The sequence below is a fragment of the Cryptomeria japonica genome, chromosome 5 (genome assembly GCF_030272615.1).
Source record: "Cryptomeria japonica chromosome 5, Sugi_1.0, whole genome shotgun sequence".
NCBI lineage: Eukaryota > Viridiplantae > Streptophyta > Pinopsida > Cupressales > Cupressaceae > Cryptomeria > Cryptomeria japonica.
The window spans coordinates 929863979-929936067 of NC_081409.1; the positions used below are offsets into that span (position 1 = coordinate 929863979).

General features: G+C 37.6%; 3 protein-coding genes across 7 annotated transcripts; 2 read left to right on the forward strand and 1 right to left on the reverse strand.

Annotated features, from left to right (window-relative positions):
* Window positions 1-4518: 4518 nt before the first annotated feature.
* Window positions 4519-8249, forward strand: LOC131035754 (nucleolin 2-like). Its single transcript, XM_057967492.2, has 2 exons — window positions 4519-4792; window positions 6413-8249. The coding sequence occupies exons 1-2, from the start codon at window positions 4624-4626 to the stop codon at window positions 8062-8064; spliced, it is 1821 nt and encodes a 606-aa protein (XP_057823475.1). The 5' UTR covers window positions 4519-4623; the 3' UTR covers window positions 8065-8249.
* Window positions 8250-14339: 6090 nt separating this feature from the next.
* On the reverse strand, window positions 14340-49708 carry LOC131035755 (uncharacterized). Of its 5 annotated transcripts, none has more exons than XM_057967496.2 (7): window positions 49253-49708; window positions 15751-15793; window positions 15457-15537; window positions 15180-15242; window positions 14953-15035; window positions 14758-14854; window positions 14340-14668 (listed from the first exon to the last, which is right to left on the reverse strand). In XM_057967496.2, the coding sequence occupies exons 1-7, from the start codon at window positions 49498-49500 to the stop codon at window positions 14582-14584; spliced, it is 702 nt and encodes a 233-aa protein (XP_057823479.1). In that variant the 5' UTR covers window positions 49501-49708; the 3' UTR covers window positions 14340-14581. The 5 variants fall into 5 exon arrangements, with proteins under 5 accessions (XP_057823479.1, XP_057823480.1, XP_057823476.1 ...); XM_057967497.2 differs by having other exon boundaries at window positions 14758-14835; window positions 14940-15035; window positions 49253-49705; XM_057967493.2 differs by having other exon boundaries at window positions 15445-15537; window positions 49253-49704.
* LOC131035756 (uncharacterized) lies at window positions 44450-45319 on the forward strand. The gene has a single exon (XM_057967499.2). The coding sequence runs from the start codon at window positions 44455-44457 to the stop codon at window positions 44911-44913; it is 459 nt and encodes a 152-aa protein (XP_057823482.2). The 5' UTR covers window positions 44450-44454; the 3' UTR covers window positions 44914-45319.
* Window positions 49709-72089: the final 22381 nt, after the last annotated feature.

Sequence of the window (72089 nt, forward strand, 5' to 3'; positions counted from 1 at the left end):
CCGAGTCTCATTTCTATGACTTATACTATGTTCCCCTCAATTATTCCAACCAAGAAAACCATTATTCAAAAGATCCTTCTATCAAAAAATAAAGTCATCACCAACCATCTATGGAACAAAAATAGTGTTTTAGACTTAATTCATTTCAAAAGGTCACTCATTGCTCCTCAAAGCTCCATGCTCATCATGAGAAACCTCATTGTATAACATTTATATATACTAGTCTAGCAATGATGTTTTGAATCAACACAATAGAGAGTTAAAGTCAAAAGTAAGAGCATTCCCCTACCATTAGCCTTCAAAATGGGCTTGGTGTAGAGAGCCAATGCATGAAATCACCCCTTAAATGACACCATAAAGACTAGCCCCTTAAATTTAGCTCCAACTACACGAAAGACTATGGAGAAAGAATACACACATTTTAATGCCACGTGCAAGCCACCTTTAAATTCTTCCCTCGTGAATTGCATTAGTAATACCTCTACAAGTTGTTCATTTAACAAAGTTTGAAGATTGGAAATAAACATGGAGGCCACCTAAATTGACCCAACTATGGAATTCAACTACTATGTGGTCAATAAATGGATTGCTTTATCAAGTTGGTCTATATGATAAAGGTAATCTCCAATATTGTATTTGAAACAACCCCAAAAAATTCTATTTCCCAATTCTACATGAATAAAAAGAATCTAAGCTTCCATATGATAGCTACAAACCATGCCCCTATCCCACTCACCACAAACATAAGACACCTCATAATTTTATAGATCATTTGCTTGCTACCAACAATTAATGCCTATATTGTAAAATCTGCATGATGTCAACGGCTCTACACGCTCCCGCCCGTTCCAATTCAAATGCAAAGCCTTGCAACGTGGCCATCGATGGCTCTGCACAACCATTCCTTGTTGCTCTCTAGGACGTTGTTTCCGTTGGGGCTTTGCCCTTGGTAGTGGGTGGTTGGGGTCCCTCTATGCTTGTCAGTAGTGCTCCTGCTTTGTCAACAAATGATTTGTGCCCTCCCCCTCTATGGTTGCCCCTCACGTGGGTATTACTATTGTTGAATCTTTAGCTCATGGGATTGCCTCTTGATTTGGTAATGCTACTATTGTTGGTGACCCTATTGTGGGTACTAAAGTCTCACTCAGACCTCCTCTCGCTAGTAAACGTATCTTTGCTCATGTGGCCAGATCTACTACCCAACCCTCTAGGGGGGTTCGTCATCTTCCATGTGCCAAGTCCTCCCCTGTGGTGGTTTGTGGACAAGATATTGTGGATAACATTGAGCTCTACCAACGCCATGCCTTGGTGTGAAGATTCTCTGGGTTTTGGCCTCCATTGCTAGATCTCCGTCGCTAGGTAATTGACTCCTGGAAACCTTTGATTACTCATAGTATTGAGCTCTTTCCTTGTGCTAAAGGCATTTTCATTGCTTCTTTCACTTTTTTGGATGATCGAGATTTGGTTTTGGGCAAGTTGTGGGCTTGGCGAGTTCTCTCTCTCTCTCTCTCTCTCTCTCTCTCTCTCTCTCTCTCTCTCTCTCTCTCTCTCTCTCTCTCTCTCTCTCTCTCTCTCTCTCTCTCTCTCTCTCTCAAGCCCTGGACAACTTCTTTTAACCCTACTGAACCACTTAATGGGTGTCCGGTTTGGGTTCACCTTCTGAATCTCCCCCTTCATTTATGGGATAGCTCTTGTTACGAGGCCATTGGTACTCTATTGGTCATTTCTTGAAAATTGATGATGTCACGTCGTCAATGAGCCATTCCACCTTTTCTCACATCTTAGTCGATATTGACACCTCTTTGCCTCTTATGGGGGATGTGGTTCTCATGGTGGGGGATAGGCCTTGCACACAACCTTTGGATTTTGAGGGTCTTCCCTTTCATTGTCGAAGATGCTTTTCTACGGGTTAGTTAGCTTCAAATTGCTCCATTTCACATCATAAAGGTGTTGCTACTTGGTGGAAAGATGTTATTGTTGATCACTAGACTATCCATGCTTCTGACTCTGATTCAGTTGGCTCCTCTCAAAAGGATGAGGAGCATCTTACTGTTGTTGATGCTATGGTTGATGCTACTATTGTGGCTCCTTTTATCCTTAAGGATTCAACTCTTGTTGCCCCTATTGCACAACTCCACCCAACTCTTGTTGATTCTGCTCCTGATGGTGTTCCTCTGCAACAAACTATTGTTGTTTTGCAGCAGTAGTACTCTGCTAGAGATACTGATTGTAACCCTACGAGGTCCCTCCCAGATGATCTCTCTCTTGATGGTCCTAATGACAGTATTGTCTGGACTGTGGTTTGTAGCAGGCAGAAGGGGAAGTTTTCCCCTCCCCCAAACTCCTTTCTATCAAGGATTGGGAGCCTCTGCCCCTCCTTGAGTTGGGTTTGGGTTGTTGGTTTGACAGGTTTATCTTTTCACCTGTCTGATTGTTTGTTAGTTTTTGTGGAAGTGTCATTATGGTTTGTCATTATGGTTTGTCTTTGTTTTGTTCTTCGTAGCTTACGATTAATGTATTGTTAATGTGCGGCTATTGGTTTCCTAGTTATCTTTACGCCCTCTGGGCTATTGTATTTGAGGACAACACCCCTGTTTTGCTACTTTTAATATAAAAAAAAAAAAATCAATGCCTATGTTTCCTACCACATGCAAGATTACTTGTCATTAGAATAGGAGAATGGTGGATTATCATACCCCATCACTACTATTCATTAGAATTTCATTAACATGTCATAGAAATGATTAGAATCTTGATTCCTAAGTATTGTGGAGACCTAAGCGATGATCTATGATATTATTGTCAGTGACACATGTTTCCAAATAATTAACTCTAGAATTAAAGAGAAACCTCGTTATCTTGTTTTCTTTTTTAAAATATAATAATAGTGGTTGAATGAGAAATTTTAATGTCTCTAATACCAACATAGGGTAATCCTAATGGATTATAACCATTGAATCTGAGAAGCTCATATTAAGAAGCTACTTAAAACTTTGAATAAGAGAGTGGGTTTTTGCTTTATTGTTAGTTTTCTCTAATGGTTTCTTAGTTCACTCTAATAAGAGATCTAGGTTAATTCTGAATAGCACACACATCAAAATATCCAAGATTTTTCCCTATTTCTCTATCAAAGTCAATATTGGAAATTCCTAAAGAAATCCATTTAGCAAGAGCACTTTGAGACTTCAGTAGAACCTATCTTGAGTAATTAAAGGGAAAACTTCTTCAATAAATTGTAGACCTCAAGCATTTCTTTGTCCCAAGGTGGAACTTTTTTTGCCTTTTGAATGTCGAATGTTTCTTGTGTCATAAATGCTTCTCATTCGCAACTTCCACCTAATTCTATATTTCATTAATGAAGATGTATCTATCCTAAAATATGATTCTATTGATTTCCTTTTAAAGAGGTCAAGTAATCATTAAGTTCTAATCACTCATGCTTGAGAAGATTGTCTTTAGTTGAAGAATTGGCCTTTCCAAATTATCGCAAGAGTTTGATAAAGATCTCTCAACAAATTTAGCTTAGCACAAAGCTATGCCCAAGACTTTACTATGAAACTTGGGAAATGAATTTAAAGATAGTGGTGTTACTTCCTCATCATTTATGAACAAAATGCATTTGGATGGTTCACTTATTCCATCTTTTTTCCACTGACTTATGTTAGAATCTTCCTATGAATGGTTGTTGAAACCAAGGTTAAGTAAAGCTGCAATATTAACTTATGCATGTGGTTGTAAATCTAAAAAATAAAGATTACCAAACACATTTTTGGACACCTCAACAAAAAGAATATTAACATGGCATCATATTTGATGATATAGATCTGAAACCTTAGTTATAAGCAGGGGGCTTGCCAAATAAGCTACTTCAAAAAATTGGGAGTGTTTTGAAATTGTCACATAAGATTTGACAAGCGCAAAATTATGGTGCTCAACTACTCAATCTTATCCCCCATGCACGTTGAAACTCAAATGTATATTTAAAGAATATCTTTTTGAAATTGTCGCATAAGATTTCACTGGCACAAAATTATGTTGCTCAACTACTGAATCTTATGTCCTATGTGTTGAAACTCAACTGTATATTTAAAGAACATCTTTAAAGATTGGAATATGTTTTTGACCGAGAGAAATCAAAGTTTTAAATATGAAACTTTGAAAGCACCTATCTTAACCCAATTAGGAAGAAATTTCTTAAAAAAAAAAAGAAAGAAGAAATAGACCTCAAGAATTTCCTTGTACCAAGGTGGGACCTTTTCTCCCTTTTGAATGTCCAATGTTGCATGTGTCAAATCAGCATATTTCTGTTGCTTCCTGACCTGAATTCCACACCTTTTCCCTTTCCCTATTCACCATAGATTATCAACATCTGAAGGTAAATTATTCTTCTTTCATTATTCCAATCTTTTTTTCCACATTTCAGCATCCTCCTATACTCTTTCCGACAGTATCAAACTCCTCTTAATCTGCAAGTAAAGGAATTCTCAACACAATCCCATTTTCCTATATATACAGAGAGAGAGAGAGATCGTACATTCAGAGCCAACCATACAATCCTTTTACATCCTAACTCATTTGCCCATAATTCAGAAATCTGTGCTTTTGCATCCAGAGCATTTAGAAATGGATAAGAATCGAGCATTGGGGGTTAATTCAGGCAGTGGTAAAAGAGCTTCTCGTCCTGGAAGCTTAACCAGAAGAAGATCAAATCAGCGTTTTGAACCCAAATTTGAGCCTAGAACTGAATGGATTGAGACAGCTGAAGCCCACGTCCTGGTGCTAGAACTCCCAGGTTTATTTCATGATCTCATAAATTTATTTATCATCATAAATTCTGGTTTTATGTCATTGGTGTTTCCGGTGCATCATTGTCAAATGTAGATTTTCCTCGTAATCAACTGAACATTTGTAGTTTCCCACTGACATTCTGGGGTGTTTCATGGGTTAATGGTGTTTACTATGAGTTCATAGATGGGAACATTGGTAAAAAACCCAATTTCTAATGGTCCTGTGAGGTGCAAAATGGGGTGGTAAGTGAGTTAACTGTGAGAAATTTGAGGCAACTAAGAGATGGGTGATAATGGGTGGCCTCTTTGAACTTCTTAATGTGAGATTTTTTTATATATTATTTTGTAAGTTTTAATTTAATTCTTGTATTTATATTATATCAAGATAGTGATGAACGCGTGATTATACTAAGGGAAGGGGTGGACCAGTTTAATACAATCTTTTATTTTTTCAACTTAACAATTACACTAATATCAATTATAAGAATGCAAGAAAAATATACAATTTACATGAAAATTCTTATGAAAGAAAATCACAAAATTCATACAAATTTTGTAGGCACCAACCCACAAGGGACACCAGTCCCCTCTTAAATGATTTGTAGGCACCAACCCACTTGAGACACCGACCCCAACAATTCGTAGACACCAATCTATTGAAAAGACCAACCCCTACTATTAAGTTATTTTTTTCACATTCTTCCAGTTATATCTTTATTTCTTCCTGAAATGATACATCTCTTAGAATAGAGACAACCTTTTGAATAGATGTGTCTCTAATTAACAACCGTAAATCCTATTCCAATCGCTGCAGTTCATTAATACTAAGCGCTGCTCTTTCATAACCTATTCGCTTATGATAATTAATTCTTTCTTGTCTAGTATATTCACAAACTTTAATAGGCAATTTAACATGATCGGCCTTCTTTGGTTGCTACATATCTTTGTCTCCTTCCATGGAGCTAAGAGTGGTCAGCAGCATATTTATACATACTAATTTAGGTTATTTTATCTTTCTTATAGAGGACGAATTTATCAATGGAAGTCGATCAATATTTGTTCTTTTTATAAATTTTGTCTTCATGAACTTCGACTTTAATCAACTTTAAATGATATGATCTTGTCTTTGAAATATTTAGTGGTCTTTCAACTTTATGCGATGTCCTTTAAAAATGTGGTGGCAGTGGTTTCATTCTTTGACATCAATGACAATTGATCTTCTCACCTTTGACATCAATGACAATATATCTACCGAATAGTTTATATGTTTGGATTTAGAGTGCAAGTTCATTAGATGGTGTACTTGCATCCTCCTTTAAGTTATATTTATTAGTAATGTTTATCTTTTTTTAGATTCATGTTTTTAATTACATTACAAAGTTTTCAAAAAATGATATAAGGTTGTTTTAAACAAAGTAGCATTCCATGTGGCAATATAGATCTAACTAGCTTCAATCCCTTTGTCTCATTCATGTGATCATCATTAGACACAACATGTAGTGCAGTGATTTGTCTTTTAAGTTTAGTCCAACATAAAATATTGCTCACATAAATCGATCCAATACTAAACATACAATTCACTCTTAAATTTATTTTTTTAACTATAATCATTTGTTTTTGTGTAGGTTTTAAAGAACAGGATATAAAAGTACAACCTGATGGTGGAGAAAATGTCACAATCAGTGGGGAACGCCTTATTGAGGATCAATTGTATAGAGAAGGGATGCCACACCCAAGGAGAGGGATGGGTTCTAAATTTAAAAAGCTTTTTCATATTCCTATGAATGTTGATATTGCAGGCATTACTTCTAGATTTGAAAATGAGATGTTGTACATTACATTCAATAAATTTAAAGCACCTGCTGAAGTCAAATCCAACGATGTCTTAGACAAAGAGAGCAAGGGTATCCCACAAGTTGGTGAAAGTAGTGTAAAATTTATAGAAGTGCCAAGTGAGAAGAAGGATGACAAGACATCAAGCAATAAACTAAACCAAAGTCTAAAAGATGAGAATGTTATAGTTCCAAATGTTACAAAGGCTAACGCAACTCGTGATGAAAAAGTATCAAACAATAAACTAGATCAAAGTCCAAAGGATGAGAAGATTGAAGCTCCAGAAGTTGCAAATTATAATGCGGTGTTAGATGCCAAAGCATCAAGTAATAAACAAGATCAAAGTCCAAGAGATGAGAAGCTTGAAACTCCGGGAGGTGCAAAGTCTACCACAACTCTAGATGACAAAATGAAAAGCAATAAACTAGATCAAAGTCCAAGAGATGAGAAGCTTGAAACTCCAAGAGTTGCAAAGACTACAATAGCTCGAGATGAAAAGGAATTAAGCAGTCAAGCACATCAAAGTCCAAGAGATGAAAAGGTTGAAACTCCGGGAGGTGCAAAGTCTACCACAACTCAGGATGACAAAGCATCAAATACTAAACTAGATCAAAGTCTAAGTGATGAGAAGGTTGAAACACTAGGAGGTGCAAAGTCTACCACAACTCAGGATGACAAAGCATCAAGTGATAAACTAGATCAAAGTCCAAGAGATGAGAAGGTTGAAACTCCAAGGGGTGCAAATTCTACTACAACTCAGGATGAAAAAGAATTAAGCAATAAACAAGATCAAAGCCTAGGAGATGAGATGGTTGAAACTCTAGATGTTGCAAAGTCTAGTGTAGCTCAAAAAGAAAAACCATCAAATAATAAACCAAATCAAAGTCCAAGAGATGAGAAGGTTCAGACACCAAAATCTACAAAGCTTATTACTACTCAACTAGATGATGAGAAGGTTGGAACTCCAGAAGTTGTAAGTTCTAGCACAACTCAAGAAGCAATACAAGCAAAGAAACAATTAGAAGCTTCCAATAAGCTAGAAGAGTTAGCCAAACACCCATCATCATTGAATGGAGAGAAGCTAGTTGATTCTAATGCCCTCCCAAATCAATTTGAATTATTGAATTCCAAGCAAGAAGAAGTTGAGATGAAGTCTGGTGATCAACATGAACAAATTTTGGTTAAAAACCCAAAAGTTGAGAGTAACCCTTCTCATGGAGATCAAAAACAAGAAGAAAAAGTATCAAGTCCAAAGGCCAAGAAAGAAGGTGATAGTTTTGATTGCTCACAAATGGAAGAGGATACGCGTGAGAAAGATAAACAATCTATTTTGAAAGCTTGTACTTATGTTTCTCGGTTCATTTCATCCAAACGTGAGCTGATGATTATAGTTGGCATTGTTGTTTTCTCTCTTGGCTTGTATATCACCTCTAAATTAACATAATCAAAATATGAGGTGGTATGATAAATTGTATAAACCTTAGAAGGAATGTCCCTCAACCTTATGTAGAACCTAGTTTCATAGGAATTATGAATTTGCTCAATTCATGCTTATTCATGCCCAATGTAATAAAGATGTGTACTACATATCTCATGATTTATAAGTCAGTCTATGAATTACTTCAATGATATATTTTTTATAAATAATTTTTAAAACAATATTTTTGTTGTTCTTTATACACCTAAATTTCGCTCAATTAAATAATTACACTCATTTAAGCAACAAAATGATTAAAGTGACTTAATTCTCACTCAATTCATGTTTATTCATGCCCAATGCGATAAAGATGTGTACCACATATCCCATGATTTATATACAAGTCTATTTATTATTTAAATGATATTTTTATGATAACTAATTTTTATTGCAATATTTATGGTGTTCTTTGTAAATTGAGTTCAATTAAAGTAAAAAAATTGAAGTATATTTATTTTTGCCCATTCATGGTTATTAATGCCTTATGTGATAAAGAAGTGTGCATATCCTATGAACTGTATGTAAGTCTATTTATTACTTAAATGAGATATTTTTAATAACTAATTTTTATAGCAATTTTTTTTTTTCTTTGCACACCTAAATTTTGTTCAATTAAATAATTAAATATTTAAGTGAGAAAGACTGAAGTATCTTTATTTATAATTAAAAAATTATTAAACGATTACATTTCTATTTAATAAAAAATATAAATTATATTTTATTGATATTTTAAATTAGCTACATAATGTTTACTACATAAAATGAGGATACAAATGTCCTACCCTTTACATGAAATTTCAAAATTGAAAGAAATTTGCATTTTAACCCTTACAATTAACCAGCCATGAGAAATCTTTAGAAATTATCAATCCTAAGAATCACTACTAAAAACCATTCTACTGACACTATGGTTCCCCTCAACTATTCTAACCAAGGATACTATTATCAAAAAGATCCTTCTATTAAAAAAAATGTCACTACCAACTATCTATGGAACAAAAATAGTGTTTGTTAGGCCGCAATTAGGAATAAAACTTTTAAGTTATAGTTATGTTATTTTTGTTATGTATGGAGTCGACCGTATGGGTTCCCGTGTCAGTTACGACGGTTGGTACCTCGATCAACCGCTAGATAGTATATATTGCCATGTAAGGGAACCCCGGCAATAATGTTGATGTACTAGCTTTGGAATGCAATAAAAAGAAATATCTTTTTGCCATAACGTTGTGATTGTTACTTTAATTAATGTTCTGAATATAATTGCGATTGTTGGTTAGATGTTTTGTGTGCATTTACTGCTTATTCCGTGAACTTGAACAATTCACCGTAGGGAGTAAACAATGTTTAGACTTAATTTGTTATTAAAGAAGTCCATTCATTGCTCCTCAAATATCCATCCCCATCGTAAAAAACCTCGCTATATAACATTTATTTGTCCTTGTGTAGGAAAGATGGTTTGAATGAATGCAATAGAGAGTTAAAGTCAAAAGTAGGAGAATACCCCCATAATTAGCCTTCTACATGTACTTGTTGGGGTATCCCCCTACCATTAGCCTCCTACATTTGCTTGACCTAGCTAGTCAATGCATGAGATAACCCCTTAATCAACACCATAAAATTTAGCTCCAACTACAAGAAAACTATGGAGAAAAGAATATGCACATTTTAGTTTGAATTCATGTATGTTAATTTTGTAAAGAAGATAGCAGTATAATGTGTGTCTATGGTTTCTAGTTGACAATGAGGTAATTTTTCTCTTTGATAGTGGGTAAATTTGCAAATTCTAGAAATAGAACATTTATTAGTTTTGGATATCATGTAAACTACAATGAAAATTTACTCTTCCAGGTGTGGTGAAAGAGAATTCAAGGTCGAGATCCTTGTCTCCCACCAATTCCTAGCTTAGTTCAAAAGCTTTCTCTCTTTTTCTTTTCCCAATCTTACTACTCGTGAGATTCACTCTTTTTGCCTTAATGGGTGACATGTAATGGGTCCAAACTCTTACCATGCTTATTTAATCAAAACTATAAAGAAAACTGTCTCAACCTTAATCTCCTAATGTTAAAACAAGTGTGTGCTCGTGTGTATGTGGTTTTTTTTTTTGGTTTTTTTTTTTTGTGTGTGTGCGTGCGTGTGTGTTCAACAACTTTTATCTAAGGCTTTCAATAATTCAATTATGTTTCTTAGATATTGTAAGTAGTATTTAAAAATATGATTAGATACGCAAGTTCTCAAGTTAATTATTTTGGACTCCTATAATATCTGATATAATTTGAATCAAGCCTATGGATTTTTCATATTCAAGTATATGTTTTATGATACAATTCTCTATTTTAAGCATAAACACATCATAAAATAACCTAACAATCAATTCACACAATTCTAAATACAGATGGGTTTGATGACTAAATTTGTTCAACCTAATTTTTTTAATTGTCATTTTTTCAAAGTAGTAAATTATTTGTAATCACTATACATATATATGGGGCGCGATGCATCCTTGTGCACGCTCGAGGCACCCATGGAGCGCACCCAATGTGCCCCTGGTGTGCATCCGGTGCACCCTAGTGTGCGCTTCGAGCTCATCTAGAGCACACGCGGTGCACCCTAGTGTGCACTCTGGGCTCATCTAGTGCGTCTAGTGCACGCCCTATGCACCCTAGTGTGTGCTCTAGGCTCATCTAGTGTGTGCCCCACATTCGTCTGAGGTGCACCCGTTGCGTACCCAATTTCGAGACCCAAAACGAGAGCGAAGGACCAAAAAGCGATCTTAAGATCATTTTGAGCTCTACAAACTTTTTTTAAATGGCCCTATTAGCTTCCTAAATCAAAAGATGGCCTTCGAAAGTTGGGGCCCCACATTGAAAATGTTAAAAACATACATGACAAAAAAAATATAAGAGAAAGTTGCACTTGTTGACCGACTTAATTCATAATGTGTGTTATGACACGTCTAAGGCATCTTTAAACAGAGATAATAGAGCCAAAATAGAGTGCCCAAGTTAGTGGATTATGATTAACTTTGAAAATAATGTTATTTTTAGCGTATAGATTCATTTTGGGATTTGAGCATTGAATTCTTAACTAGTATATATGTAACCATAAAACTATGAGCCAAAACCAACCAAAATTTGCCACCCAAATCCCAAGATATGTCCACAAGCTAAAAATAGCACATTCCTTATGCATCATAAGCTCATAAAATCCACTAACCAACTTGCATGCTTCATTTTGGCTCTATTATGTTCATTTAAAGATGCCTTGTAATGTGTCATAACATGCGTCACAAATTGATCAACAAATGTAACTCCCCCTTACAGCTCTTTTATGTGTCATAGATACTCTTACATTTCCAATGTGGGAGGCCCAACTTCTAGAGGCCATAAATTTTGATCCAAGAAAAAAATTGAGCCCTTTTATACAAATTGAAGATCCCAAATAGATCCATGTTGTCACAACTAGATGCATGTTGTAACAACTAGCTTGCCTCAATTAAGGCCCCTTTCAACATTTTTGGCTAAAATCAACCTTTAGAGCCCTAAAAATTGCATTGTGATGTTTATTTGCCCAAAAATTGCATTGTGATGTTTATTTGCCCAAAAATTGCATTTTTTGGTTCTCGAGGCCAAGGTGCAAGGTTGAAACATCATTTCTAACATTATTGCACTTATCAAACACCTTGCAAAAACAAAGGGAATACCAACACTATTAACTATTTGCTAGGGAACCAAAGGCCCGTAGACTTAAAATCTACATCTAACTAAACTTCTTTGTGTTGACTGGCTTCATCAATACATCTACAACACTCTACAAAGTGTCAACAATCTCCAACATCACCCTCCCATCTAGCTAGTCACCAACAAAAATGGTACTAGACATATATATGTTTTGTCCTTACATAAAAAGTTGGGTATTTTATCAAACATGTGGCACTCTATCTATCAGAAAAAACTTTGATTGCTCTCAAACTAAACCTCACACTTTAACACGATCTCTTAAGCCAAATGTTCTCCTTACAAGCATGAATAGGTACCATGTACTCAACCTCTATAATGGACAAAACAACCATGGTCTGCCACTCATTCATCCAACTAATAGTGCCACCAAATAAATTGAACACATATCCACTATTGAATCTTGTGTTGTCAACATCTCTATTGAAAATGAAAAAAAAAATGAGCACAAGAATCTAATGCCACAAATTCAATCATTCGTCTTCAACATACAAAGTGCATGCATGTGAGAGTGCATGTACATGCACAAACACAAAAAACACATTTCATGTTCTTGAATCCTAATGACAGTGCCTCCCAAAGTCTTTGTTTGTGTGCATGTGTGTCTGTATCTATGTGTGTGTGTGTGTGTGCACAAACACTAAAAACACATTTCATGTTCTTGAATCCTAATGATAGTGCCTCCCAAAGTCTTGGTTTGTGCACATGATGTTGCTAATGGTGAAGTTGCACCAAGTAAAGAAAGCCTCCTATTTCCCAGTTTTTACCACTCTCCCAAGGTGGGAGGGAAGCATCACTTAAATAGCACACAAAAAAGAGTGTGGATGGGCCTTTGGCTAAATCTGAGCCCTTGTTCCAGAAAAACTGATATGTACAAACCTACTTAGAAGTTGTTGGTGGGAAGAAAGCAAATGATTGACCTATAACATTTGTTGCTCCAAAGGGTGTGAAGCATTTTTCTTCTAATAAAGCATTAAGCAACTAGAAAGGGGTTTGTGGTCGGATGCTAAAAGCAGCAAAGAAGATTCTGCTCTTGAAACTGGACAGTAGAGAGAAGTTTGAGCATTACTCCAAAAAGGCATTGATATGCAGATTCAACAATCTATGGCATAGGTTCGCCACGTTGCATCAATGGGAAACCAATTCATGGAAACCCGTTCCTATGGAAATTACTGTGATGTATCTATATGCCCAAGGGTTCTTCACTATAGTTTGTGAATATATTTTAGACAAAAATAGTATTCCAGCAAAGGATCCATGCACTTGGAAGAATGCATCTCTTTTTCAATAACCCTAGTTCTCGGATTTAAACCTTTAATAGAAAGTTTCACAATTGTTCTGGTTGGGGTAAGAATGCCTAATCTGCCCTTGCACTTTTGGCGTTCTTCCCAGGAAAGCATTGGCAATTCCTTAAGTAAATTTGTTTCCATCTCTCCTGACACTATGAGACATTACCATTCAACTTCTGTGCATATTTTGATAGAAATGGACTTGTCTATGGGTTTTCCTATAGAGATCTGGTAGAAAGTTCGGGATAGCATTTTGAAGCAACATCTTGATTATGAGAAGCTGGCTTTCAAGAGTCAAAACTGTTTTCGTCATGGTCATGGTCACTTTGTCAAAAGCATCAGGGGCAAACACATAAATCTGGTAAAGCAACTTGGTGACAATATGCAGAACTGCAACATTAAATAGTTGGGAGCCCCCTGGTTAGTGCTTCTACTTCTAGCAGGCTACCTTCACCAGTTAGGTCCTCAATTGGTTAGGAGGAAGAAATGTCAAAGTTAGAGGCCAATGGTATTAATAGTTCAGTTCTAGTTCAGAAGGAAGGAAATTTTTATCAGTACATTCTTCAGCAGTCAAAGACATTGATATCTCTGTTTCAATGCCTCCTTTCTGCAGGCTGGTTTTGTCAGAAAGGCCCTCAATACTTGAGTTGGCACAGGAGGCGGAAATGTTGAAGCCTGTAGATGTGCCATTAGACGGCAATGAAGCAGTTCATTCCATTCTGTTACAGAAGGATGTTCTGAAGCCATTAGTAGTATCTTCAGTGGTCAATGATGCTGAATGTTCATAAATGTTTCAGGAAACTAGTTGGCTTCATCCTCTACCAAAGGCTTGGGCTTTTTCTGAAGAGGAATTTCCCTCTGATGAAGGTGATGAGGGAGAAGTGGATTTATAGAGCGTTTGCATCTCCCAGGAAATGTGATTGGACAATAGCAAACAAAAAAGTGAAAGCAAAGAAAAAACTTTCCTCTCAAATGATTTTATGATCTGATATGAAAAAGAAGCTAGACAATATATACTGTTGCTTCGTTTGGTTTTCTCAAGGGCAGAGCCCGAACAAAACCTCTCACCAATTCATCTAAATAAACTTTTAAAAAAATAATAAATGAAATGATAAATTTAATTCTTAGCAAACAAAATATGTACAATAACTTTAACCCGTACAACACTGTATGAACAATACTTGCTGTTTTAGCATTCATATGTACAGTTTCTCATAGGTTAAGCAATTTCTAATGTTCAATGATAAATTTAATTCTTAGCAAACAAAATATGTACAATAACTTTAACCCGTACAACACTGTATGAACAATACTTGCTGTTTTAGCATTCTTATGTACAGTTTCTCATAGGTTAAGCAATTTCTAATGTTCAATAAACCATAGGAAATACAGCTTAGTTTACAGAGTTTTGAAGGATGAAGCCTAAAGTGTTTACCACTAATAAAGCCTCGGGCTTCATTTTCAGTAAGGAATACCTCTTGGAACACCTTCCCCATCATGACGTAGACTTTCAGTTAGCCAATAGCCATCCCAATAACCACCAACCCTCTGGATAGATGCAAAGTGAAAGCTAAGAACATAGCACATAAACCGGATAGCAACTACAAAAATGTCAGTAGAAGGATCAGAAGAAAAACCTGAACCATGGTAAACTCAAATATTTCTTCCTCATCTGGTCGTGATCCTTTTATCCAAACCCTTTGCTTGAAACAGTTCTGTTTGATGAAAAGTGTTCTTGAGAATGAATAGTAACACATACAAGAGTTAGCATAACATGATCCTGGCCTTGGTAATTTTGCTACTTTCAAAACATACTCACTTCATTCACGTACAAGCTGCTTAAGATCTTGCTTGCCTTGTGAGAAAGTAGGACTCTGTAAGTAGAATGGTGAAAGATGCGCCTAAATCTTTCAAACTGACAATAAATATCCAGTCAGAAAGTAATCATATTCTTTTCAAGATCAAGATATGACTTACAAACAAATTTTATCTTCCAAATAATAAAGGTAAGAGTGTGTAAATAACAAGACCAAAAAAAAATAACAATTACAATACTTACCTGACCAAGATCAAAAGCTGTACCAAAATATTTAGATCGCTCAAAAGGGTCAAAACCAGCAAACTGCCATCACCATACCACCAAAAGACCATTAAGGTCATAAAAGAAGTCCTCACTCAATTTGATTCGCTGATACAAATTATATTGCAAAAGATAGACAGAAATACTAATATAACAAGTTACAACCAACACTAATTACACCACATGAGCCAAAAACTTCAAAACCGAATTTTTTTCCCAGATTGACAAGGATTGAAGCCTGTACTCTGTACATAACTTCCACCCCATGGTCTTGATGTGGCTCATTGTTATATTTAAGTGCCCCAAGCTGGCATTGCACTGTTTCTTCTGCAGTAAGCTGAAATAGAGAAAACAAAAAGCAAAAGAGACTAACTGTTACAATGCAATTTTTAATAAACTTATGTGATAGAAAAACAGAAAAAAAAATGCTTTATTTGGAAGTTTTTTAAAAGGTTTCTGAGATCCTAAGTTTTCAAAGTTTTTTAGTTTCTTAAATTACAATATAATTTCTCTGACAAAGCTTATAATAAAGTAAATATGTGAAGCATACATCAAGTCTTGGACCAATAGCTCTTTTTTGACGAGAGTCAGCCCTACAGTCAGGCAAAGCAAAACGAATTAATTAGAGATGATTCCTCATAGAAAAGACAGACAAGTCAATTCAAAAGAAAAATAAATAATTGTCTAATTCATTTGCACAAATAAGGTGGTCTGCCATATTTACCATCTCTGCTTTTTCCAGAAAGTGATATACCCTGGCAAAGATTTTGTTTGCAAAAGTAACCATGACCTCAATTTCTTTAGGTATGAAATGGCTTCTAAGGAATTGCTTTAAAAACAGGATTGTTCAGCAGCCTGCCAAATTATTTGCATGCACTAAAAAGAGATAAATAGAAAAACCAAACCAGTTTAGCATTGTTGCCCTGCATCTTTTTTTAAACTTCAATTACAGAGTGCTAAAATATTACAGAGAAAGATGTAAGGGTATTTCATCTCTAAATAGGGAATTTTTCTAAAAGGGTGTCAAACCTTCTGCGTGCTTTACAAAGGGTGTTAAGTTTCTTGTTTGTTTCTGAAAGAATGTAAAACCTCTTCTGCATTTTGTTCCTTTACATCATGTGCTCTATTTTGGATCAGTTCCATGTTAGAATGTCTAACAGACCCTTCTGTAAACTTTTCTAACACCACAAAAATATTGCCTCCATATTTGATAATGTTATCCCCTTGACAGATCCTTGGATCCAGACAAAAGGTAACAAAGACTTGATTATTATAGCATACGAAAAGCACATGGTTGCTACTAAGAATCCATCTGTCTACCCTTTTGAAGAGTCCCAAAAGGATTCACTGGAATCCTCTACAAGTGATCCAGTTCATGATTTGATTGAAACTTTAGAAGCACAAAGAAAACCTCAATGACCATGTCGCACAAATTCTTCAGTGAGTTGCATCTTTAGCAGAGACATCAAGCACAACCAAGCAAATGTTTGATGGTCATAGCCCATTTAAAACTAGATCAAATTTTGCATTCCATAGATTAAAAGAAAAAGAGATGTTGATACATGAGATGCCTATAGCTAGAGTCTACTTTTGTAAGGAAGCAAAGGTTAAGAATGCATCTTCTACATTAATTTATGAGAAGAGGTACATGTAAAACTTAAAATTGATCATACAAGCATAAAAAATAAACACAAAAGCAATATACCACATGGGGAATACTCTTTCTGAAGAAAAACCCTACTCCAAAGAAACTCAATGTATTATTTAGTAAACAATGGTTATAATACACTTGGAGAGTTTAAGCCTTTACACCAGTATCAGCAAACAAAAAATCTGGAGCAATTTTGACAACATGACAGTAGCTAAAATAATTACCATGAAACCTCCATCTTAAGCACCTAATAAATGTGGGACCAAATCCCTAATCAAAATCCAATGCCCTAATCCCAAGATAAGTTCACAAGCTGAAAAAAACATACTCCTTTCACATGTCATAAGCCCCTCATTATCCACGTGTCAACTTGGGTGCTCCATTTTGGTTCCATTATCTCCACTTAAAGATTCCTTAGGGCGTGTAATAACATGTGCCATTACTTTGTTAGCAAGTGTCATATGTTAGTTAACAAGGGCAACTCCCTCTTACAAATCTCTTACATGCCTTTACATTTACGATGTGCCAAGCCTAACTTCTAGAATCTAGAACTTTCAATCTAAGAGGCCAATTCAGCCCATTTTTTTTAAATTGAAGATCTCAAAGAGATCCATATGGCCATAACCAACTTACCTATGACAACATCTTTGATTAAGGCTTATTTCAACAATTTTTTTACGTTAGAATTAACTTCTAGAGCCTTGAAATTTAAATTTCTGTTCTCTATAGTCCAAAAATTACATTTCTTAACATTAGGATGTAAGGTTACCAAACCAATAAAATTATATCTCACCAAAGTCTTATTGCGGAAATTGAGCAAATAGAGATTACCAAGCTATCATTTAATTAAAATAAGAAGGGAAAGTTTTTGATAAAGGATTACAAATATGGGAGACAACCAACATTATGCATGTGGGATAAATAAAGACTACAGTGAAATAAAACACTCAGTACATCTTCAAATTGGAATGCCTTTATTAAAGCCTACAACCACTGACTAATTGACCATTAATAAATAATAATTACTTTAACATCCTTCCTTAAAGTTCAATCTAGTAACCACACCAAGCTTATTCCGAAATTTTACAAATTTGCCAAGACCTTAAGACTTAAAAAGAATATCTATAGCTTAGTCCTTATTTGGACAACACTAAAATAAAATAGATCCATCTTCTACAAGTTGTCAAATGAAGTGACAATGTATTTCCACATATTTGGTATACCCATGGAAGACTCAATTCTTGGCAAGTTTGAGAACCCCTTGATTGTCACAAAATAAGGGTGTAGACTCTATCTATGGCATCTTAATGTCTAAAATTATCTTTTTCAGCCAAACTACCTCACATGCTTCTTTTATTGCTCCTTGATATTCTACTTCAGTCAAGGAAAGAATCATAGCATGCTACTGTTGGCATCATTGTCATTGATGTCAAAAGGATGTCAAATGGTTGCAAAGAAACAGGTAGATGTCAAGGGGTGTCCAGAGGTTGCAGTTCGCTGAGAAACAGGTAGATGTCTGGAATGTCATCCTGATCCTCAAATTTGACCGTCTGGAAAATTGAAGAATCCTCCAAAAACTAGATTTTGCATTATAACTTCTGGAGGTCCGAAACCACTCTCAAACATCCTGACAGTATATATGGAATATAACTTAAAGTATAAGAAAGAAGAAAGATATCTTTCTTCTTTCTTATACTTAAATGTTATATTCCATACATGAATCCTGACGGAGAGACCAAAATGTCAAATTTCGCTCCTGACCCTTCCAAAGGGTCCAAAGCAAATTTCAATTTCGCTCCTAACCCTTCCAAAGGGTCCAGAGCGAAATTCTCCATAAGACATTCTACTTTGACCCAAACTTAGAACTAACTCATTCCCAGGCATTATTGAGGGCAAAACACTTGTTTGGATGAAGAAATGTGAGAAATGAATTCAAGATTTGAGCCTAAATATGAATTTCGCTCCTGACCCTTCCAAAGGGTCCAAAGCGAAATTCTTGAATGACCTTATTTTCTCACTTAGACCATGAAATAAATGCCACTTTGAGAGCAATTTTACTTGATGATGGTAGGAGGCCTAAGAAGTCATATTCAAGCCAAGAAAGGGAGGAAAAAAGTGAGAAATGAGCCCAAGTAGGAATTTCGCTCCTGACCCTTCCAAAGGGTCCAGAGCTAAATTCACATAGCCTTCATTATCTTCCTTGATATGGCCAAGTTTTGGACTTCTAAGGCATGGTTGGAGTGACCTTGAGGTGTTCTAGCCTTTGAAAGGAGGTTTGATGCGATGACATGGTGAAAATCAACCTAGAATGGGAATTTCGCTCCTGACCCTTCCAAAGGGTCCAGAGCGAAATTCCCTATAGGTCCTATCCTTGGCCTTGGTCCAGAGCGAAATCCTCATTTGACCCCCTATTTTGCCTTAGGCATTGAAGGGCGAAGTTTTCAAGCTATTTTGGTGGTAAGTGGACTTGATTGTGGTGAGAAGAAATTGGTTAAATCAAGTTTGAGTGAGTTGAGGAGGAAAGAGGTGCGCAATCAACCCAAAACTTGAATTTCGCTCCTAACCCTTCCAAAGGGTCCAGAGCGAAATTCTTAGAAGACACCCACTTCTTCCTTGACTAGACCAAGATTTTAGTTTCTAAGGCATATTGAGAAGGTTTTGACATGTTCTTGCCTTAGGAAGTGATGGAAGCATCAAAATGTGAAGACTTTGTCCAAGATCAAGAATTTCGCTCCTGACCCTTCCAGAGGGTCCAGAGTGAAATTCTTGCGAACACCTTTTTTCCCCTTAGAGGAGGTCAAGTCCTTGGTCTTTATGGCGTGGATGGAAGTAAGATAACATGTCTTTGCCTTTTGAGGTGGTTTGGAGTTGGAGAAATGAGGAACAAGCCTAGAACATGATTTTCGCTCCTGACCCTTCCTAAGGGTCCAAAGCGAAAATCTCCATGGACCTCATTTTCTTCCTTGTTTAGCCAAGTTCTTAGTGTCCAAGGCATGTTGGAGGGTAGATTGGTATGTTCTTGCCTCGAGAGGTAATTGGACGCATTGAAAGATGAAGATTTTGCCTAGAACAAGAATTTCGCTCCCGACCCTTCCAAAGGGTCCAAAGCGAAATTCTTGATAAACCTCTTTTGCTTCCATGTTTAGGCCCCAAACCTTGTTCCTTGGGCGAAGAGTGGTGTATTTTTACCTTGCAAAGAAGATTGGAGTTGAAGAGATGAAGAGTCAAGCCTAGAGTTCAAATTTCGCTCCTGACCCTTCCAGAGGGTCCAGGGCGAAATTTCACAAAACCACTCTTTTCTCTCAGTTTTATGCTAAGTCAAGTATGGGCTAGGGTAAATTAAGATGGGAGATGTCTTTAGGCATGACTTTGACTTGTTGATGATCTTCAAACTTGAAGGAATTGAGCAAAAACATGAATTTCACTCCTGACCCTTCCGAAGGGTCCAGAGCAAAATTCTTAAAATCACCTATTTTCCCTTCAAAGCAAGTCAAGTCTTTGGTTGTTATGGCTTGGATGGGTGTGAGGTGGCATGACCTTGCCTTCGAAGATGAATTGAAGTGAGAGGAATGAAGGAATAAGCTCAAAATAAGAAATTCGCTCCTGACCCTTCCAAAGGGTCTAGAGCGAAATTCCTTAAAACACCCTTTTCCTTTCATTTTTATGCCAAGCTAAGCCTAGACCAAGGTGGGAGAAGTTGGGGATGCCCCTAGGATTGCCCTTGAATGGGTTGTTGCCTCCAAAAATGAAGATTCTAAGCTTGGACAAGAATTTCGCTCCTGACCCTTCCAGAGGGTCCAGGGCGAAATCCCTTAGAGGTCCCATCCCTAGCCATGGTTTTTTAGCGAAATTCTCCTTTTAGCCATTTTTGAGGCCAAGTAAATGTTGTCAAGCAAGTTGAGAGATAGATCCAGAGGTGAGAGGCAAAGTGAGAGGAATGGAGTTGAGTGAGGGAAAACACGCAAAACATGAATTTCGCTCCTGACCCTTCCAAAGGGTCCAAAGCGAAATTCTTCAAATCCACCATTTTATCCTTGGGTGAAGACAAAACATTGATTCTTGTGGCATTGTTGAAGGTGGAGTGAGGTATTCTTGCCTTGCAAGATGATTTGAGGTAAAGGAAGTGTAAGATCAAGCCTAAAACTAGAAATTCGCTCCTAACCCTTCCAGAGGGTCCAGGGCGAAATTCACAAAAATCTCTTTTTTCTTCCAAATTTGTGCTAGGCCAAGACCGTGATCAAGGTAGATTGGGCTTAAAGATTGCCACAAGCATGCCTTAGAGGGTATTGTGAGTGAAAGAAGTGAGTATTTTGAGCTAAGGGAAGAAATTCGCTCCTGACCCTTCCTAAGGGTCTAGGGCGAAATTCTCAATTTTACCTAGCTTGCTCATGATGAAGGTCAAGACATGGATTCCTAGGCTTTGGACAAGAGAAAGATAGCATATGCTTGTCTTGGAGGCATTTTGAACCAATAAAATGATGGAATTTGAGCTTAAACAAGAATTTCGCTCCTAACCCTTCTAGAGGGTCTAGGGCGAAAATCCCAAATAGGTCATGTCCTTGGCTAGGGTCCATGGCGAAATTTTATGGGGCATGTCTCTGGGAAGGATTTCAAGCGTTCCATTTTGATGTCTTCTCATTAATGATTTAAGGTAGAAAATGCTATGTTCAATGAATTTATTATGTATCCTTAATCATCTTTTGGTTTATTTTGCAGATAGAAGAAGACCAGGCTAGGACAAGGACGACCTCTTCCAGTCCATCGTCATCAAGGACGTTCCACGGGCAAAAGGGAAGACTCAATGTTCTTTGAAGCATTGGAAGACTAGGAGTGTTCAAGGAGTTCAAGTTAGCCTTAAGACTTCATTCTTTCACAAGATGACAAAGAAAGGGCTTTGCCAGCACTTCCAAGCGGAGGTGTGCTACTGGAGAAGAAAGACTTAACAATAAGGAAGCCTGGTCAAACAAAGGAAGTACATCATTCATCAAAGCACATCAAGGACAGAGGAGGATCAACCAAGTCACAAGCATTAGGCAAGGTGGCATCCCAGTCATCATTCCTCTGATCAGATTGGTCCACCTCATCATATCGAGATTCAATGTACCTGACTCATTGGAGGCGGCACAAACTTCGATGTACCTACCCCTGCTTCTTATTGGTCCTCGCCCTTGGAATGTAATTTTCTAATTGGCTAAGGAAGTTTGTTGTAACAAACCCTAATTAGGGTTTCTATCTTGCAATCCTAGCCATTGGTTCTAAGTCAATCAGAGTCGTCAATTTGTAAAGGGCTCTCTATTTAAAGCCCTAGCTCCTCATTTGTAAAGGTTAATAGTTAATAGTGGGTGAATAGTTAGAAATAGTGAATAGTCAACTGATAGAATAGCAATTAGAGTAGATTAGGAGGACAAGGCAAGAAATTGTTGCCATTGATTGTAAATAAACTCCATTTTCATTGAATTTATGGTGAAGTGTGTTGTTTCTTTGCAATATGCATGGTCTCTTGTTGAATCTTCATTTTAGATGATAGATAATTAAATTGAATGAAAGAATTTATTGAATGCACTCACATGGAATCCACCTAGTCCAAACCACTACCCCTACTTCTTATTGGTCCTCGCCCTTGGAATGTAATTTCTAATTGGCTAAGGAAGTTTGTTGTAACAAACCCTAATTAGGGTTTCTATCTTGCAATCCTAGCCATTGGTTCTAAGTCAATCAGAGTCGTCAATTTGTAAAGGGCTCTCTATTTAAAGCCCTAGCTCCTCATTTGTAAAGGTTAATAGTTACTAGTGGGTGAATAGTTAGAAATAGTGAATAGTCAGTTGATAGAATAGCAATTAGAGTAGATTAGGAGGACAAGGAAAGAAATTGTTGCCATTGATTGTAAATAAACTTCATTTTCATTGAAGTTATGGTGAAGTGTGTAGTTTCTTTGCAATATGCATGGTCTCTTGTTGAATCTTCATTTTAGATGATAGATAATTAAATTGAATGAAAGAATTTATTGAATGCACTCGCATGGAATCCACCTAGTCCAAACCACTAGCCTTTTGCTGACTGTAAGAGCGCCTTGTGTGGTCAACTAGCATAGAACGAGCTTAATCCCGAGTCATAGCACCTCTGTTGTTCACGCATTATCTTGAATGGTGATCAGTATCTGATGGTGTACGATTTGGACATATTTGAAACATCCCTTAGAAAATCGCACTGAGTTAGTGTTGAATTGTTCAACCTGATGGTGAGACCCAGCCCAGTAGGATTCCACCTAGTCATTCATCCATCTTCTCACATTCTAGGTCTTAGAGTAGACTTCCTGAACCTTGTATCTTTTGCCATTTCTTTATCTTCCAGTTAGTAAATAGGGCTTGTGATTCCAGCAAATCAAACGTTCAGGTCATCAAAAGTAAGTCCCCTTGTGATTCCAGTAAAATCACATCATACCGCAAGAGCTTATCCACACATAGAGAACCTACATATCAGAACCTTGTAGTTACTCTGACTGATCCTTCGGCGAGATCTTCAGTAGTCGGGAAACTTTGTTCAAGAGAGGATAAGGTACCTTTAGGTATTTTATTTTGTGTTTGGTCGTGTACAAAAGACACATCAACGAGTTGGTGCCCTAAAATTTCAGGGGTTGGTGCTCCTTGGGTTGGTGCCCTAAACATTGTAATTTGTTATTCATTGTCAGGCTAGATTGGAGCAATAGACTTCAGCAACTATTCTCACCGAGGTTTTTCCCACATTGGGTTTTCCTCATACATCTTGTGTTATGTGATGTGCTCTTGTGTGTGTGTGTTCTCAATTAATTTGCAATAGCAGTATTAGCACACATAGTTAAAAGTTTTTAAATACATTGATTCACCCCCCCTCTCGGTGTTCATTTGTGTTCTTTAGCTACTTCTTGCTGATCCATGTGATTCCACTTGTGCTAAGGCTAAAAACATATCCAAAAGTGGATTTTCTATCATCCCCGACACTCACTCAATCTAAAATTCTAACCCATACAACTACGGTTTTTTGCTTCTATTGTATAGAATGTCAAAATCAAGTGTCTTTTACATAACTCAATAGTCTCTTTGTTGCAATCCAATGTTATCTTTGTGTTGGAAATTGTTGTCATTTATAACAAAGAACTGCTGAAGCAATTTGAGGACTGCTGTATAAAATTAAAATTAAAATTGTTTCTTAAATTTTAAAAAAATTGTTATTTATGATGGCCGACATCCTCCACATTGGCATCCAAGACACATGACCGAACTGTTTTGGAGTTGTAAAAGGAAATAAATTAAATAAAATATCTTTTTGAGAGGGCCGACCCATGTTCCCTCTTGCTGGCCGGCCCTAGAAGATATTTAATATTGTCATGTTCAGCATCCTCCTATATTGCTTTAATTAGCGCTTTGCCACTGTTACTTATGGTGAATCTTGGGCTTATCATATGTTATATAATTGTCACCGCATTTGGTACTACTCACCATTCCTTGAAAAGTATAGGATCTGTGAGGCGTATGAATGCCTCATATTTTTCATGGTTATTCATAAGTGAATATTTCCTATACTTCTTGACATACCCACTGCAACTGTCTCAACAGATTTGTGAACAACATTTTACTCTCTTTTCATAACTTCATACAGTCCATATTCGACCTAGAGATCACTGTCCTCTTTAATAGTGAAGAATACTGCCATGTCATGAACCATTTTGTTCTCTTGGTTTTCATTTACCCTGGTCACTTTGCAATTTAATAGACCAAATACAGTTGATTCTTAGAAAGTATGTCAGTAGCTGTTATAACATGGTATGACTGTCACTTTAAAACATAGCACTATCATTTTATATGAAAATTATAGACTTTGAGCTATTATTTTTAAACTGAGTTTTTCATTTTCCCAGCAGGCTGGCAGAATCAATGCTCTAATACCAATTGTAATGTCCCTTTTGGGAATATTACTATATTTTGCCCTAAAACAACAATTACAATTACAAGTAAAAAAAAGAACATTTAAGAAAACAAATTTACCGATAGAAATGCCTTCTATAAGAGAAAACCTAGTCTAGGTCCTACACACAATGTTAGTCACTGGAAGTTGACATTAAATCATAAGCCATAATATCATTTATCATTAGTAAACATCATGATATCCATTAATATCATTCATATTGAAATCCAAATAAGCCATAGCCATTTCAATGTGGATTCCTATAATTGTCTCATTAGGAATTCATTGAAACGTTTGCAAACCACAGTCTCAAGGGGAGTATCCCTTGTATTTCAAAAGCATGTTGAGGGCTTAGTCCATCCATTTTGGGTTGGCGTGCTTGAGGGGAAACCTAAAGCGCAAGGGCACTCATTCACCCCCTAGTCCACGATATCCATTGTGGGTTGGCGTACTTAGAGAATTCTTCAAGCCCAAGGGCGCTCACTCGCCCCTTGGCCCACGGCATATGGTAGGATCATAAGCCAGCTCTATTCCTCAACTCACCTTGGAGGGGCTCCATCCTCCTCGACCAAGCCTAGGAGCACTAACCAGCCTCCCAGCCTCCAAGCACTCCATCTCAAGGTGGCGTGATTGATAAGAGTAACACTCTCCACCAAGCCTGGGAGCACACATATGCCTCCCGGCCCAAGAGCGCTCCATCTCAAGTGGCATGCTTAACAAAAGATAGGTCGGGTCTTCACCTCTCGTGAACTCAAAAGGTTGATCAGCCTTCCTATTTTGCAACCCATTCCTCTAAAATCAGAATGCACTATCATATAAATCTTCCATTATATATTTATAATACAAGAGCATTTGTATTACTTGCAAGGTCACCAATTTCTGCGAATATCTTTATTGTATGAACACATATGTTTAGATCTATACTTCTACCAATTTATCAACTTTATCTCTTTTGTATTGCTGCTAATATTAACTTCCAGTTTTGATCATTATTCTTTTTCTGCTTATTTTCTTCATCATTCCATTTTGATCCTTTTTGGGATGATTGCCCAATTGGTTTGCCCTTTCTCTTATATCTTCAAGTGTGGAGAAGTCACACCTTTTCATCACTACTTTTGCCCATTAAAGAGTTACAACCCTTTATCGCTGCACTTGGGGAATAATAATTTAAAATAAATTAATTTGCTAGCACTACTGTTGGAAGGATTATAATCCTTCATCCAACCACTGCCTTGAAACTCTTAATTTGATTAAATCCATTTCATTTTAGAAATCACTGCCAATGATGTAATGTCCGGTGTCCCCCTTTGGGGATATACCTACTTTTGCCCAGAATAACAATTTCCACAACAATTTATTTACAAACAGTATTCTATTACACAATTGCAATTCAATTTAAGGAAAATTGTAATCAATTACTATCAACATTAATATTAATGATCTATGATCATATACAAATAATTACTATTGAAAAACATAGCATCTTAAATGCATTGAATCCAATTCTTAGCATATTTCCAACAGCCAATCATAGTAGAAATTTAATGGGAAGGCCTGGTAGGATGCCCAGAGATTGTCCTCACAATTAAGCCCAGGGGCGCAGAACAATCAACCAAGTCAATTTAACCCCTTGGCCCACAAGCTAACCAACTTTGAGTGGGCTACTCAATTGAAGGACGCCCGGATACGAGTTCCTCACAACTAAGCCCAAGAGCGTGGAACAACCAACCAAGCCAATTTGACCTCTTGGCCCACAAGCTAACCAGCTTGGGGTGGTCTACTTAATTGGGAAAAAACCGGTATTACTGCACCTTCCTAATAGATTTATATGGAGATTAATACAATTATATTTGCATACCAATTACTATCCTTTATATTATACTGTTGTTCTTAATTTCTAATTTAGGTTTATTTCTGAATTCTTCTCCAAATCAGACTTGATAATTCCATTTCACTTGATTATTGATGGATTGTTGTTGAATGATTATTATTTGTGTGATTGATTGAATGAATTCCTTTGATTGTATGATTTGAGGTATTGGTAAGTGATATCAAGTGATTGTTGATTTGATGATTGATGAGTGATGATGTAATGAATGCTGGTTTGATATATTGGTGAATGATGATTGAATGAGTGCTGATTTGATAGAATGATTTATTGGAATTGTTTGCCGTTGCGCCAAAAGCTCGAACTATCAATGCCCCACGGTGAGAAATGCTGCTAGGATCGACTGTCCTAAGCCAGCCTCACAGTTAAAATGATTACAATAGTTTTAGGGCACCAACTCAATTTTATTACAACTTAGATACAAGAAGCTTTAACTCTTTTTCAAACAATTAACCTTTGTCAATCTGATACAATAAAAGGTTTGACAAGACTGGAGAAGTTTAGATACTGAGAAACATTAGTCCAAATCTGAGAACAAATATTTCCAATATCTATAGAAATCTGTATCAAAACAGATGCCAAATATCCTTCAAGAATCTGCCAAATGAGACTGATTTATCACGTCAGATCCTCACAGTAATTTTGCATGTCTGAGAGTTATTTAACTTCACAATGTATTCAGCAAATCACAACATCAATAATCACCATCAAAAACTCTGTTACAACTCAAGAAAAGAGGACTGAAATTTGGAACAAAACATCATTTAAACTGTGTCATAATTTAAGAGTAAGGACTGAATCAAATACAATTCTTATATACGTGAATACCTGGACATACATAGACAAATCTCAAACTTACATCTAGGTCACTGAAATCTGGAATGTTACCTTTCACGTGACCAGACCAAACACAATCCGTTCTCCTATTTTCAGTCTGTCTCTTCTTTTCACTTTGTATGCTTTATTGATTACCAAGATGCTTCTACATTTCAGTATTAGAATTCACTATTTACTTAAAGTTTTATGGCATCGCATCACTCTCAGCATTCATATATATGTTGGTTTATTCTCCCACATCTCCAGCACTCATTCTTCTTTCACAACACACTCTAACCAAGCATCGAATAGCCTCTGATTTTATAGAAGGAAAGACAGTTGGCAACAGTTATAACTTGTTTGTGCTAACAAAGTTTAATAGAGCTAATTATCCATTACCAACACGTCAACCTGCCTGCTATTCGAATTCACTTTTCATATTATTGTTTTAAAGTATAAACAAAGGTAAGTTTGTAACCGGTTTGGAAGTTAAAACCGACTTCAACTGCCTTCAACCAATTACAATATACCACCGATTATAAAATTAACTCATATACCGTGAAGAATATAATGTCGTGAGAACCTTAGAGATGTCTTTTCAACCGTCTTTTCAACCTGGAAGCAGATTATGTGTTTACACCAAGAATGATGTCGGGCAATCTGAAGATGATAGCAAGCCATATTAATTCATATTAATCTGAAACAAAGTCTTATAAATCTGAATCGATCTCCTAAACTTGAAGAACAGCAAAGTGATTCCCACAAAGGTAATAGCAACTTAATGCGAATGACTGTGTTTTTACCTTGAATATGTTTTTCCTTTGACATCAATGACAACTATGGTTAACAATCTCCCCCTTTGACATTGATGTCAAAACATAACTCAAATCTGAATATATCAAAACATCACTCATATCTAAACATTTAATCAGATTAGTCACAAATCTGAGCAATATATTCTACAAGCATCAAATAACAAATCTGAATTTGCAATCAACATTATCACACTAATCAAAACATAACTCAATCTGCATCTGCAAGTAATCTGCAAACACCATATAATCATTCTCCTTGTGAGATTATGCTTGAAGCAACCAAGATCAAAGAGACCAAAAGATAGCACAATGGCAAGAGAGATAAAATATGACAAGAATAAACTATATTCCTAGCAAGATGCAAAGGAGATCAACTGGATCATCAAGAATTACATACAATGTAGATGAGCCTCCTTATAAAGGCAAGGCTAGGAGACAAGAGAGCACACAATGATGACATGTGGCTCAATGAGATGCAAGGGTAATGTTGTGGCGTCTTCACACATCACCCCATTGCAAATGGGGACCCCCACTTTTCGCTTTTTAGAGTACGAGTTTTGCCTAATTTCCTAGTGTTTGCCTTTGCCAATGAGAGGGTTTTTGAATTTTGAATAGGATCGCGTGTTCAAAATGTCAAAATGTTAGAGTGATCCTGAGTTTTGCCTAAGTCTAGGGGTTGCCTTAGGGTTTTGATCAGAGAAGCGGGACTCGCCCAAACTCGGAGAGTCCGAGTACGAGTCATGCTCGGCGAGTCCTAGGGGCTCGGACTCGAACTCGGACTCGCCGAGTTGGCGAGTTTGGCTCAAACTCGCCAAATTCGGCGAGTCTTGAGCCCCAAACTCGGCTACTGTCTAGCTTAAGTAAAATGACAAAAAAAAAACATTTTAAAAAGCTTTTTTAAAATGAATGGTCTCATCTTTGTTCACTACAACCTCCGCCTGAGAATGAGAAAAATTAGGGTTACAACATGTCAGCCAATAGAAAAATAACACCCGACGCCTTTATTAAATAATAAGTTTTTTTGGCCTCGCGGGGCACTACCCCTCGACCCCGCCCTGTATCGCAACAGGGAACGCGCAAGGGGCGCTGCCCCTTGACCCCACCTTGGGGGCGCTACCCCCAAACCCCCGTCGAAAAATATGGGGGGAAATTGCATCGATAGAAGTAGGGAAAATTTAACCTCCGAGTCTGACACTGATTGGATCGACCAAGTAGATATAGAGACTGTAGCCATGGCAGAGGAGGAGCGGAGAGCACAAGCACAGACAGGAGATTCAAAGGCAGATAGTGACATGGATGTTCCTAATGTTGGTGAGCATGGCATGGTGTCACGGGGAGCGGCCATGGCTGTCCAATCATCCAGGACCTACCTTAGACGCCTTCGCAGGGGGTCGAGGCCGGAGGGTGCTGTCGTGCAGGCTTCTCTGAGCCATAGGCTTGTAGTTGTATTTACCTTTGGTATTTGTATGAAACATTTGATGATGATCATATGATGACATGTATTTTTTATTCCACGAGTTTTGTAATATTGTATACATTTGACAATATTTATATATCTATGTTTGTTATTTTCTTCAGCTACAATTTGCGTTTATGCTTATGTGATTGATGTATACTTGTGTATGTAATCAAATGAGCCGAGTTTGATGATGTTATTGTGTCTTTAAGGTGTATTCAATAAAGGGTGTCTGAAACAAGTTTTAAATCTTTAAAAATCTCTACATTTCTTGAGTTTTTCACTTTCCCAAGTCCAGCCGAGTCTGATGCCGAATCCCGAGTCCGAGTCCGAGCCGGCCTTGCCGAGTCCGAGCCGAGTCCGAGTCCCGTTTCTTTGGTTTTGATTTATTCTTGCTACGTGTAGACCATTTGAGCGTTAGCGTGTTTTTGAACATCCACGTCGGTGATTTTTAAGTGCTGAGGTGTTTTTAGACCTTTTGGAATTGTTTTCTCGCTCCTAGGAAGTTATTCAAGTTGATTTCGCACTTTCTCCCGATAGATTTCCTTGTGTTACGCTCCAATTTTCGGTAAATTTGCCTAAGTCCAGTTGAATTTTATTGAATTTTGAAGTTTCCTAGTGGTTTTGAGTGGAAAAAACATCATATTCCAAATGAAAATCCATATTCTAAGGGTCAAAAGGTCAAAATTCCACACTAGAGGTGCTTTTCCCCTCATATTCCTAACTACCCATGATTTTCCCCCACTCAAAATCCAGACTGGACATGGATTTCCCTTGAAATCCAGACTTGCCTCATTTTTCCACCACTGTGAATCCACACTAGGGTCGATTTTCCCCTGGATGCATTAAATTTTGACTAAGTGTTAGGATTTATCCTGACTATCCACGTTTTTCCACCAGGGAGTATGGATAGGATCGCGGATGACGTTTGTGTTGATTCCACACCTAGGTCAATTTTCCACTAGGTCTTTTGTGACAAGTTTTGAGGACTTTTGTGCGGACACTCATTCTTGACTCAAGGCAATTTTCCACTGAGAGAGATTTTGATGTTTCTAAGTCCAGATATTCATCCAGACTAGGGTTGATTTTCCCCTATGGGGATATTTTGATGATTTCAAGTGATTTTTGTTAGGATTTTTAATCCTTAGATCGATTTTCCCAGTTGGCCATTTTTGGATTTAAATTGAAACATTTTAATAAATGAGCCTCTTTTAATTGTTTTTATCAAGTGTTAATGATTATTCAAAAAATCAAAAAATCAAAAAAAAATTAATAAATGATTTGCAATAAACATTTAATGACTAGATACTTCTAGAAGCAAAACGATTTCCCCAAGGCAAGTATAAGTATCAAAGTTTTATCCCACATTGCTTGTGTGGTGAAGTTTCAAGGTGAAAATGTGTTTAAGTATGCCTGCCCAGCAATAAAATAACATTATAAGTTGCTGATGTGACAGTTAGGTGGCTGATTGAAGGCAAATCGGAGGTCCCAGCTAGGCGATTTTTGCCCAAGTGTCAAGATGACACCATTGTTGGAGTTGAAGTTGCAGATTTGAAGTATTTGTTTGCCCAATCAGACCTGGGCGCCATGTTTAGAGACGATTTTCATGTCTTGGGCGATTTTTATGATGTGGCGCCATGGCTGAAGTTGGGCGATTTTATTTGGGAGGCTGATTCCTCCATATCCTTATCATTTTTGGTGATATTTTTGAGTGTTAAGGGGCTGCCATTATTTTCAGACCTTGCTGGGAGTGATTTGACCTCCACCATTGGCTGGGAACACATTTTCAGAATTATTCTTCATTGCCCAGCTCATCCACACTAAGGCGATTTTGGTTAAGGGCTGTTTGGAGGATTTTTCAGTGCATTTTCAAGGGCTGCCATTGTTGTTACAGTCTGAAACTCCATAGTTGCAGGTTGTCTTTAGACTGATTTTCATTTCCAGCCACTTGCCCACTTTGGAAATTTCACTTGTGCATCATCTTTATGAGATTTTTGGGCATCTGGTGGAGCTTCCATTGCTAATCTAAGTCTGAAACTTCACTTTCAGATTTGTCTTTAGACTTAGATATTTTTTACCAGCGCTTTGTTTGTGCCCAGATTTGACAAACTTCACTTTGGGAAGGTGAAACCCATCGAATACAGGTGTTTCCTATGACTGCAACAAGTTTAAATGACTAATTTATTGAAGTTGCAAGTTGTCTTCAAACATCGGGCAACCATTGTTGGACCTTGGAAGGGTGTCTTCAGACTTTAAGAACTAAAAATCAGACTTTTCCACACCCTTTTCCAAGCATTGTGGTATACTTCCGGACTCCATTTTTGATATTTTCCTAAGTATACCAGGTTGTCTTCAGACTGAAACTTCATTTCCAGCCACATAGTTGTGCCCAAATGTGACCATTTATGAGTTTTGAAGGTCAAAATAATTCAAATGCAAGCATGTGACAGGGCTGTGACCACTTCCAGCCATTGATATTCATCATTTTCAGTGTGTCTTCAGACTTTTTGGAGCCATTTTCAGACTTTCAAAGGGTGTATTCAGACTTAAAAATTAAAAAATCAGACTTCAATACACCACTTTTTGAGTATTTTCAGGCATTGGAGGGCGTATTCAGACTTTGTCCTCAGAAAATCAGACTTTTATTACAACTTTGATATAAAAAATCAGTCACATTCTAAGTGTTTTCAGACCTCCAAGTGATATTTCCAGACTTGGACATTCATTTTTGGGCTCCAAATACTTGATTTTTTGAGTTTACTAGGGTGTCTTCGGACTTGGCAATTGTGATCAGACTTATCCTAAGTCTGAAAATCAGGTCTTCCAGACTTTAATCCGGACCTTCATATTTTCCAGAGTTGGTGTTACAATTTTCTAAGATTACCTATCACATGTTGGGACAAACGTCAGAAACAAAGTCCTGATGGTGTTTGGATTTCCACTCCATCGAATGATGATCCAATCAACACAAAATTTTCAAGAACAATGAGTCTGGATGGGAGTCGCATTTCCACTGCAGGGCGGAATTACAAAGGAAAGAAGTTGTCTAGATAGGCATCAAATTTCCACCAAGTGAAGAAATGAACAGGGATAATGCAGATGGTTTTGAGGACTAAACCGTCCCTATGCGGATGGATTTCCCACCAAGGTTGAAATCAAGTTTATCACATGGGTGTTTGATTCAATGCTTGTTTGTTTTGCAGGATTGTTATGAGGAAAGGAAGCATGATGATCAAGGCTTGAGGTGAAGGAGGATGCACGCAAATACGGATGAGGAAGATCAATACTTCAAGGATTGGATGAGGAATTCAGGATAGAGATTCCAAAAGGTGAAGATGAGGACTAGATCAATCATAAAGAAGACTTCACCCAATGAAGGAAAGCAAGTCCAAGACATGAGCACAAAGGGATTCCACATTATGAAATCCGGAACTACATCAAGGAATTCCAATATCAAAGTGCGTCAAGGAAGGAAATATTTCAAGATTCCAAGATTGGGAAATTTCCAAACATAAGGAGGGAACAATTCATGGAATTACTTAACATAAGGATGGAATGTAAAGTATCATAAGGGATTCCAAACATTATGAAGATGAAGAATGTACAAGGCAAATTGGTTAAGTGTATAAAGCAAGCTGAGGTGGCATCCTAGTCACCATCCGTTCAATCAAAGGGTACCAAGTCAACATTCATTCAAGGAGGGAATAGGTGACACATGGCACTACATGGAATATTATTTATCTTACCTACCCTCGTTTCTTATTGGCCAATATAATGGTGGTTGTACAAACCCTAATTAGGGTTTTATCTTGTAATCTTGGTCGTTGATCTTGAATCAATCTGAGCCATTCATTTCTTTTGAGGCTCTATATAAACCCCATTGCCTCTCATTTGTAAGCAAGAGAATTTGTAGAATTGTTGGTACATGCTGCAGCTATTTGAATCTAAATCATTGTTCAATTTGTTGGTGATTTTGCTCTTCAAATGTTGTTTTGCATTCATGTTTCTCAATTCCTCCAAGTTAGATTAAAATTTTAGATTAGAATTTGCTTTTATGTTTGTTAGATTGAGTGGAAGATTTGTTGAGTATATTTGTGTGGAATCCTTAATCCATACCACTAGCCTCTTGCCGTTGGTAAGTGTGCCTTGTGTGGTCAACTGGAAATTTATACAAGCTTACCTTCAATTATTGTGCGTCCCTTGATATGCATCAACTTGGATGGTGTCAATGTTTGATGGTAATAATTTGAAAATCAATAAGTATACCTTCGACGATTGCACTAAGCTTGTGTCAATACCTGTTTGTGAGACCTTGCTTAGTTTGATTCCACTAAATTTGTTCATCATTTCCTACATTCCTAGGCTTAGAATAGCTTTCTTGAATCCTATTCCCTTTTGCCATTTTTTAGTAAGTCTTGTTAGAATTAAGTCTAGAGCTTCATTGCTAAATCCTAAGTCATCGGCATACCCATCCTAATCCATGATAAGATTGAGCATTCATGTAAAACGTAAGTCCCCTTGTGATTCTAGCATTATCACATCAAACTACTGAACTTATCCACACGTCAAGACCTCACATTTCGTAACCTTGGAGTTGTCTCATTTGATCACGAAGCATAGCATATGAGAGACTTTGTTCAAGAGAGCATAAGATACCTTTGTATTTTATTTTGTGTTCGCATGTGCATAAAAAACACATCAACAGGTAGGTAGGGGTAGGTAGGAGAAACAATAAAATATTCCACATGAGGTGGATCACCCATGGAAGGTGGAATGTAACAACAAGATCACACCATAAAAGGTGGAAATTCTCCTACATACACACTCCCAATGTATGCACATCTCCCTAAGTGTCTCATATGCAAACTACAATGTTATGCATGTACCTAAATAAACTTAAGTGTAATTATATCCAAGATGAATAAATAATTACACCAACACCCCCGCTTAAGTGCAACTTAAGAGAATGCACTTAAGTCTACAATGCAACTAAGTAATGCAAGATGGGTCCCGACTACAAGGCCATGTTAGGTACCCATGTACAAATGCAATGCAATCTCCCATAAAGCGGGGAAAGAGAGAAAAACCCAATGGGAAAAAACCATCCCCCAAAAGAGAGATGAAAACTATACAGAGAACTCTCAAAGAAGCATGTGCCCCCCCCTCAATGTAGAATCTACACCAATGGTAGAAGATCGAAAATGAATGAAGAAGCTGCTCCACGATCATCGAACAATGTTCCTCCCCTTAGGAAGAAACAAAACCAAAGGTGTATCCATGAAGTCTCCCCAATCATGAAGGGAAGATGTAGGAAAAAAACTCATGATGAATGAAGTCTCTGAAAACTGCTTAAGTGTCCCCTTGTCGATGCTGAAAGTTACCCCCTCCAAAGGTGGTGTACTGATCCACACTGCTGAAAAAGGCACTCCAAGATCTAGTGGAGGTGAATGTAGAACAATAACCAAAGACTCACATGTCTCCTCTAAGGATAAAGAGACCTCCTCCAACTGTTGTACATAAGAATCCACAATCATGTCAACCTCGAAAGAATGATCATGTAGAGAATGAACAAGAGGGTCAGAGTGTTCCCTCGCAACAATTGAAGAAGGATCATCTTCATCAAAGAGAAGATGAATATCATCAATGATGTCTCCCAAATCTGCAATGTAGGACTCCACAAACAAACCTGCAATGTTTGTCAAGTAGTCATCCCAAGAAACTAAAACTAGAAGACAAGATATATCCTGCTGCACTAAATCACAAGAAGGCAAAATTGTCGCATCATCTGCATCATCAGGTGCAATAGGTGATGTGATGTCAAGAGGAGGAGATGAAATGCAAGGCTCAAGAACGGGGTCACATGTGAGAATCCCCAAGTTCAAGTACCCAAAGTTCTCAAAATCTGAATCATCACAAGAAGAGTGAGCATCATATGTAAAATCATCCTCATCAATAGGAACAAAACCCGAAAAGGAATATAACCAAGATACATGATCCACAACCCCAGTCGCAATGATAGCCCTACTCTCCAAGTCTCTAATGATAACTAACTCAGATGTGAAGTCCATAGTTTTGTTTGTTGCCCCATGTGTGATTTGATAGATGGAAAGAAGATTGTTTGTCAAATGGGCTACACACAACACATCATTAAAGGAGTTATCCCCAATGGCAATAGATCCTTTCCCAATCACATCCATGTATGTATGATTGCCCATCAAAATCTGCAGCATGGTGCAAGGCTCAAATGAAGAGAACATAGACTGCGACGATGCCATATGATGAGAAGCCCCTAAATCTAGAAGCCATCTCCCTGAATCATGACTTGTAGTAGCACAAAGAGCTTGTCCTTTTCTTGTCCCAAAAGAGTGAGTCTTCCCACTTGTTGCTGCCATAAATGCTTGTCCTTTCCCCTTTGATTGTGAGGAAGTGGAAGGTGACAAATCCTCCTTGTAGGCATTAGGCAAATCGATGTTCTTTTTGAGGATATGGAGGAGCTCATCAATCTTCTTAGAATGGCAACGACGCTCCTCATGGCCAACCTTTTTACAATAGGCACAAGTTGGTCTCTCCTTCTTTGGTGAATTGTCCTTCTTGGAAGAGGATGAATCCCCTTGTTGTGGAGAAGGTGGTGCTTTGTCCTTAGGCTTTGATTGCCATTTCTTCTTGTTTAAGTTGTCCTTTCCTTGATTTCCTTTGTTCCCTTGAGTTGCCACCAATGCTAGTGACTTAGAAGTCTTAAGAATGCCCATGCTTATCAACTTAGTTTGTTCCATCATCAACATGTCTGTGAAAGCATCAAATGTAGGCATTTTGTAGACCCATTGTCATCTTATGGGTTCGGAAACTAGAAACAAATGTTGCATATTCTTGTGGAAGTTTGCCCATCAAATTGTAGATCAATTGAGTATCCTTTTTATCAATGCCACAATCTTTGAGTTGTGCCCTCAACTCATTTGCCTTAGTGACATAATCTTGTATTGTATCAAAGTTCTTGGGATCTAACATGGTGAGATCACTCTCAATTTGATATCCCCTAATCTCATCAACTTGACTGTATACAAGTCTTGAAACTTTTGCCAAGCATCCTTAATTAAAGTACATTTTTCAATATGAAAGATGAGATCCTTTATTTCATATTTTCTTAAGGTACCAATTGCCATGATGTTCTTAGTGAGCCAATCCAAGTGACCATTGGGATCAACCTTAGGATCAGTGGGAGCAACAATAGTTCCATCAATGTAATGAGTTAATCCTTTTTCCATTAGTTTACTCCATGCATCAATTTTCCAAGTAGCATAATTATGTGGAGTTAAGAAAGGAAACTTAGGAGAACCCACAGAAGCAAAATGAAAGAGCACAAGAGACACACCCCCAAATTCACTGAATCAAAGTACCCCCCCCCTTAAAATGATGATTTTGGCACTTTATATGTAGTGCGTGTACAATAGGCCACTTGCAAACAATGGCAAGGTGGACTTCTGATTTTGTTTTACAACTTGCCCTTATAGGTTAAAAGAGACCCCAAAAAATATTGTAAGTGATCTAAACTAAGATCCAAGCAAAACACAAGTACCAAATAGGCCAAAAATGACCAAATATTGAAAGTACAATTTCTAATCAAAATCACTGCAAACTGATGACAGATTATGAAAGTAGACAAAAAATCATGCACTTTAAAAAAAACAGCACCTAAAAAGGAGTTCGTATGAACCCGAACGAAGTCACGGAAGTTGCAGAAACAAGGATTGGACAAGTACAGTCACCAAAAACTGAATTTTCTGAAAACTCTGTCCATCCAAATCAAAAAATAACACCACCACGTGATAGTACACGAAAAATTAGCCCAAATCAAAAAAAAATGCACTAAAAAAGGAGCCAAAACGAGCAAGATACAGGCCTTCAAAGTTGGGCCAAAATTCAAAACTGCTCAACGGAGAGGGGCTGAAATTTTTTCAAAAATGATGACGTCAACAAAACACGAGGTTAAATTTGACGGTCGTCTAGCCGTCACCAAACTATCACACCCCCTGGCTGACCGTACGAATGATGACATCACTACTAATTGTGCGGTTGGCCATACAGTCAGTATTGTACGAAATGATGACGTGGCGGTTGTACGCTGACTGGGCAAGCCATACTGCTGACTGTCTATACCATACTCTACGTGGATGAATCGGAATGTGCCACGTGGCGCTGAGTTGGCAAAAATCGTCGACGAATCGCACGATGACACGTGTCTCCTAACTGGCGAGTCTGTCTGTGATGGCCACTGAAAATTGCCGCATGGCAGCGTAATCATGCAGGGTGGTGGGCCAAGATGGTGTAGGCCAACGAATTGTTTGGCGCCACGTGTAAGGCTGAGGTGAGGTTCCCGAGGCCTACAATGGCGACCAAGGTGGCGCAGAGTCCGACGACGATGGGCGAGAGCGACGGCCGCATTGTTGGCGGCACAAGGAGGAAGCGGCCGTGGGAGTGATGTCGGGAGCTCAAAGCAGCAGCCATGGAGCAGTGCCCGAGAAGATAGCTATCGGGTTGGAGCGCAAGCCGAGGTCGATGCGGAGGAAACCGATGTAGATTGTTGGGAAAGAAACACAGGGTGCCAATCGGGGAACAGTAGCAGGTACGACCCTGCAAAAACGTACGCAGTGTACAGTACAGAGGGCAGGGTGGTCTGCAGACCCCCCCCCCTAAAAAAACATTTTTTATTTATTTTAAATTTTTAAAAAACTTTTACAATATGAATTTTTAAATAATTTTTTTCTGCAAAATAAATATTAAAGAAAATATAAAATTAAAAAATTAAAAAAAAATTTGAAGACCGAGGAACAGTAGTAGGTACGGCCCTGCGGAAACGTACGCAGTGTACAGTACAGAGGGCGAGGTGGTCTGCAGACCCCCCCCCCTAAAAAAACAATTTTTATTTATTTAAAAAAAAAAATTTACAATATGAATTTTTAAATAAAAATTTTCTGCAAAATAAATATTAAAGAAAATATGCAAAAAAAAAATTTTTTTTTTTTGAAAATCCGTATTGTACCGCCCAAACAGGGCAAAAATTTTCCTCCAAGCCCGAAATTGCACTTTCGTCAAATATAGGCGAATTTATACTCATTTTTTTATGGAAATGGCCACCCAAACGCAATGGTGAGGTCGGATCTGGTCTAGGACGCCTCTATAAGATGTTGCTCCTCAGATCTGCCTCTTGACCTCCTTCAAAGACGCAATAAAATCTCTCCAAAGGCTATGCAATGGCGCTCCAACCACTCTAATACCAAGTGAGATTATGCTTGAAGCAACCAAAATCAAAGAGACCAAAAGATAGGACAATGGCAAGAGAGATAAAATATGACACGAATAAATTGTATTCCTATCAAGATGCAAAAGAGATCAACTGGATCATCAAGAATTACATACAATGTAGATGAGCCTCCTTATAAAGGCAAGGCTAGGACACAAGAGAGAACACAATGATGACATGTGGCTCAATGAGATGCAAGGGTAGGTAGGAGAAACAATTAAATATTCCACATGAGGTGGATCACCCACGGAAGGTGGAATGTAACAATAAGATCACACAATAAAAGATGGAAATTCTCCTACATACACATTCCCAATGTATGCACATCTCCCTAAGTGTCTCATATGCAAACTACAATGTTATGCATATACCTAAGTGAACTTAAGTAAAGTGTAATTATATCCAAGATGAATAAATAATTACACCAACACTCCCCATTTGACATCAATGACAAAGGGTTGGGGATAACAAATATGAACAATACAATGCTCCCCCTAAGCAGATGCTTGCTCTTGAACAAAATTAGAAAGAAGATAATACCCCAGGCTTCCATCTGTATCGAAGCCAACCTTCACCAACCTGCCCAAACAAACAGTATGCACCTTGTACCTCTCTCAAATCATAGACATTACCTTTTGTTCTTGTCCCTTTAGCAACCAACCTGCCTAAATCAACTTTTTTGATTTCACACCCGTGAGCATTAAAATTCACAAAATATCCATTATCACATAATTGGTTGACACTTAGTAAATTATACTTCAGGTTCTCTACATACCAGACATTACATGCTTTTAAAGTATCATTAATGCTTACAAAACCTTTACCTTGAATTTGTATGGACGATTTATCCCCAAACTTTACTACACCACCATTCTAATCAGTAAAGGTGATAAACTTACTCTTATCACCTGTCATGTGATTCAAGCAACCACTATCTATGATCCAAAGGTTCTGTCTATTCGCATGAGGAGCAAACTGAGCAATCGTGGACTTTTTTGACTTCTTGTCTTCATTCTTCTTCCACACTTTCTTTGTCTCTTTCAAGAACCTGTTCTCAGGCCTTTTCTTTTCTGCAAAACCCAAATAACAATTCCTTGCAATATGAACAACATCCTAACAATTAAAACATATCATATCATAATCCTTTAAGGAATTGAAAGGTTTCTAACTTACAAAATTGATTTTCCTTCTCGAAACAACCCTACAATTAACTGCCTTATGACCAAAGTAATTACAAAGATTGCAATAACCATAGAAGGAATAAAACCTATTTATTGTCCTTTTTCTTGTCGGAAGATGCCATTGTGAATACCCTCTCTGTCTTTGAACCTTAACAGACCCATCATTAGTTTCCTTCTTACTGAAAGAGTTATTAGAACTCTGACCTTTATCAAGAACCAAACTTGATTTGTTCTTATCAAACCTCTAGCTAGCTAACATCTCATCCAACATGTTATAACTTTTCACAAATTTTGCTTTTCTATCTAACTCACTTTTATATTGTTCTAGATCATGTTGTAAAGCCACTAATTTATCTTCTAAACCCATACATTCTTCAGATTTAGACAAAAGTTTCAAATGTGTTACCTTTTCCCTTTTCTTACCTTCTTTAATTTCACTTTTTAACTTGATGATCATCTAATTTCCTTCTTCAAATTCTCTTTAGAATTTCAACTTCTTTCAATGCTAAAACCTTGTGCTAAGAGGCCTCCTTCAATCTGTTGATTTCTTCAAGGGCACATAGTAGTCCTCCTTCAAGATCTATTTCACCTTCTTCAACATCATCTTTATCACTCTGATCTAGTGAACCAATTGCCATGAACAATACTTCACCATCAGATTCATTATTGTCCTTTGAGTTTGAACTTTCTTCATTAACACACAAACAATTCTTCTTCTTTGAGAAGTTTCGTTGTTTGTAGAAAGGTTTGCCTTTATTCTTCTTCTTGAAATCTTCCTCATTGTCTTGGTCATCTTTGGTATAGCGACATTTAGCAACAAAGTGTCCAACTTTCCCACAGTTGAAGCACTTGAGGGGTAGTTTCCCTTTGTACTTTCTAAAACCTTTTTTAAATTTCTTTACAAGTTCTGCAAACTCTTCATCGACATCACTATCTGACTTTGAACTTTCTTCTTTTGCCTTCCTTGTTGCTTTGAATGCAATTTCTCTTTTGGTAGTTTCTTCATCAACAGTTCTTATCTCATATGTAGTTAGTATACCATGTAAATCATCAATAGTAAGAGTTTTAAGATCCCTCGCTTCTTCTATATCAAAAATCTTAGCATTATACCTAGATGGTAATGACCTTAAAATTTTTTGCACAACTGCTTTGCCCTCCATTTTTTCTCCAAGGCTTTTAAAATCATTCACTATCTCATCCAAGGATGTAAATATCGTGAAAATCGCGATTTATCGCGAGTCATTTGGCAAAAAGATTTAATTGCCGTTTTAATCGCATGCGATTTATTCGCCAAAAATCACGATTTTTAATCATAAAAAATCGCAATTAAATCCTAGAAACTCGGCATAAACCAAAAAGCATTTTAAAAAAAGATCGCAAACCCTAAAAGGTAAAAAGGGTCGCGCGAAATGATGAGGAAAGGGTTTTCTTTCTGCTGACGAAAACGCGCAACTACGGCTCGACTTCTGGCTCCGCGACTTCCCTCCTCCCCAACGGCTCGACTTCAGGCCTTACAGTCGCGACTTCCAGGTTTGGATTTGCCATTGTGAAGTTGAACAATTCAACAATCAACAAATATTACGATATATATATTTTGCTCACCGTTTAGCTATATTTACAGAATTTAAAAAAAAATGATATATCTATTATCTGTTATCATTAATAATTATCATATATTAGTTTGCAATCAATTAAAATGAAAATTAGGTAATTTGTGAAGTGTGAAGTAGCAATCTCTGAATATAAAATCTAGAATGATATATAAATTATTAGTAATAACTAGTAAGTATGATAAAACAGTAATGAGTAAACACTAAACACAATCAAAAGTTCAAAACCTTGTAAACAATATATTCTAATTAGTAATTAGAATTTAGAATTACACAAATCCTGTTTCACATAAGCTTCGATTTATATACACAACAGTAAACCTTGTAAATCATGCAATATAACTCATGTTTCACATTTTCATTTCCTTTTTCTTCAAGAACATAAGATTAAAAAATTATGCTAGAAGTTAGACCCAAAGCCACAATTTAAGAACCAATGCCTATGAACTAAACCAAGGATCCAGGGATAAAGGTGAACCGTGAAAATGTAGGAAATTAAGAATAATTGTCTTTTGAAGATGTAAATTTGTAATTGTTGTTAAAAACAAACTAAAACAGATTGTTTGCCAGTTTCTTCTCAATAACTGTATATTTCAGAATGTCTGTAATGTGTAGAATCTAGACTTTTCATGCCATTCCAATATCAACTAAAGAAAGACCAGCATTTTTTCTTAATGGCATATATTGATCCATGTTTGGTCTCTTTTGCTAGGTTTCTTTCGAATTTTTATAAAAGACAATGGCTTCTACAATTAGAGGTGGTGGTAGAAAGAGGGATCCTATGTGGAAACATGGCACACCAAGTGCAGTGGCAGGAGAGGTTATTTGTAACCATTGCAGGAAAACTATGACCGATGGAATATACCGACTCAAAATTCACCTTGCACAAATCAGTGGACAAAATATTACGGTATGTGACAATTGTCCTGAAGAGGTTCAAAGGGAGGCAAAAGCAAAACTTTCAGAATTTGAGCAAAAGAAAGCAGAAAAAAAGAGGACAGCAGAGGCAATGACAGCCCCAACAAGGAATATCAGTTCTACAGAGTCAGAAAATTTTGGGGTGGGCAGCAATTCATCTGGTTTTTTCATTCCTCGTAACACTCTTGGTGCACAACCTGGATTGTTAGGTACTTCATGGAATAAGGAAGTGCATCAGCAGACAAGAGTGGCAGTGGCTAGATTTTGGATTTACAACAATATTCTGATTAGTATTATTGAGAGTCCATATTGGGAGCAAATGGTCAGTGGATTGACCAATTCTGGTAAAGGGTTCAAGTCCCCAAGTCGTTATGAGTTGAGTGGGCCATTATTGCAGGATGAGGTCCAAAACACACGTCAGCTGGTGGAACAACAAAGGAGGAATTGGGAAAGGAATGGCTGCACCATTTTATCTGATGGGTGGACGGATAGTAGGAATAGGACACTCATAAACTTTCTAGTTGCTTCAGGGGGACAGGTGGTATTTTTAAAATCGATTGATGCCTTAGATCAAGTGAAGAATGCAGAAACCTTGTGCAACATGTTGGATGAGGTGGTGACCAAAGTGGGAGTGCAAAATGTTGTTCAGGTTGTGACCGATAATGCAGCTGCATATGTGGCAGCAGGTAAACTTCTACAGGCTAGGCATCCGTCATTATTTTGGAGCCCTTGTGCTGCTCATTGCCTTGATTTACTCCTCGAGGACATAGGGAAACTTAATTGGGTGAAGAATGTGGTTGAAGATGGAAGGGAAATCACAAAGTACATCTACAACCACACATGGGTCTTGGAGCTTATGAAACAACACACTGATGGTAAGGATCTTGTGCGTTCAGGAGTCACACATTTTGCCACAAATTTCCTCAACTTACAAAGCATATTACGTGCATTGCCCAACCTGAAGAGGATGTTTGTGAGTGAAAGATGGTTGCAAAGCCCTTATTGTAGGAAGCCTGAAGCAGAGAAGGTCGTGAAGGCCGTTTTTGATGATAGATTTGCCAAACTCATGGAGGAGATCATCAATGTAAGTGTTCAAAGTTCAAATTTCAATTGATGATATATTTTTAAATTTTCTAATATTACACATTGCTGATTTTTGTTAAATTTGTCATGTCTAGTTGTTAGAACCGTTGGTGAGGGTTCTACGGATGGTGGATGGGGATAAAAGCCCCATAGGGTATCTATATGAGGCCATGGATAAGGCCAAAGAGGCAATTCAGCACTTGTATGGGTCAAAGAGGACTAAATATGAACCCATATGGCGCATAATTGATCGAAGGTGGAACCGACAACTCCACCAACATATCCATGTTGCTGCCTACTATTTGAACCCCAAGTTCTTTTACTCCCACAGTTTCAAAATAGATCAGGAGGTTCAACTTGGCCTTGACACATGTATTCAGAGGTTGGTTCCTGATGAAAATATTCAAGACCTCATTGTTGATGAGTTGCAGAGGTACAAGAAGGGAGATGGGCCATTGTTTTCTTCACCTATTGGTATTCGTAAGAGAGACACCCTGTTGCCAAGTAAAAAAAAATGTGCTCTTAAATCTATTTTACGGTTTAACTTTACCATTTATTTCAATCTTTAAGTTTATAAAAATATTTACCAAGTTATAAATGCCAATTTGTATGCTTGCAGATCTGTGGTGGGAAGATTATGGTGCCACAACGCCTAATCTTCAAAAGCTTGCAATCCGCATATTATCTCAGCCTTATAGTGCTTCTGGTTGTGAGCGCAACTGGAGTGTCTTTGAGGCCATTCACACAAAAAAGCGCAATAGGTTGACTCAGAAGCACTTGAATGACCTTGTATATGTGCGGTACAACCTTCGACTGCATGAAAAGAGGGTACAAGGGAACAATTCATATGACGCACTTGACATTGATGAGATTGATCCATACACAGCAGATTGGATTGTTGAACCTGATGATGCTACTGGTGATATTGATGTGGATGCATTTATCACTGACGCTCAATTAAATGAAATGGAGAGGGAGGCAGCTGAATGGGCGGCAGAGGTGGCAGAATGTGAGGAGGCGGGAGATGAGTTTGTTGATCCAGAAGAGGCAGATTAATCACCGGTTAAGGATATTGCAGCAGCAGCAGCTGCAACACCATCTACTTCAGCACCCACTCAGCGGCAACAGAGTTTTTTGAGCTTTAGTTGCAAACACAATCTATGATTTTCAGTTTTCAATGATATGAAACCATGAACTTAATATGTATTCAGACTTCACTGATTTGTTTTGTGGTCTAGGCTCTACAATATGGATTTGACTCAATCGTATTTACTATTTACTATTTAGAACTTGAACTTGTTTTTTTGGTATATCACTTTGCTATATGCCATATGGTATATCACTTTGCTATATGCCATATGGTATGTATTTGACTCAAAGTCTCAAACTATGATTTATATATGATGGAAACCAGTAATATGCTATTGTGTTCTATAAATTTAGTGTATACATGTGTTTTTTTAGAAAAAATTTTAAAAATTATATATTTTCAAATGTTCGATAATTTTGCCGATTTATTGCCGATTTTTTCCCCATTTTTTCCCGATTCCCGATTTTTAAAAAAATTTCGGCCAAACGATTTATTACCGATTAAGATATTTACATCTTTGATCTCATCCACTCTTAACAAATATTCTACGATCTATTCTTTGTCTTTCAACTTTAAGCTTTCAAAACGAACCCTGTAGGTTTGAAGCTTGGCCTATTTTGCTTCGTCATTTCCTTCATAAATACTCTTCAACTTGTCCCAAATCTCCTTGGCTGTTTTACAATGCATAACCTTGACAAACTCAATGTTAGATAAACCACACAATAAAACATTTTTTGCTTTAGCATTGTTTTCATAATCCTTTTTATCTATAGGATCAATTAAAGGAAGTTTAGGCATAGTATAACCATTTTCTATTTCCATCCAAACATCAAATCCTAAAGAAGAAATATAGCTTTCCATTCTAATGCTCCAGAAAGCATATTTGGTGCCGTCAAACAAAGGTGCTTTATTTGATGAAGAACCTTCTAGATTAACCATGTGTTCTAATGACAGAATCTGCTTAGACTGATTAGGTCTTCTTAACAAGCACTGGCTCTGATACAAATTGTTGGAATCGTTTGTCGTTTCGCCAAAAGCTCGAATTATCAATGCTCGATACAAACGCCAGATTTAACCCAACCCACAGGAGGCGATTAAGCCATGTCACGAGTCCCCAAGGAGATGCTGACCACCAAGTCAACATGGTTTGTTGATTGATTGTTTGCTTGATTTGATAATTGACAATTGCTATTGTGGATCCATGAGTGATGATTGATAAGTGATCCTTGAATACTTTGAATGATTTCACCTTTTCAGTTTATTGGTGAAAGAACCTCCATTGCTGCCTTTTGAAAATAAAAAATTATTTTCCAAATTGATTTCCCTTAGATGTCTTCCTCAAATGAAGACTTTTCTCTTGTTATATCTTCCAATGTGAGGGAGAGATCACATCCCTTCATCATGTATGCCCTTTAGAAAGAGACACGACCTTTCACAACTACATCCTTTGAAATACTACAACCCTTCATAATTTCTGCCCTTCGAAAGAGGCACAACCTTTCACAACTAGCACCCTTTGAAAGAGTCACTTCCTTATTTACTTCCCATTCCTATCTTCTTCCATTAATCCTCCCTTGATTCACAAGCTACATTCTTTCTTCCTTCCTCCATATCCCCTTTCAAATGCAGTTCTCTTCTACCTTTTATATCTCATGTTTGAGGGAGTCGCAACTTTTCATTTCATTCCTTGTGAACATTCATTAAACTTAATTAAATTTATATTATATTATATTTTAATTTTATCAAATTATTCTTATTATTTATTATGAAATCGTATTTCAAAAAGGGGACATTACACATGATAAGTTCTTTAATTAATGTTAATCAATTTTGTTTATAGAATTGCTAGCATCTCTTTGGAACCATCTTTATTTAAATCTTCTAGGTTATAATTAAAGAGGCTGTGATCATGGTTTTATAAATGCTGTGATGTGGTACGCTCTTTGGCGGGGGCATGACATCATAAGGTTATATTTTTCACTATTTTCCTAAAATTTTCAAAATGTGCTTTATTTCCAAATACTATATAATTGTGAAATAGTTAGTATTCCAATTGCCTGATTTCACCAATAGTTTTTTCACTGTAATAGCAGATTCCACTTTGGATACTCTTTATCCTGCGACCAAGATTCCCAAGATTTTCCTCACAGAATTAGATGACTGAATTCTGTTTTATGGCATTAGAAGGTTGGTTTCCAATTTATATGTGAAGCTTCTTCATTTAGACGAAGCGAAATTTTGTTTTATAGAAGATATGGAAGGATGGTGACTAACATGAGTGAGGAAGCAACCTTTAAAAAAAAAACACTTAATGGGTTTTGAGGAAACACTCTGTTTTCACATAAAATCTGGGCAAATCAAGGCCTAATCTGACCAAACCCATAAAGAACCCACCCAAAAAACATAAATACTCATTTTTAAAATTTAGAGAAAAAAAAAAGCAAAAGAAAAGACATAATTTGCTCAGTATTTCCTCCGGTACATTTCGGTGTGATCAAATCGTGAGTTGATATTTTGGGAGATTGTTTGAAATGGTCTTATATCTTCATTTCAGATGAATCGTGATTTGGTACTCTGCAAGTTATCTTTCTTCGTGACAGTTGCTGATTGGTTGTATTCTTGAGTTTCAAACGTTGACAAATGAAGATTTGAAAAGGTAATTTCTAGGTCACCAACAACAAACAAAACAAGAGAAAAAATACATTCCTACCTCTTTCCTCGCTCACCCAATATTTCATTTCCACCCATTGCTAAGTTTTCCTCCTGTTCAAATACTGTGTTCTCATTTTTCCTACATCTCAAGGAATGCGGAGACAAGTGCCAAGAAGTCAAATGGGCTCTATCATGTCCCTTTTTGTAATAATCTATGCTATGGAACAAATTGCATATTTCATATTGTGTGTGTTCTTCCTCTTCTTCAACAACGCCCTCCTCACCCCGCCCCCGTGTCTATATAAGGCCCCCAGAGTCTTTGAGTTTGAAGGCATGCACAGTCTTCTAAATGTTTGTCAATCGTCGAAGTTTTCATGCTTTACCATGTAAGTCCAACATTTTCTTGACTTCCCCATCCTAGCATGCCTTTCCTCCAAACTCCGGTTTTCATTTATTCCTGTCAGTGTCAAACTTATCCATCCAGGCATACCTCACATACATCCCTTGCCTTCATTCCCTTTTCTTCTCAGGCAATCAAAGTTGTCCATCCCGTCATCTCTTTCCTTTGACCCCACTCTTTTCCCTTCCCTTGTCAGAGTTTCAGACTTGTCCTTACCATCATGCCTCTTGCCTAAACTCCAAACTCCAACCAACGGTAAGAGTCATGAAGTATATTTGACTCATGAACTTCAATATTCCCACCTGTTCTGCACTATTCACCTCACCTACCTCCTGAATTATCTCAGAGCGCCATAATGATCAGATCTAACATGACAATTCCTAGAAAAAATTACTTAATATTAGGGTGCGAATCCACATGTCCATCCAGCAATGCAAATAAAGAAGGTGACCATACTACCACTAATAAGGTATAGGGTTTCAAACCTACGGGACCGCTCACCATTATTGCAAAGGGCATTGTAGAGGTCATAAAAAAACATTCCCCTATATGCCTCCCGGGTACATCAAAGCAAATTTCAAATTTAATTTTGGGGAAAATGTTGCCCAATGGGTGCGGCCCTTGAGTATGCATTTATTTAGTTAAGTTGGAAATAGATGATTACATTTTGTCAACAACCACAACGACCTTGCACAAGGGCTTGATCAGGGAATCCCACTTACTCCATGTGCTTGTGGAGCTGATTAAGTGCATTTTTTCCTTAAATTTAAACAGCTGGAATGTCCCATGCAAAACTCTCTTTACGGATGAAAGATAAATTAGAATCTTTAAGCTCAGGTAAACCGAAGCTCACTGCCCTCTTACCGCCAAAATTGTTTTGCCTATTTTGCTAATTGTTTTGCTTATTTTGCTCGAATTTAACATGGCTTCAGAACTTTCAATGGCAAAAAGACGACAACCTTACCCTAATTTGTTCGTTCGATACTCTTGATTAAAGCAGAAAGTTTATTAAATCCGAAACATGCGCTGACAAGTCTTCCTGGCAAATCATACTTCTTATTTGTCTTATCAGTCCTCTGCATAATCCATTCCGAACAAATACAGCAGTAAAGCAATTCAATGGAGTTGCTGAAAAAAGCCCCAAAGATTTTGATACAAAATGACCTAAAACAATAAGTGAATTCAAAATTCAAATCCCATGTGAACAAACTATGAAGTATATTGGCCGGTATGAAAAATAAAGCACTTATTACCATGTTGCTGGTAAATAGTCAGGCACATCCGCGGAAGCCCTTGTTACATGATTCCTACACTCGTGCGAAAAAGATAGTGGCACTACACCCAATCCCGAAAGGCATCTAAATTTCTCTGGCTGAAATGGACCATGTCCACTCTTAATCATGAATGAGATGCCAGGAAAGTTTTGAGTTGCAGAGACACAACAATCAAAACGTCGAGCTGAGGTTAACCAGAAATTTAATTGGAAATGGATTACTGCCATTACAGTACCGGCTACAGACTATCCCGCGAGACGACTGCAGAAATCGAATGGCTGCCCACCGACTGCCAAGGAACTCTTCACAATGCCCGTGTCTGGCGGGCAACATAAGCATGAGTGTTTTTTTGACACAATTTATCGAGATGTATGAGAGGATACAATTCCAAACTTAATTTGCCCTTGCCAATCGCCATCGTGATTCACATTTGAAGAAAAAGGAAAGTTTCCGTACGTACTGCAATTTATATAGAAAAATATATATAAATATTGTGAGAGGATATGTGTAAAGAAGAAACATTGATTTAATTTACATTATAAGATCGCTAAAATTAGTCAGGTCGATCTAGTAAAATCAATCATTCATTCATTCACTTGTAGTGAGGTGTAAGAGATAAGTTAATATTAGGGGAAGACCACTCTTTCAATAATCAATCATTTTTTCGGCATTGAATCTTTCAATTATTAATTTTAAAGGAGCTAGAAAAATGATAATGAAAAGTTCATTAATAAGTTTTGCATGTGTCAATAGTCGATTATGTTTTAGCTTTTTTGATCCATAATTGGTCCATTTGTGCACCACTACTAGGACATTTGGCCACAACTACTGAGACATTTGGCCACAAGTAATGGCAATTTTGAGTGGATAGCTATTAGAACATATTTAAGTAGGTATCGAACAACACTTTGAAATGTGTAATTTGTTACCCTTGTGCGCATAACTGATCCCACAACATTTGTCGTTACTATCCATAAGCCAGAACCTTAGCTATAAGCAATTAAGTTGCATATGGAGACAACAAAAAAAAAATCTTTGAAATCCGATAAACCATTTAGGATCTGTGGGTGAACGAAGTTAGCGATAACCATTATTGGTACGCTTCCCCTAAATAAAGAAAAGACTTAAATGAATTTTAACATTACATAATAAATTATATTAACATATAGATCTATACACATGTACTATATAATATAATTTGGCACATAATTTTACTAAACTTATTCATTGTTTTGATAGAATTAGATTCTTTTGAACTATTAGCATCTAATTTGGATCAACCAAAATTATATAAGTATGTCTTTTGTCTTTTTTGTAGATTCTCTTCTAAAATCCTAGCATTCAAATGCATTAAAACAAATTAGAATTTTAAATATTGTAGTAGACATGTAAATGTAAAGAAAAAAAAACTATTTTTTTTTAGAGAGGGCAAATTTTTTTTGTTTCCTTTTCTTAATCTTTGGGATTCCACCTGTAGAAGATAAAATGTTATAACTGATTAGTGGTATTAATTTTTCCCTATTAAAGAAGGGAATAATTAGAAGTGTATAACTTTATAAGAGTGTACAAGTAATCGCACATTCCTGAACTTGTTATTGTGAGAGCAGTTGTTGGTGAGCTTCTTCTTTCTTTCTAATAATGTCATATGGATTCTTTTTCATTCTGGAATAGCGATCAAAAGAGAATGAAGGCTCTATGCACAAAGGCCTTTTATGGTTTTGACTCCGGAGGTTGCTGTAATTGTGAGGCATTGTATTTTAGTTTTACCAATATCAATTATGACTTTATTTAGTGTTAGTCATTGTGATTTGTGTATAGTGATAACCCATGCCATGGATAGTGGTATTTGTGTGTGATTGCCTCAGGATATCAGTTGTATTGGTATAGTTATGGGTTTATTTCATCCCATGGTGGACCACTATAGTTTTCAAATATGATTGTAACATATGCTAGCAATTCTGGTGGTTTTGATCCCAATGGATATATAATATATTTGATCTTTCCAAGAGATCCATTTAAAAGACCATCTTGGATCCATAGGTTTGTTGTAATCATTACACATTGAGATCTACTTAGTAACACCTCTTGAAAAAGTTGGTCTTCATTATTGGTAGCGGCTAATTTACGTTGTGTATTTACTGCAATACTAAGTGCAATAGGTACATTTAGTTGTATCATTTTTTTATTGTGTAATGTTACTAGCCCATTTGTAGCAAATAAATCTATTAGCTGGTCAAAATCTTCTTGTTCAATTGTCGTCAGATTCTTATTTGTGCGAGATTAGCAATTCCCAATCATTCTTTATTGATTTTGTGTTGTGCATATTTTGTATTGTATGATGAAATTGTTTTTGGATCAGATCATCGCCTTCTTGTCTAAATATCGTTTGTAATGTTACAACTTTATTAAACTTGTGCCATAGATTTCTTGCAATTTTGTGTGATGCATAGATAGGTTTATCCATAATAGGTGGTAGTTGAGCAAAGTCTTTAACAAGGATTATATAAATGCCACCAAAGCAAATATTTTGTTTTTGGGGTATTGTTTCATGTAGCCTGCTATCAATTTGCAATAGTATTTTTGGGTCAATGAAGCTCATCTCACCGATGAGAATGTATTGCATATTTGTCATGTCTTCTTGGAATGTTGTCAATGTTTGTCCTTGCAATGGTTGTAAAACTCTAATTGTAATCTTGAGGGTTGCATGTATAGTCGAGGCTTGTATATTCAATCTTGCAATTCTTGTTGGAGTGAGAACAATGAGTGGGTTTATTCTTTTTGGTACATGATTTTGAATTGTATTTCTTATGCAATTGATTAGATAGGATTTTCCAATTGTTGGTGTTCCTTATATGACCATATATAATGGTTGTTTTGAACAATTATCTATCAAGTGATTTGTGATGATAGTAAGTACTAGTTGTTGTTTTGGCCATAATGTGCAATTTTGGTCGTAGAAATTTAAGGGGGAACTAATATCTTTGTTGGTGTAAATTATGTCTTAGTACACTTTACTTAAATTGATAGGGTAATGCATTTCATAGTAGTTTGCATATGAGACACTAGTGCAGGAGCACCTAAGGGTGAGGAAATACCCTTTGCAATTTTGGCAATGTTGGCATAAGGACTGGTTCTAGTCCATTAGGTTGTTTGTTTGGAGCTTGGAGTGCATTTTTTTTATCTTCTTTGTGAAAGTTTTGTTTTTCGGCAAGACCTACCCCGATAACCCGATGAAACCGCCAGCTAATGGATGAGCAAGTCCTGGGTTGATCAACGTCGATCGCTATACTGCTATGGCAAGTTGCACAAGGTTTATCGCCCGCGACTTGGCGACCATGGTGGGACCCAACAAGAAGTCAACGAGCGGAGCGACTAACGGGTGAGCAAGTCCTGGGTTGATCAACGTCAATCGCTATACCACTATGGAAAGTTGCACGAGGTGTAAGGACCCGCTTGTCCTAACTCTAGTTAAACCAAACTTAAACTCACTGTTTTAATTAAAAATTAAATTAACCATTATTGCACATGCAAAAGCAATGATTATCAACATGCAAGTAATAGATAAGTAACTGAAGAACCATGCAACTCATAAATAACATGTAGAAATTAAATGTGCATGCAAAAAATAACAAACTAAAATTACGCATGAGGACCGAATAGAATGCAAACCATAATTAGTTAAGATGTCGAGTTATGTGTGCGCATGTGTAGCATAAATCGTATGCATGAAATTATTACAAATCATTCAAAAACTCATAATTAAATAATCTACAAGATAATTAAATATGACCATGCATGCATGCGTAAATGAAAACTAATCTAAGAAAGTAAATCATGCATGTTAGTGGGTTAGTATGTTAGTAGCCTTTTTTCTTCTTTTCTTTTGTTAGTTACATTGCATGGCGACTTCCTGTCGCTTTACATCAGGTTACCTTATAGGTCCTTTTTCATAACTTCTACATGCAACCATTCTAGTCTTTACAATTAAATAAAATATACATCTTTAATTATTACATAGAATTTTATCTGGAATCTTTGACTTTCTTTGTCTCCGGATGTGTCGCCTCCATTTGACCTGGATAACCTCCTCTCGCAAACCGGATGGCAGACATATGACCCAGGCGTTTTATCCGCCCAACCAAATGAAGCATAAGCTTCCCGGTGCTCTTGATAAGCTCCCGTCCCTCACGACGGAGTATCCTAGCAAGCCGATACCAACTGGCAGTAAAGGAATCTTGTGCAATCATGTAGAACTAACAACCCATCCTGGTTGAACTAACTACATGTGTTATGGCAGGGAGATAAATAAATAAATAAATATGATGGCCATCATTACCCTATTGGGGAGGTGAAGAAAATCACCCTTCCCTGGTCAGCCCATAAACAAGCACTCTCGTTCCATAATCATCCCTCATATACAGAAAAATAATTAACCTTCCGCGGATTAATGTCAGAATAATATTATTATATGTTTTCTTTATAAAATTTTATAAATTTTCTCTTTATAATATAATTTCCTCAACTCAAATTAAATTTTAATATTTTCAATAATTCTAAATTAAGAATCTCTATTTAAGTTAATATAATCTATAAAATCAATTCCCAATATATATATTAAATATTTTATTATTTTTATTCTTTTCTTAAAAATTCTTAAATCAATCTTGAAGTTAGAATTTACCACTATTAAAACTTTCCAAATACAGTCATAATGTTTCAGTTTTTTCTTAAAAACCCAAATCCCAAGTTCTTTCAAATTTTCACAAAACTTAGAAATATTTGAAACGCAAAAACCCAGTAAATTTCCTAAAAACCCAGTTTCTATTTTTCAAGATAAATGGAGTAGAAGGCGTTGACAACACAACTGGCACATCAAACAAACTAGCATTAAATCCACAGTATCCAATTACTCTCAACAACAAAACAATACCAGTCAATCGATTTCATAGATATTAGTCTTGTGGTAAAGAAGAGATTAAAAACCTACCTTAAACAAATTTATTTCCCATACTTAAATTTTTAATCAGAAATTATGACAAGAAGAACACATTTTAAAGGAAAAGATCAAATTAAGACTCAAATAAAATATGTAAAATAAATGAACCTGGCTGTGAGAAAGAAGAATCGCAGGTGTTTTCCCAATTTCAAACAATCTCTTCAATCTACCTTGTCAACTTCATAGAAATCACACGAATCAAGAAGCTCAAAAGGAATTGGAATGAATCAAATTAGAGATTTATCCCTATATTTATAAATATTAAAAAATAAAATTTAACTAATTGCATGATTGAGTTCTAAAAATAAAACCAAAATTTTAATTATAAAATGCATGACTAGAACTCACAAAATAATTCTTAAATTAAATCATAACTTTGTTAGCACGATTTTAAAGATTTAGTTTTAAAGAAAATAATCTACTAATTTAATTATTTAGTTTTCATCATGCCTTGCATGTAGTCTATATTTTTAGCACATTATTTTCCCTAAATTTAGTATCTTACTATTTACTCATGCATTGTATCTTGCATGTCGAAAATATAATTTATAATCTTGATTATACATATATATTTAAATTATTTTATTAATTAATCTTTTAATAAATACCTTGAATTAATCCTTTTTTAAAAAAATTAGTCCTCTAATTATTTACAAGATGTTATCTCTTTAAATAGCTTTTATTTATTTTATAATTTAATTATCAAATAACTTATATTTTTTTTAATTACTCACTTTTAAATAATTATATTATAATTAATTTCTAGCTTGATTGCAATATTAAATACTTGTATGTTTAATAATTTATCCTTACTATTATTTTATTTTTATTTTATTAATTTCATTTTATCATTTTATATTAAACTCCCTAATTTAATTTACTAATTGCTTATCTAATTGGGTACTTTGCACAAGGTTCCAATACTTAGGTTGCTACCAGCGAGCTAGAAAAACCCCTCCTCAGTCATATGTCTGCCTTCGACGACTAACCTACAACTTAATCCAACTCAACAAAAGGTCGTCAGATCACGATAATAAAATGTATTATTCATATTATCAAGTTTAAAATCTAATTAAAGCATTAATATCATTAATGATCATAATTGAAAATAATAATTCATCATCATTAAATAACGATATTATAAAATAATTGACCATCATTAATGTCATTAAACCACAAAATACCATCTAACATCATGAAAAAAACTAATCAAATAATTACGTGTAAAATGTCAATAGTATAAGTATCTGGCATAGTAAAGTAAATCTAACTAGGGTCTAAGTCGAGTCGTGACACGAGGTTTATCGCTCGCGACTTGGCGACCATGGTGGTACCCAGCGAGAAGTCAACGAGCGGAGCGAGTCAAAGTGGAGTCATCGAGTATCGGCAAGACTAGTTTTGTGCCACCCAATAACCCGATGGGAAAACATGTGTTTTGGAGCGTATCATCGGCCATCGACAGAACATGTTTGGGGCTATACCGACAACCCAATAAGGAAGCTTTTTGTTGGGAGCGCACCATCGGCCATCGGCAAGAATGTCTTGATACTAACCCGATGGAAACCAATGTGGAAGTGTGCAATGTGTGAAATGTCATCGGACATCGGAGTAAGTGTTTTGAGGCTACTCCGATGACCCAATAGAAAAACAAGTGAGTTGTAAACAGCCATGGGACGTCGAGATAAGTGTTGCGGTGCTAACTCGATGGAGGTTGAAAGACAGTTACAGCAGGAAACCGATTGTGTCGAGTTCGATCTCATCCGTTAGGGATGTTTCATGACATATTGTAGAGGCTATAAAAGACCCAATGAGCATTTTGTATAGAGGTTAGAAGGAGGTTGGATAGGTGTAACGAAGAACATCTTTTGAATAACAATTTGAAGACCATTTTTTGGTTTCTTTCACAGAGTTCAATTTTCATTTGAAAACAATAAATAATGGCTTAAATCTTTAGATGCCAGTGTGATAGTGTAGATGTTACTTTTATGTGTTTTGTGAGTTCCAATTTTGAAGTTGTGCCAAGCTCGACTCTGTAAATAAGTTGTCATTTTGTTTCTTTTTTTCTGTTGGTGACAAGTAGTTAAACATGGCTCTGTCTCGATTCTCTACAGTGGGATCCACACGACCATTGGAGGTTGTCAAGAAGAGTCAACGATGTACAATAGAGTCCTATTTGTAGCAAACCAGGGAATGGCGTCGGTCGTTTCAGCAAACTGGCCCTAGGCGAGCTTGATGATAGCCCGACTAGGTATTAGTGACCAAGAGATCATTTGTTGGGTAGATTGGAATCTAGGCTATTAGCCTCAGATCAGGGGAAGTTGGGATCAAAGGGAGAGAAGATCCAAGCATGAGAAGGAAAACAACTTAGGAGAAGTTGTAGGTATAATCCATGGTAGAGCAAACCCTGCAAGATGTCTGGTGAGATCCGGTGGATTAGTGAGTTGATGGATTTACGAAAGTGAATTCACAAAGAGCTGAGTATCAACCCTCGGTAGTGAGGACCTAGAGTGGATTAGGGGAATAGAGAGAAGCATTCCCGGGTTAGGCTAGGAAGAAAGCCTTGGAGTGAGTCAAGTTGACTCAAGCAACTAGGATCCTCCCTATCAGACACTTAGGGAAGTGTGCACATAGGGAAGTTGCTTATAGGAGAAATTCCACCTTTTGTGGTCTTATCTTGTTATTACATTCCAACTTCAATGGGTGATCCACCTCTTATGGAATACTTTATTATTTATCCTACCTACCCTTGTTTCTCACTGTATATGGTGAAAATGGATACAATAATAACAGAATTGAAAGGCTAAATGAATTCAACCACCAAACCCTAGCCTAACAACAACAAAGATCCACCATAGCATATGAAGATTACCTAAGACAATGTAAATAAAACAAAATCACAAAGATTATACCATCACATGTCCAATAGGGTTTTGATCTCCATTCTTCCTATCTCCATTGATCTTGCTTGATATATTTGCTCTCAGATTTTATGTGCACAAGAGCTCAACAAAGAACGGAATGTGGTTGCAAGTAGGATCGTAGTGTAGTCAAAATGATCATTAGGGCATTAAGTCATTGGAATGCTTGATTAGGGTTTGATAATGAAGGAAGCATCTCCTTATATAGAAGACACAATATGAAATGGAGGGATAAGATTGAGAGGTGTAAAAAGGAGGTCGGCTAGGATTAGAGGGTAGGTAAAAGAAATACCAAAATAATGAAAGAGGTAGATAGTGTAGGAATTAAGAGATGAATGACATGTGTCATGTGTAGAAAAAGATAATGAATTAATTAAATAAATAAAGATTTATTTAATTAATAGAAGAAGTGGGATCAATTAAATAAATAAGATATTTATTTAATTTAGGAAGAGGATAATTTAAATAAATAAATGTATTTATTTAAATGAGAAATAAGGCTAGAAGAGGATAAATGAATTAATTAAATAAATAAATATTTATTTAATTAATAGAAGAATAAGGCTTAGATAATTAAATAAATAAAATATTTATTTAATTAGAGTGGACAATTTTGAGTGTCTACATTTTGCCCCTCTTTGAGACAATGCGGCTTGTCGCGTTGTTTCAAAGAAGATAAGATGAACTGATACAACGTTGCCCCAGAATGGGAATGATATGCCCCCTCGAGAGATTGGATGAAAATGTCTGAAAAGATTGCAGACAATCTCTCGATAAGAAAGAAAGGCTAGAATGGACTGACCGAATAAAGTGACAAAGTCACGAGATGAGGAAGACTGACTCGGGAAATGAAGGCTAAGGCTAGGGTAGGCTATAAGATAGACCACGGGCAAAAGACATCCTCATTGTCATCTACACCTGCACGAGATCAAAGTGCAGAGCAAGAAAAGAGCAGCAGCAGTCAGCAGCGATGGCTTCCGTGCACAGATTCGACCGCGTTCGACGATTTCAGAGGCCAGCAGAGGCAGGAGAGCCGGTAAGTACCACCAAGCCTCCTCGTACTTTGATGCATTTATTGTTGTCATTAATGCATGCTAGTTAGAGCAATAAATGTGCTTAGGAATAGGGTACAAAAAAGTCTAAAAACATGCAACCGTGTCTGCGTCGGTGCCAGGCGTGTCTGTGTCGGACAGGCGCGTCTGTGTCGGTGCCAGGCACGTCTGTGTCTGGAACCGCGTCTATGTCAAATGCAGGCGCGTTTGCGATGTGCAGGGGCGTCTGCATAGTATAGTCGCGTTTATGCACAGCCTAGGCACGTCTATGTCATACAGGCGCGTCTGTGTTTTTCAAGCGCGCTTGTGCAGTCTGGAGGCGCGTTTGTGTCAGTCAAGCGCGTTTGCGTTGAAAAATGCAAGTTTTGGTCTTCGAGATCAAATCGGCAGTTCTGTGATGAACATACGCTGTCGATTGGATAAGTTGCTGAGAGGATACACTCAAGCAGGTCCTCTAAGAAGACTAGGATAGATCAAGGCACTTTGTGATGAACAGTGAGTACCAAGATAGAGTACTTTGTGATGAACAGTGAGTACCCAAAGTATGAGCAGCACTTTGTGATGAACAGGGAGTGCAAATGTGAGTAACACTTTGTGATGAACAGTGAGTGTCACACACGTAGTACTTTGTGATGAACAGGGAGTACCACTAGGATAAATAGCAACACTTTGTGATGAACAGTGAGTGTCACTAGGATAGATAACCATATGCATTTAGATAAAAAGTAGCATTTTGTGATGAACAGTGAATGCCACCATGACTGACATGATTAATTTGCTTGACTGCAGGAGTACTTGCCTATGTTGGAGTCACGGGAGAGATTCTCGTCAACACAGAGATTGCGACCTGAGTTGTCGTTTCAAGATAGAGCTGCCATCGAGGAGATGGGTTTGAGACATATATTGTATGTGCCTGAGTTTTGGGCAAACATGGGTTTGCTGACTGCGCTTGCTGAGAGATGGCATTCGGAGACGTGCACCTTCCATTTGCCGATGGGTGAGATGACAGTCACCCTTGAGGATGTCTACAGGATTCTGCGGATACCGATTGATGGAGAGTTGATTCCATATGATCGTGACGGAGACAGGGAGGCATTGAGACGGGTGTTCCAGGATCCCAGACTGGAGATGAGGGTAGGACACGTGGCATGGGACACCATGACCGCCACAGGGTTAGCATTGTCGGCCGTGATCGGAGGAGCGATCAGTGGATTTCTATGCCCAGACAGGGTGACACGGGGATTGGTTGTGGGCTGGGGGAGCACTAGAGACATTGGTGACACATCACACCAGATATGCCTGGGGACCATGTGTATTGGCCCACCTGTACTATGAGCTTCACCAGTTTGTCTATCACGAGTCAGTGGGATTGGGCTGCGGGGTGACACTATTGCAGGTATGGGCCTATGAGCATCTGCCAGTGACGAGGCCGATACACTTCCGAGGCAGGGGACATGGACGCAGTTTTGTGCATTTATATGACATGATCACCTCGCAGCCGCGGATTGGCAGGTTAGAGCATTGGCGGCGAGTGCTGGATGATATTGATGTAGTCATCTGGAGACCGTATCTAGGATGCGAGGAGTGGGAGGATGACGCAGTGGAGCTGCCATACACCTTCCGGAGCAGGTACCTGATTGGGCGGATGCCCTATGTATTAGAGAGGCAGCTTGTGGACAGGGTATGTAGGTAGTATGGCAGGATCCAAAGGATGCCACGAGGCTCGGGTATGTATGCACGTACAGTTAGGGATCAGGCGCAGTTTGGGCCTTTATTGTCATATGATCAGGCGGTCACACAGCTGGCAGAGATGGTACCCCTACCCTGGGACATGTGGCCAGAGGTCGACAATGCCGGGATGGATGCTGAGTATTCAGCATATTGGGCGGAGCATCCATTCCCATGACTGACAGATCCAGGGGAGCTATTGGAGGGAGATGGAGGAGGAGATGATGATGATGATGGCGGAGGTGATGGGGGTAGAGGCTTACAGAGGCGGAGGGAAGTAGTTGGGGAGAGGAGGGTTGCACCTCAGAGAGAGGGTGGAGAGGAGCGGCAGGCTCGGGTGGTGAGGGGTCGCGGTGGATTACCCCTACAGGTACCAGCAGCACAGGGTCCTAGGCAGAGACAGGGACAGGGACAGGGATAGGGTCAGGTGCAGGGACAGAGGCATGCACAGAGACAGGTACCCGTACAGGCACCAGTACAGGTACCGATACAGGGGCAGGCACTTGCAGAGGGAGAGCCACAGGCAGAGGCAGAGGGTGGGGATCCAGAGGAGGATGAGCTGATTGAGCTCAGGGAGATCTGTCAGGGCCAGGCAGATGAGATACAGGAGTTGGAGAGGGAGAGAGATCGGCTCTGGACTAGGCTCAGGGATACTGAGCGGGAGAGAGATCAGGCGATTCAGCGCTACACAGAGGCTGAGACAGCGCTGAGGGCAGGGAGGCAGGCGGCGGAGGACACAGGGGCAGGCTATGCATATGTCCTGCGGGCAGGAGAGGAGATTGCCTACTGGAGGGACCTCTACTACGATGCAGTGCCGGCAGATCAGCGGGCGAGGAGCTTCCATAAACCGTCGCGTACAACAACAGCTACGGGAGGGAGTCAGAGGAGGCAGGCATCGAGTGGTGGGGTCATGGGTCCTCCACCACCACCAGATAGAGGGGGCAGGCAGGATGATCCTGGGGCGGGTCCTTTGGGGGCTCAGATTCCGTCGAGGCTAGGCGGCTCCGAGGGAGGGAGTTCATCATAGCCTTAGAGGGCTCCCATTGTATCAGTTTTGTACCATTGTTTTGTATTGTAGACACCTGCGGGTGCTTTTGTAGCCATATGTATTTTTGACATCATTGTATCATGACACTTATGATTATATATATGAGATGATTCATTTTTGCGGCAGCTATATGCATGTGTACCTATGTGATGAGATGTTTAATGATGTATGTTTCTATGTGATGCTTATGATGTGGATGCAAATATGTATATGATGCAATGCAATATATTTTTGTTCTTTTATGTTTTATATGTGTATGCAGGATGCAAATGTGAATGTATGTCATGTAGATGAATATGATAATGCAAATGTAAATTGTTCTAACAAGTGTTGTGTGCAGGATGTGATGCAGTTGTGGTATCTATATGTGTGTATGAAATGCTTATATGTGGTAATGCAGGTGCAACTACATGAGATGCAAATGTTTTTGGTGTGTCATTATACTTAGTCATGTGATAGCGGGCTACGCGGACTCGAGAAGGACGATGGAATTCAATCAAGAAAGGGGGATGGAAGACAAAAAATATGAAAGTGAAAGAGCTTCTTGTGCGTTATCATCATTGAGCTTTATTATGGCAAGTAGGTTATGACAATCGAGGCATATGTTCGACCCAGAAAGTCATTGTACCTGTTTGCATGGAGATAAGACAGTCACAAACAAGGAATGCCCCAGTTCACACTAGACTCACAGTGTCCTCATATCCTTGGACAAGTCATAGCATTACTAAGAAACAATCCACAGACAGCAAATACAAATAGGTGACGATACCCCATCCTTGCCTTTCTAGTCAAAGACATCCTGGAGATAGAATCTCTAGTCAAAGACATCCCGGAAAAGCTAAAAGACATGTCACCAAAAGATAAAATCAAAAGAAAACCAAGACTCGACACCAACATCCACTATAGTCCTCAAGTTTAGTGTCTCTTGTCACTTGTATAAGTCTTATTTGATTGTGATCACAATGTTCACTTTCACAGAAAGGATAGATAGCACTGAACCATAATGTTGTCTAAGTCTGTTGAAATATTTGATTTGTTGAAGCCCATTGTTGCTGCTGTCTCATCTGAAACTAACTGAATCCATGAAACTGATACTTTATTGCGGAGAAGATGAAACTTTATTGCGGATCTGTGATGCAAATGTTGCTTTATTGCGGATTGTGTGCGGATAGACTGAAGGAAGCTAGAAGAAACTATACTCCTCGAAACATGTGACGTTCTCAGTTCCACACCCATCACTAGACGTAGGATTTTGCCTTAGCCACAGATAGGATCTGATTTATTATGGATAGAAAGGGAGGCGAAAAGGGAGGTTTATTATGAATGGCTAACCAATCTTGGGTAGATCAATAACAAGCCATGATGGGAATGGGTAAGTTTATTATGGATGAATAGGTTGTGAGTGTGTGCAAAGTGAAAGGATGAAAGTGAATCCTGAAGGAGGGAGGAGCAATGTCTCTACGCATGGCGCTGGTGACCCAGTTTTCACCATGGTACTTGCCCAAGGCGCCACCAAAGTGGTTTTCACCATTGGACGAAATTATTTCTCTTTACTTTTTTGATTTTTCAATTTTATTTTATTTTGTGTCACAAGGCGCCTGTTTGCCAGGTTTTCACCAAGTAACGATTTTTTTGTTTTAAAATTTTTTTTTGTATTTTTGAATTAGGATATTCTGAAGAGCTATGTGTAAAACCTGCGAAGGTGCATGCTATTGATAGGATCCTCCAAAGGTTCACCTTCTGTAGTTGAGAGCTGATATGCCCCAGAGCCATATACTACTGTGATGATGTAAGGACCAAGCCAGTTTGGTTCGAACTTGCCCTTCTTCTCTCTGTCTTGTTGATTTTTAGGATTTTCTCTAAGAACTAAGTCACCCATCTCAAATGTGCGAGGCTTGACCTTGTGATTGTAGCTGCGATGTTCCTTTACTGAATGATGTGTAGCTTGAGTGACTATCTTCCTTGATAAAGGAATTGAGATAGAATTACTAGTGTGTGGACTACACAAGCCCATATGCTTGTCACCTAAAGAAGTTTGGGCATCCCTGATAACAAAGTCCTTTGAGGAAGCTCCATTAAAGGTCCTTGATGTATCGCCAGAAGGGAAAGGATGTGTGGAACAAGTGGATGAGTTATGAAGGCTTATGACTGTGAAAAGAAGTGAAAGTAGGATAGCATGATGGAGACTTAGGATCAACAAGTGTTCTTTTTTACTTGAAATTGTAGAACTTTTGCCCCCAGTTATTTTGATATTAGGGGAGATCAACTCTTGCTCTTTTTGGTTTATAAGATTTTTATCCTTTACTTTGATTTTTGCAGAGTCCAGTAGCTTTTGATTTTGATTTGGACTAAAGGACTTTTCTTTATTATTGACTTTTAGATTTTTCTTTTCAAAGCTTGATTTTTGATCCCCAATGAGTAAGGGCTTTTGTAATTCTTGTTGATCCAAGTCCGGAAGTGGAGTGGAAATGGAATGAGTGGATGATAAGGTAAAGCTATGTGAGTTATCAAGAGGGCTGGCGATATGCTCAATAGATTCTTTGTTGGAACCACTCTTAGGACTATTGATATCAAGAGTTGCTTGCACCACTGGAGGAGATTTGCATTCAGACTTAGTAGCCACAACACTAGGTGGTTCACATCCAATTCCTTGGCATTGCAAATTGTTTGTAGTTTGTTCTTGTTGATTGAATACCTTAGGAGATAATGGGAGTTGGTCAACATGAAATATATACTCACCACATCCCATGTCTTTAATCTTTAACTTTTCTTTTAGCTCTGTTTGCTTTGATGTAGAAGCTTTTAAGGATTCTAGATCCACGTATGCTGAAGATGGAATAGCTTCTCGATTAGCTGGAATTGTTATTTCTGATCTAGGTCGCAGATTATTGCAATATATAAATGGATTTGGATCCGCTTTGACGGTCACTTCAACTCCATTGTGTGGAAACTTGATGCATCGATGATATGTAGAAGGGACTGCGCTCATCTCATGAATCCATGGACGTCCCAAGAGTATGTTGTATGTGAGATCTAGATCTAGGACTTGACAAACTACATCCTTCATAACTGGCCCAACTCTGAGAGGTAAGGTGATTGTACCCTTGGATGAACGCTCTTCGTCATCATATGCCTTAATGGTGATTTGATTTGTAGAATTCACATCTTTATCAGAATATCCCAATTGTTTAATAGTGCTCAATGTACAAATGTTTAGACCAGCTCCTCCATCTATCAGGACTCATTTTATTCGATGTTTGTGTATGAAGGCTTCAATGTGTAATGGTGCATTATGTGGCTGACTTATGGAGGCATCATCGGCTTCTGTGAATGTAAGGGAGTGTAGAATGGAAAGGTATCCCACCATGGCTTGAAACTGGTCCATGTTCAGATCAGTAGGAACGACGGTGTCTCTCAAGATTTTGTCCAGAATAGCTTTATGAGCGGGGGATATGCGTAAGAGTTCAAGTATGGAGATGAGCGTGAGTGTCTTCCCTAACTGTTCTACAAGGTCATACTCAGGTTTGGTTGATGAAGAAGCGGTGTTTTTAGTTGAAGCACCTGGCAAAGTAATTTCACCTCGACGGGTTGTAACATGACACTTAGAGGTAGGTTCGGAAGAGGATCTAACACCTCTTAGGACAATCTTGGGTCGCTGAGGAGGATTCTCAGGGTTTTTGTTCTTGATGGTAATAGTAGAGATATGATTGTCCATCGAGATATGATTGATAGTTGAATCATAGTTGTAAGGTGCTCTAGTATAGTTGGCTTGATCATCTGTGACTTTAGCTTTTCCATTGTCGTGCTTTGGGAATGGTTCCTTAAACATCTCATGTTCTTGATTGGATGAGTGTCCCTCAATCTCAATGTCACCTCTATCAATGAGATCTTGTACTATGTTCTTCAGTCGATGACAATTTCCTGTCTTATGACCCTTGCTCTTATGAAATTCACAATACTCATCATCATTCCACCAATTCGGCTTAACCTTTGGTTCATATGGAGGAAAATCTGGAACTGTGATTACCTTGTTTGCCACAAGCTTCTTGAAAACTGACTCAAGTGGTTCTCCCAATGGGGTGTACTTCCTTCATGATCTGGAAGTTGTTTGAGTATTCACTTGATTGTTTTAGAACTTGATCCTGAAAAGATGAATTTAGGTCGCACTGTGTCGGCATCAACAACACCATCATTGACTGTGTTCTTGTTTTTATTCCAAAATCTTGGCTTGTCTTTTCCTTTAAAGTCATCTTTGTTTTCCTTAAATATCTTTATGACTCCTTGTTCAATTAGGACCTTTTCTATTGCTAAGCCTTTTTCGATAACATCCCTGAAGGTGGACAAACAAGCTTTCCTTAGATCATAGCCGATGTCTTTGTTAACATTTTGTGTGAGAATCTCTACCATTTGTTTTTGTGGAATTTCACAAGAGCATCTGCTAGCTAGATTTCTCCATCTTTGTAAGAATGATGCAAAAGATTCTCCCTCTTTTTGCTTGGTGTTGCACAAAGTAGTGACTGATATGTCTGTCTCTATGTTGTAGGAGAAATGTTGAATAAATGCCTCTGCTAAGTCACCCCATGACTTAATTCCAGGTGGAAGTTGGGAGAACCATTCCATAGCTTGATCACCTAAGCTTTGTGGGAATAATCTCATCAAATGTGTCTCTTCTGCTGCTACCTCAATGCAAGTTGTAAAAAATTGTCTTATGTGTGCCTTAGGATCCCCTTTTCCTCTATACTTATCAAATTTAGGCGTCACAAAGTGTGTAGGAAAAGGAGGCATTGGAATGCTCTTGTCAAATGGATAAGGACATATGTCTCTCATTGTGTATGTTGGCTTCGGTGTATTTATGTCCTCCATTTTCTTTTGTAAGTCCCTGATTTGTTGCTCCAAATTGCTCTTAGGTGGAGATCGACTTCTTGGACCATACCCCATGCTTGAGGCACCAATTGGAGGAGGAGCATGTTGCATATATGGATGATATTGATCATACACATGTTCATATGGAGGAGGTCTGTAATGATGTTGTGTATATGGAGCACTTGGTATAGATTCATGTTGAGGAATGCCATATCTATTTTGTCCATGTATACCATACTCTACAGGCATGTCATGTTCTAATGTGTTGCCCCCAAATTTGACACGGGGTTTCCTTGTGTCCAAATTTTGAGCATGCCTTTGAATATCCAATTGTTGTGGTGGTTGATCCTTAGCATTGATATGTGATTGAGCATATTTCTCTGCATAAGACTTCCATAATGGTCTGCGAAGGTGAGTATCATATGCTTGACCATATGTATGTGGGACCTTTGGTTTTTGAAGCAAAGCTGATGGTGATTCAGGTACCATGCGTGGTCCTCTATTTCCTCCACTATTAGGTCTCCTTTGATCCATATTGGGGTGAGGTTGTTGCAAAGGTCGATTTTCCATTATTTGAAACATGTCAAAATCATGAGGTATCTTGGCTCCACTTTGTGCAATCATTTGTAAGAAGTATTGTCTATCCCTCCTCATTATTTCCTCAACCAATCGATTGAAATGGGGATTCATGATGGATTCTTCCACATCTGCTGAATGTACTGAAAATTTGTCCACATTGTCATTGTGTGTAGCATTGTTGTTTATAGTGTCCATGTTCTCAACATTTGGAATGTTTCTATAGACATCCATGTCAGGTAATGTAGTATGATCAGAATTGAAAAAGATATAATTGTCATACTCATAAGAACTCATGTTTGCGGACTCTTGAGCCTCTTTAGTTTCTCTCCTAGATTTTTGAAGACGGGTTTCAACCATGAACTAGGTATTGACCAAGATGTGTGAGACTAGATGAAAAATGGAAAGAGTATGGAAGACCAAGAGTTGGATGAAATGTAAATGAGTCTAAAGTGTACTTGTAATGTCCAAAGTGTAAGACCAAGTATGTATGTAGTAGAGTAGGTGTGACTTCCAAAGAGAGGATAGTTTCTCTTGATGAGGTAAGTTGACCTTGACTCTAAGTAAAACCAAATGAGACCCAAAGGTAAGAAACCTTGATGAGGGACCACTTAGCAAAGTGTTGTTGTATGTAGTATGTTGACAAAGTATGATGAGGACAAGCAAGTGACCTTTTGACTCAAGTTTAGACTAGTGTGAATGTAAAATGAGATGTGAAGCAATGATGGACTGTGTGAGACCCAAAGACAGGTTGAATGCTAGATGAAACCTGGAGAAACAACCTAGGAAGCTCAAGTATTCCGAAACTGATTTCTTTTGTTTGCTGGACTGTGAAATTTTCTTGCAATTTTTTAACACAGACACGCCTGTATACTCCACAGATGTGGTTATCCGACACAGACGTGTTTCTATTCAACACAGACACTGTTATAAACACAGACACATTTATATGACCCAGACGCGGTTAAAACAAACACAGACGCGTTTCTGTAAAATTTGTGCAATTTTTTCCAATCTGTGAAGTTGTGACCAAATCTGACTGTTTGACTGTTTTTCGTGACAAGAGGACACAATGTTGATGAGGACTCAATGTTTGCAAGTGTTTAGACTCAAAATGACTCCAAGAAAAGTGTGTTGTTTGATGTAAAAATGTTTTGCATACACTTGAAAACACAAAAGACACAATGTTTTGCTGTTTGGTCTTGAATGTTTGAATGTTTAAAATAAGTCAAGCACAATTCTTATGGCTGGCCAAGACAATAGTTGTTGATCCCACATAGGGTTTTACCCCCGAGGCTACGCTATTCAGAGCGGATACTTAGATGCTTGACCTCACTGGCTCCACCCTCGGCACTCACTTCTTAGGTCAGCCAAGCATCAGTCCCCACGAAAACTCCCCGTGGCGAACTTTGTATCTCTACTAAGAACCGTATGTGTGTGGGCCGCTACCAGAGGTCCGACCTCCTGCCCCAACAACTAGAAGGATTTGGGCTTCTAAAACAAAATGGTGCTAGTAAGGGCATCCGCTCGTGTGGCCATACATGCGGCACTTTCAGCTCTGTAAATACAGAAGGCTCCCAGCCGGTAGGGGTTACGCCCTACAAATGATCAAATAAATTTGATCAAACAGGTTTATGGGGAGACATAGTGTCGGTATGAACTAATCAGCACACGTTATTCATAGTTTTCACCATGAATACATTTGATTATAGTGGTTCGGAAGAGGTGGGTTTTCCTCGCTACCACTTGGGTCGTTCTCTTCTCACTAGTAGTCCTAATGACCACACGGGAAGACAGGCCCTCTAAAGATTAAACAAAAAAGAGCCTATTGCTCAAGACACAAAAGACAATGATTCAATTTTAGTGCACCAATGGAAGTGTTTGCTATTATATGAAAACAAAGCACACAACAGAAATTCAAAACCCTATCCAAGGACCTGCAACAAAAGTTGTTAGTAGTTTGGGTTGTTTGACATAATCACCCCTTCCTGCAAACACACAAGTTAGGTACATTTTAGAAACCCAAAAGACTTTGTGACATAGGGGCCTTCAACAAAACGTTTTGCTTCCAAGACAAGCTGCACCAATTTAGTTAGCTAGATCTGAAAGTGTTAGTCCAAAAATAAACCAGATCTGAAACCCTAAGTACAAAATCTGAAAATTGAATCAATGAAAACTTCAAAATTTTGAAATAGTAAATACACAGACGCTGTTACCCTCAACACAGACGCGGTTCTGTGATGCACAGACGCGCCTAAAAATCACAGACGCCCCTTTCCGACACAGACACGGGTAGAAATAACACAGACGCGTTTCTGAAACACAGACGCTCCTTTCTGAAACCTGCAAAATAAAATTTGTCGAAAACACAGACGCGATTCCAGATCCCGCAAACGTGCCAGAAAATCAAAGACGCGATCCGAAAGTTCACAGACGCGGGAAAAAAACTAAAATGCTATCGAAAAATGTCCGATCTGCAACTTCAAAAACGCAAAATTTGCAGCAAGGAGGTTAGATGCAAAGGGACAAGAGTCCCACCGGGCGTGCCAAAATGTATATGGTGAAAATGGATACAATAATAACAGAATTGAAAGGCTAAATGAATTCAACCACCAAACCCTAGCCTAACAACAACAAAGATCCACCATAACATATGAAGATTACCTAAGACAATGTAAATAAAACAAAATCACAAAGATTATACCATCACATGTCCAATAGGGTTTTGATCTCCATTCTTCCTATCTCCATTGATCTTGCTTGATATATTTGCTCTCAGATTTTATGTGCACAAGAGCTCAACAAAGAACGAAATGTGGTTGCAAGTAGGATCGTAGTGTAGTCAAAATGATCATTAGGGCATTAAGTCATTAGAATGCTTGATTAGGGTTTGATAATGAAGGAAGCATCTCCTTATATAGAAGACACAATATGAAATGGAGGGATAAGATTGAGAGGTGTAAAAAGGAGGTCGGCTAGGATTAGAGGGTAGGTAAAAGAAATACCAAAATAATGAAAGAGGTAGATAGTGTAGGAATTAAGAGATGAATGACATGTGTCATGTGTAGAAAAAGATAATGAATTAATTAAATAAATAAAGATTTATTTAATTAATAGAAGAAGTGGGATCAATTAAATAAATAAGATATTTATTTAATTTAGGAAGAGGATAATTTAAATAAATAAATGTATTTATTTAAATGAGAAATAAGGCTAGAAGAGGATAAATGAATTAATTAAATAAATAAATATTTATTTAATTAATAGAAGAATAAGGCTTAGATAATTAAATAAATAAAATATTTATTTAATTAGAGTGGACAATTTTGAGTGTCTACACTCACTGGGCCATGTCATGTTCGTGTGCTCACATATCCATATGGCCTTGCCTTTATAAGCAGGCTCATCTGCATTGTATGTAGTTTTAATGATCCAGTTGATGGTATTTTGCATCTTAATTAGAATACAGTTTATTCTTATCAATATTTTGTCTCATTTGTTGTGTTATTCATTGAGCTCTTGATCTTGTCTATTTTTGACAAATTTTTACATGGTATCAGAACCTATGGGATTTCATTGAGTAGTCTATTTGGAGAGATCTTAGAGCATTCATATATCAAATCTAAGGAGCAACATATTTTGGGAGCATCCTACATCAATTTCAACCTCGCCATTGGGTTCGAGAGGTTGTTCCATGAATTTTGAGTATAAATTTGCCTATATTTGGTGAAAATCAATTTTAGGGCCTTGGAGGAAAAAATCAACCTAGTAGGTTGTATGGTACGGTTTCTTTATATATATATTCTACGAAGAAAAAATAAATCTTTTCAATTTATATATTTAAAATTTTCATATTTTTTATTTTATTATTTGTAAAAGTTCAAAAAAAATTCAAAATTTTTCTTTTTATGGGGGGTTTAAACCCCCCGCCATTGTACTTTGTACCAGCATTTAATATTTGCAAGGTCATCCCTACTGCTGAAGTATTCAGGCAACCCCTATTTTTGTGGCACCTCCCGACCATTGTCTATGCTCCATCTGGCGATTGTTCTAACTGGATTTTGGTTTTGGTCGGCAACTTTCCCTTCAACTCTGCCACCTCTTCCTTCTAGGCTCCGCCTACGCTCCTCCCTTGGGCCATCAGTCTCTACCTTGGTCGCCACCACCTATGGCTCCATCGGATCCACATCGCAGCTGCTCCCTACTGCCACCAATAATGCCATCACCGCTGGCTACTTCCCATTGGTATCTCTAGCAAGCAGTTGATAGTGTTGCCTCTTTGCAACACATGGAGGCCACTAATACGCCCACACGACATTTTGTTGCCAATGAGAAATGTGGAAAATTCTGATTGGATAAATTTGCATAGTCATAAGTTGCATCAACACCGCACAGTGCATAGTCAGTGACACCAGTTTTCAACATGTGGCACGATTTACTTGGTTCATATAACGCCCAATCATCATACAGAAAGCACAATCAACAGGTATAGTCATCTTGTCGTACGACATGTGTCTACCACCTCATCGTACAGACTACCATGTTAGTGTGCAACTCAGCAACCACATCAACCATTTGTATGACATGTCAATGTTTGTATGCCACATGTCATATTATCATTAGACCATGTCAGTCATCCGCATTGTACAGGATGCCACATAGACAGGGAATTTTTGCCATGACGGCCATATGACCATCAAATTTAACCTAGTAAAATGTTGACATCAGTATTATGTGAACACATTTTTGAAAAAAAATTAACCCCTCTAATGAGCTTTTTGATTGTGGAGTCCAACTTTGGAGGCTCATATCTTGGTCATTTTGAGGCCTTTTTTAGTGCAATTTTTTTTTTTTTGGGGGGGGGGGTTTAATTTTTCGTTTTCTTTATAGTGGTATAGTTATTTTCTAACTTTGGTGGATATATTTTTCAAAAAATTTAGTTTTTCACATTGTACCTGTCCAATCCTCGATTTTGCAACTTCTCAAGCTCCGTTCAGGCTCATACGACTTCCTTTTTAGGTGTCGATTTTTTTTAATGTGCATAATTTTTCATCTTATTTCATGTGGTACTATCTGATTTTCACCATTTTGAGTAGAAGTTTTACTTTTAGTATTTGATCTTTTTTGACCTATTTGGTACTTGTAATTTGCTTGGATCTTGATTTAGATCTCTTGCATTATTGGTTTGAGTCTTATATAGCCTATTTGAGGTAGTTGTATTTTGAAATCAGAAGTCTACTTTTGTCTTGTTTTGCAAGTGGCCATTGTAATCGCACTAAGTATAAAGTGCCAATCATCATTTTTTTATTTTTATTTTTCGGGGTGGGGGGGGGGGGGTTCTTTGATTGAGTGAATTTGGGGGGGTGTCTTGTGTGATTGTGCCTCTCTCTATCTTGTGCTCTTTCATTTTTTTTCTATGGGATCTCCTAAATTTCCACTTTTAACTCCACAAAATTATGCATCATGGAAGTTTAAAGCATGGAATAAGCTAATGGAAAAAGGACTCATTCATTACATAAATGGAACTATTACAACACCAATAGATCCTAAAGTTGATCCTAATACTTTGAGAAAGTATGTATCAGATGACCTCATTTTTCACATTGAGAAATGTACTACAGTCAAGGATGCGTGG

Coding starts and splice junctions, on each gene's coding strand:
- LOC131035755 (XM_057967493.2), bottom strand. CDS start 49,500: ATGGCAGTAATCCATTTCCAATTAAATTTCTGGTTAACCTCAGCTCGA. Junction 15,538..15,750: donor CTATTGGTCCAAGACTTGAT/GTATGCTTCACA, acceptor TCTCTATTTCAG/CTTACTGCAGAAGAAACAGT. Junction 14,855..14,952: donor AGCAAGATCTTAAGCAGCTT/GTACGTGAATGA, acceptor TTCATTCTCAAG/AACACTTTTCATCAAACAGA.
- LOC131035754 (XM_057967492.2), top strand. CDS start 4,624: ATGGATAAGAATCGAGCATTGGGGGTTAATTCAGGCAGTGGTAAAAGA. Junction 4,793..6,412: donor CCTGGTGCTAGAACTCCCAG/GTTTATTTCATG, acceptor GTTTTTGTGTAG/GTTTTAAAGAACAGGATATA.
- LOC131035756 (XM_057967499.2), top strand. CDS start 44,455: ATGCCAATTTGTATGCTTGCAGATCTGTGGTGGGAAGATTATGGTGCC.